The following is a 72089-nucleotide window of genomic DNA, read 5'->3' on the forward strand; positions in this document are numbered from 1 at the left end:
ACTGGCTCTGGGAACCACAAAGAAGCCATCACTGATGGTCTCTCTGGAAACCAAGGAGGAAAAGTCCAGAATTGTTAAAGATTAAGGATCTTGTCCTTGCTTCATATATCCATCCCTGGGCAGCTCAAGATGGGTACAGAGATATCATTCTTAAAACCTGTCCTTACCAACTCACAGTTTTTACAAAAACACATACAATACACCCTGTTGTGTATGTTAGGCCTAGCCCAATCCAGTGAAGGATGGACCTGGTATGTAAAGCGAGTTCTATGCCCTGGGATTAGAGGTCTGGAACAGGAATCCTTTATCACACATACAGATGACCTCTGCCTAATCTTGGCTTCCCCTCTCTGCACCTTTTACCTGGCCCAGCCTCTCCTAACCTCTCTGTACCACCTTTTCCTGTTCAGACCAATTTCCAATCTTTCAGTAGAAGGAGACCAAGTCATGGGGCAACCCAGTTAAAACCTAGTCTCCCATGAAACATTGAAGATGGAGGGGTTTCAAGAGGACACTGTGGCAGAAAAGCCAGCTCTAATTGGCAAAAATGAGGTAGTTCAATAGGCTATACGCTCCAAATAGTTGTTCTCTCTGGTGATAGAGCAACAAAAAGTATTCCCGCTGTGCAGACCCGGAGCTGCTGCCGACTTATCCCTGAGATTGCTCACGTACCTGAGAACACAGTGCAGGAATGAGGGCCTTAGATTAAAATACATAAAAATACAAAACCAGAATATTTATATTATGAAAAAAAAGTTAAAATGCACAAGATACGTCATTCGCACACAGCTAGTGCACTTGGCATCCTGGAGAAAGTGGGACCCAAGGTACAGTCATCCAAGGGAGCAAATAAATAAAATTGTATTGGCCCAGAATGGGGTGGGAGTGAGCTTAGAAGCAACAGGTCTGCAGCTGTTCCCTCAACCCCCCTTTTGCCTATCATCACAACCCACTGCTTGGGACAGTTCTGTCAGCACTCTATCCCAGGAGGAGGTTGTGAGGAGACAAGATGTGGAAAACCCTGCCTTACCCCTGAGATATTTCCTCCCACAGAATGTAGTGGCTTGTGGGTTGGGTCCATCAATCTGGTCTCATGCTTAATCTTTTCACTCTGGCACAGGAAATATTATTCCATATCCTTCTTGAAGAGTAAAACAACTTCCCTATCCAGGCCACTTTCAAAAGCTGGAGATTCTGGGGGTGGAGACTCAGATAAAGCATGCAGGAAGGGTTACCCCCCAAAGCCCTCACGTGCATTTGGATAGAGCATGATTGGAGTTTCTTTGCCTCACCCCTTCCCCCCACCAAGAGGGAAGAGGGGGTGACGCTTTGGCCCCCGGCCTGAGATATATGGCAGTGCCAGCTGCCCCTACCCACCCTGCCCCCACTTTCTCCGCTCTGCCGATTGATTCCTGTTCCTCAAAACTTTCTGATCACAAACGGATAGCCCCCACCCACTGTGGCTCAATTCTGGGCCTCTGGGAGCATGGCAGGGCTATGGATCTCTTCTTCCTCCTCCCGAAAGTAGGCTGGCTTTCCCTGTGAGCTGGGAGCTTGCTGGGCCTTCAGTGGACACGAGGCTACCATATGGTTGATGCTCTGGCAGAAGTGGCACTTCTTGGGCTGGGGTGGCAGTTTGCATTCCTTGGCATGATGGTCTAGACCTCCACAGTTGTAGCACCTGTCTCCCTTTAATCTGCGTTTCTGCATGTTCTTCCCTTTGGGCCGCCTCTCACTCCCAATACAGAACACCCCACCAGGGCCGGTGACTCGGATAGATTCCAGGCCCTTAGCAGACTTCTTAAAGGTGAACTCTACGGCCTCACCTTCCTTCAGGCTCCGGAAGCCCTCCATGTGCAGCTTACTCTGGTGCACAAAGACATCCACCGGGGGGTCGAGTGCGACCCCGGCGCGGGCAGTCATGGACAGGAAGCCGAATCCCATGCGCACGTTGAACCACTTACAGATGCCGGCGCCGTGCAGCAGCTGCGGCTCCTCGGCCGCCCGGGCCGCGTCCTCCTGCGCCTCCTCCGGCGCCTTGGCGCCGCCACCCGGGAATTGGGGATCCTGCGCTTTAAGGACTCATTGGGGGTCCCCAAAGCAGCATACAGGTGGGGGGCCTGTGTGTGGGGGGGTAGTTTTAAAGCCACGTGACTGCTCCCACACACACTTCCACACCACCCCAAAGCAGACTTCTTGTTGGCATTACTACTTAAAGCCAAAAATGTCTCACATAAACTTACTGATGTAAATTATTAATAGTGCTAAAAGCAAGACATTCATTTTACAAGCTCTACTAAGGTATAATAATGGCAAATTGTCATTATTTCATTTACTTAATAATGCATTTATCTAAGATATTTATAGGCATGCTCTCTTGAAAATATGTATTATTTTAGTGATTAAGTTGTCCTGTCATTTCTAAAAATATGAGGCTTAAATAATTCTTTTGACACTCAAGTGAATAATATACTCAATGATTATGTGTGTGTGTGTGATGATATTCTCCAGTCCTGAAAACCACCTCATTTGCAGAGTGAAATCAATGGACATTCCTGCTCCAATAAATTAACATTCCCAAAGTGGATGTATCTTAACTCAAACTAGTTTACCAGGATCAAGTGACTCATTTAGCAATACCAACAAGTTCACTTCTATATGCAATATGACAAGGAAAGAAAAAATGGAAGAGAAAGAGAGAACTATTTGTGAATTTATTAGTGAACATCTATTCATAGTTCTTATCAACAACAGACAACAAACACCAATGAAGTCACTATAGTGTCTATTTATATTTATAAATCGTGTTGTGAAAGGTAAAATTACATTGAAAAAATTCTTTGGTCTTTCTGAATATTATCTCATGCAGGTAAATTGTAAATCAGAAAAAAATTATTGTCAAGCATTCACTTTTACTTAATTTAGTCATTCACCCGTCAATAAGAGTTACCATGTGCTGCTATCAAGAGAACATTTAAGACAAGTGGTGCTAGTGCTATGGAAAATTTAAAGCACTTTCCCTATAGAAGATGCTGTTAGATTACAGGGGGGAAAAGTAGATGAAATATTTCCCAGAAGCTGGCAGTTCTGAATTTTCAAAAATGTAAAGGATAAGAAAGCAGTGTACACACTTAGACATAAACACCCACTACAAATAGAATAGACACAGAGCTACTGGACAATTTCATTCCTGCTAAATGGAAAATCTGAAATAAATGGCAACACTTGTTGGAAAACGTTTTTTATATGTGAAGTCAATTTAATTTGTTCTAAAAGCTTCAATTTTAAAGTACTCAGAGTTGGATTAAAAATAAAATCTTGAGCTCAAGACCAAGTGCGATCAAAGACACTCATATGAAGTATGAATGTCTAGGAAAACTGAGAAAAAAAGGTTTCTAAACACCCTGAATGCTCTGGAGGTTCCAGACCCAAAGCCAAGGAGGGCTACTGCAGCAATCAGAGTTGCTGGATTACTAACATCTGAAAAACTTAAGAATGATGAAAAACCACGAACGACATCTTTAATGATTCATGTATCTCTAACATAATTTCTTATATAAAATAATTCCACTTTCTTCTTTTTATAGCAGTTTGTTCTTTTAACGAAACTATCAGAATATCCAATGCAAATTTTGCAGATAAAGTAACACTTTTAGTAAATATTCCTCCCCCCATGCATAAGAAATTTGTAACAGGTTCACTTTGCTCTTCTTTTTGGTTATATAGTGTTTAATAACTCAAATGTCTTGGTATTTAGAGTAGTGTCTAAAGCAGAGTATCTAGTCTCTATTCACTGTCTTTTATATTATGTAAAGTACTGAACTAACCCCTGTTTATCATTCATGTTGCAAAGTCCAGTTCATTATCTGTAAAGAATGTTGCATTTGACTAGGCAGCTCTTTGATGAGAATATATGGGAAACTGAATATGTACCATATGGACCCGAGGTAAGGAGGGCTTTTACTGTTAAGTGGAAACTTCTTGATCAAATTGAAACTAGTATTATATTTATATACAGGATCTCTCTTCTTTACCCATGTATTTCTCTACTCAGAGAATGAATAAATTTTAAAATATTTCAAATATCACAAAGTACAATTTCTATAGCCATTTTACTGAGTTTAGAGAAAAATAAATGTCAATCAGCAAACCACATATTTAAAATTCAGAGTCTTTTGGACAGGATTATAACTACCTATTTTAAAGGGAAGAATGAATTGGGACAGGGCCATGATATGGGCAAATGATGTAAACCTAAGTATTTCCTTATTAGTGCTGATATTCTTTATAGCACTCGTATCTTTGCCAAAGTTCTATTTTACCTTCAGGCAACTAGTGGTTCTTTCACACTTAGGATTTTTTTGTTGTTTTTGTTGGTGCCATATGCCTTTTCTTTTTTTTTTTTTAACATCTGTATTGGAGTATAATTGCTTTACAATGGTGTGATAGTTTCTGCTTTATAACAACGTGAATCAGTTATACATATACATATGTTCCCATATCTCTTCCCTCTTGTGTCTCCCTCCCTCCCACTCTCCCTATCCCACCCTCTAGGTAGTCACAAAGCACCTAGCTGATCTCCCTGTGCTATGCGGCTGCTTCCCACTAGCTATCTATTTTACGTTTGGCAGTGTATATATGTCCATGCCAATCTCTCACTTTGTCACAGCTTACCCTTCCCCCTCCCCATATCCTCAAGTCCATTCTCTAGTAGGTCTGTATCTTTATTCCCGTCTTGCCCCTAGGTTCTTCATGAATTTTGGGTTTTTTTTCTTAGATTCCATATATATGTGTTAGCATACGGTATTATTTTTTCTCTTTCTGACTTACTTCACTCTGTATGACAGACTCTAGGTCCATCCACCTCACTGCAAATAACTCAATTTCATTTCTTTTTATGGCTGAGTAATATTGCATTTTATATATGTGCCACATCTTCTTTATCCATTCATCTGTTGATGGACACTTAGGTTGCTTCCATGTCCTGGCTATTGTAAATAGAGCTACAATGAACATTTTGGTACATGACTCTTTTTGAATTCTGGTTTTCTCAGGGTATATGCCCAGTAGTGGGATTGCTGGGTCGTATGGTAGTTCTATTTTTAGTTTTTTAAGGAACCTCCATAGTGGCTGTATCAATTTACATTCCCACCAACAGTGCAAGAGTGTTCCCTTTTCTCCACACCCTCTCCAGCATTTAGTGTTTGCAGATTTTTTGATGATGGCTATTCTGACTGGTGTGACATGATATCTCATTGTAGTTTTGATCTGCATTTCTTGAATGATTAAGGATGTTGAGCATCCTTTCATGTGCTTGTTGGCAATCTGTATATCTTCTTTGGAGAAATGTCTATTTAGGTCTTCTGCCCATTTTTGGATTGGGGTGTTTGTTTTTTGATATTGAGCTGCATGAGCTGCTTGTAAATTTTGGATTTTTGATATTGAGCTGCATGAGCTGCTTGTAAATTTTGGAGATTAATCCTTTGTCAGTTGCTTCATCTGCAAATATTTTTTCCCATACTGAGGGTTGTCTTTTTGTCTTATTTATGGTTTCCTTTGCTGTGCAAAAGCTTTTAAGTTTCAGTAGGTCCCATTTGTTTATTTTTGTTTTTATTTCCATTTCTCTAGGAGCTGGGTCAAAAAGGATCTTGCTGTGATTTATATCATAGGGTGTTCTGCCTATGATTTCCTCTAAGAGTTTGATATTGTCTGGCCTTACATTTAGGTCTTTAATCCATTTTGGGTTTATTTTTGTGTATGGTGTTAGGGAGTGTTCTAATTTCATACTTTTACATGTACCTGTCAAGTTTTCCCAGCACCACTTATTGAAGAGGCTGTCTTTTCTCCACTGTATATTCTTGCCTCCTTTATCAAAGATAAGGTGACCCTATGTGCGTGGGTTTATCTCTGGGCTTTCTATCCTGTTCCATTGATCTATATTTCTGTTTTTGTGCCAGTACCATACTGTCTTGATGACTGTAGCTTTGTAGTATAGTCTGAAGTCAGGGAGCCTGATTCCTCCAGCTCCGTTTTCCTTTCTCAAGATTGCTTTGGCTATTTGGGGTCTTTTCATTTCCATACAAATTGTACAATTTTTTGTTCTAGTTCTGTGAAAAATGCCAGTGGTAGTTTGATAGGGACTGCATTGAATCTGTAGATTGCTTTAGGTAGTAGAGTCATTTTCACAATGTTGATTCTTCCAATCCAAGAACATGGTATATCTCTCCATCTATTTGTATCATCTTTAATTTATTTCATCAGTGTCTTATGATTGTCTGCATACAGGTCTTTTGTCTCCTTAGGTAGGTTTACTCCTAGATATTTTATTCTTTTTGTTGCAATGGTAAATGGGACTGTTTCCTTAATTTCACTTTCAGATTTTTCATCATTAGTGTATAGAAATGCTAGAGATTTCTGTGCATTAATTTTGTATCCTGCTACTTTACCAAATTCATTGATTAGCTCTAGTAGTTTTCTGGTAGCATCTTTAGGGTTCTCTATGTATAGTATCATGTCATCTGCAAACAGTGACAGCTTTACTTCTTCTTTTCCAATTTGGATTGCTTTTATTTCTTTTTCTTCTCTGATTGCTGTGGCTAACACTTCCAAAACTATGTTGAATAATAGTGGTGAGAATGGGCAACCTTGTCTTGTTCCTGATCTTAGTGGAAATGGTTTCAGTTTTTCACCATGGAGAACGATGTTGGGTGTGGATTTGTCATATATGGCCTTTATTATGTTGAGGAAAGTTCCCTCTATGCCTACTTTCTGGAGGGTTTTTATCATAAATCGGTGTTGAATTTTGTCAAAAGCTTTCTCTGCATCTATTGAGATGATCATATGGTTTTTCTCCTTCAATTTGTTAATATGGTGTATCACGTTGATTGATTTGCGTATATTGAAGAATCCTTGCATTCCTGGGATAAACCCCACTTGATCAGGGTGTATGATCCTTTTAATGTGCTGTTGGATTCTGTTTGCTAGTATTTTGTTGAGGATTTTTGCATCTATTTTCATCAGTGATATTGGCATGTAGTTTTCTTTCTTTGTGACATCTTTGTCTGGTTTTGGTATCAGGGTGATGGTGGCCTCGTAGAATGAGTTTGGGAGTGTTCCTCCCTCTGCTATATTTTGGAAGAGTTTGAGAAGGATAGGTGTTAGCTCTTCTCTAAATGTTTGAAAGAATTCACCTGTGAATCCATCTGGTCCTGGGCTTTTGTTTGTTGGAAGATTTTTAATCACAGTTTCAATTTCAGTGCTGGTGATTGGACTGTTCATATTTTCTGTTTCTTCCTGGTTCGGTCTTGGAAGGTTGTGCATTTCTAAGAATTTGTCCATTTCTTCCATGTTGTCCATTTTACTGGCATATAGTTGCTTGTAGTAATCTATCAAGATCCTTTGTATTTCTGCAGTGTCAGTCGTTACTTCTCCTTTTTCGTTTCTAATTCTATTGATTTGAGTCTTCTCCCTTTTTCTCTTGATGAGTCTGGCTAATGGTTGATCAATTTTGTTTATCTTCTCAAAGAACCAGCTTTTAGTTTTATTGATCTTTGTTATCGTTCCTTCATTTCTTTTTCATTTTTTTCTGCTCAGATCTTTATGATTTCTTTCCTTCTGCTAACTTTGGGGGTTTTTTGTTCTTCTTTCTCTAAATGCTTTAGGTGTAAGGTTAGGTTGTTTATTTGAGATGTTTCTTGTTTCTTAAGGTAGGATTGTATTGCTATAAACCTCCCCCTTAGAACTGCTTTTGCTGCATCCCATAGGTTTTGGGTCGTCTTGTTTCCATTGTCATTTGCTTCTAGGTAATTTTTGATTTCCTCATTGATTTCTTGGTTATTAAGTAGTGTATTGTTTAGCCTCCATGTGTTTGTACTTTTTACAGTTTTTTTCCTGTAATTGCTATCTAGTCTCATAGCATTGTGGTCGGAAAAGATGCTTGATACAATTTCAATTTTCTTAAATTTACCCAGGCTTGATCTGTGACCCAAGATATGATCTATCCGGGAGAATGTTCCATGAGCACTTGAGAAGAAACTGTATTCTGTTGTTTTTGGATGGAATGTCCTATAAATATCAATTAAATCCATCTTGATTAATGTATCATTTAAAGCTTGTTTTTCCTTATTTATTTTCATGTTGGATGATCTGTCCATTGGTGAAAGTGGGGTGTTAAAGTCCCCTACTATGATTGTGTTACTTCAGTTTCCCCTTTTATGGCTGTTATTATTTGCCTTATGTATTGAGGTGCCCCTATGTTGTGTTCATAAATAATTACAATTGTTATATCTTCTTCTTGGAATGATCCCTTGATCATTATGTGGTGTCCTTCTTTGTCTCTTGTAATAGTCTTTTTTTTTAAGTCTATTTTGTCTGGCATGAGAATTGCTACTCCAGCTTTCTTTTGATTTCTATTTGCACAGAATATCTTTTTCCATCCCCTCACTTTCAGTCTGTATGTGTCCGTAGGTCAGAAGTGGGTTTCTTGTAGACAGCATATATGCAGGTCTTGTTTTTGTATCCATTCAGCCAGTCTATGTCTTTTGGTTGGAGCATTTAATCCATTTACATTTAAGGTAATTATCAATATGTATGTTCCTATTACCATTTTGTTAATTGATTTGGTTTTGTTATTGTAGGCCTTTTCCTTCTCTTGTGTTTCCTGCCTAGAGAAGTTCCTTTAGCATTTGTTGTAAAGCTGGTTTGGTGGTGCTGAATTCTCTTAGCTTTTACTTGTCTGTAAAGCTTTTAATTTCTCTGTCAAATCTGAATGAGATTCTTGCTGCATAGAGTAATCTTGGTTGTAGGTTTTTCCCCTTCATCACTTTAAATATGTCCTGCCACTCCCTTTTGGCTTACAGAGTTTCTGCTGAAAGATCAGCTGTTAACCTTATGGGGTTACCCTTCTGTGTTATTTGTTGTTTTTCCCTTGCTGCTTTTAATATTTTTTCTTTGTATTTAATTTTTGATAGTTTGATTAGTATGTGTCTTGGCATGTTTCTCCTTGGATTTATCCCACAGAGAGTATGGGACTCTCTGTGCTTCCTGGACTTGATTAACTATTTCCTTTCCCATATTAGGGAAGTTTTCATGTATAATCTCTTCAAATATTTTCTCAGTCCCTTTCTTTTTCTCTTCTTCTTCTGGGACCCCTATAATTCGAATGTTGGTGCATTCAATGTTGTCCCAGAGGTCTCTGAGACTGTCCTCAATTCTTTTCATTCTTTTTTCTTTATTCTGCTCTGCAGTAGTTATTTCCACTATTTTATCTTCCAGGTCACTTATGCATTCTTCTGCCTCAGTTATTCTGCTATTGTTCCCTTCCAGAGAATTTCTAATTTCATTTATTGTGTTGTTCATCACTGTTTGTTTGCTCTTTAGTTCTTCTATGTCCTTGTTAAACGTTTCTTGTGTTTTCTCCATTCTATTTCCAAGATTTTGGATCATCTTTACTCTCATTATTCTGAATTCTTTTTCAGGTAGACTGCCTATTTCCTCTTCATTTGTTAGGTCTGGTGGGTTTTTACCTTGCTCCTTCATCTGCTGTGTGTTTCTCTGTCTTCTCATTTTACTTAACTTACTGTGTTTGGGGTCTCCTTTTCACCAGCTGCAGGTTCATAGTTCCTGTTGTTTTTGGTTTCTGCCCCCAGTGGCTATGGCTGGTTCAGTTGGTTGTGTAGGCTTCCTGGTGGAGGGGACTAGTGCCTGTGTTCTCGTGGTTGAGGCTGGATCTTGTCTTTCTGGTGGGCAGGTCCATGACTGGTGGTGTGTTTTGGGGTGTCTGTGGCCGTATGATGATTTTGGGCAGCCTCTCTGCTAATGGGTGGGGTTGTGTTCCTGTCTTGCTCGTTGTTTGGCATAAGGTGTCCAGCACTGTAGCTTGCTGGTCGTTGAGTGGAGCTGAGTTTTTGCGTTGAGATGGAGATCTCTGGGAGTTTTTCGCCATTTGATATTATGTGGAGTTGGGAGGTCTCTGTGGACCAATGTCCTGAACTTGGCTCCTTTGAGGCATAGCCCTGACGCCTGGCTGGTGCACCAAGAGGCTGTCATCCACACGGCTCAGAATAAAAGGGAGGAAAAACAAGAAAGAAAGAAAGAAGAAGATAAAATAAAATAAAGTTATTAAAATAAAAAATAATTATTAAAAAATTTTAATAGTAATAAAAAAAGGAAAGAAAGAAAGAAAGAAAGGAAGAAAGAAGAGAGCAACCAAAGCAAAAAACAAATCCACCAATGATAACAAGCGCTAAAAACTGTTCTGAAAAAAAACAAAAAAAACCAACACAAAAAACGGACATACAGAACCCTAGGACCAATGGTAAAACAAAGCTAAACAGACAAAATCACACACAGAAGCATACACATACACACTCACAAAAAGAGAAAAAGGAGAAAATCATATATATATCGTTGTTCCCAAAGTCCATCTCTTTAGTTTGGGATGATTCGTTGTCTATTCAGGTATTCCACAGATGCAGGGTATATCAAGTTGATTGTGGAGATTTAATTTGCTGCTCCTGAGGCTTCTGGAAGAAGTTTCCCTTTCTCTTCTTTTTTTCGCACAGCTCATGGGGTTCAGCTTTGGATTTGGCCTTGCCTCTGCGTATAGGTCGCCTGAGGGCATCTGTTCCCACCCAGACAGGACGGGGTTAAAGGAGCAGCTGATTCGGGGGCTCTGGCTCACTCAGGCTGGGGGCAGGGGAGGCAGGGGTACAGAATGTGGGGTGAGCCTGCAGCGGCAGAGGCCATCATGATGTTGCACCAGCCTGATGTGCGCCGTGTGTTCTCCTGGGGAAGTTGTCCCTGGATCATGGGACAGTGGCATGTGTGGCGGGCTGCATAGGATCCCAGGAGGGGAGGTGTGGATAGTGACCTGTGCTTGCACACAGGCTTCTTGGTGGCGGCAGCAGCAGCCTTAGCGTCCCATGCCCGTCTCTGGGGTCCGCGCTGACAGCCGCGGCTCGCGCCCGTCTCTGGAGCTCCTTTAAGCAGCACTCTTAATCCCCTCTCCTCGCACACCAGGAAACAAAGAGGTAAGAAAAAGTCTCTTGCCTCTTCGGCAGCTCCCGACTTTTTCCCGGACTCCCTCCCGGCTAGCTGTGGTGCGCTAACCCCTTCAGGCTGTGTTCACGCCGCCAACCCCAGTCCTCTCCCTGGGATCTGACCTCCGAAGCCCGAGCCTCAGCTCCCAGCCCCGCCCGCCCTGGTGGGTGAGCAGACAAGCCTCTTGGGCTGGTGAGTGCTGCTCGGCGCTGAGCCTCCATGCGGGAATCTCTCCGCTTTGCCCTCCGCACCCCTGTGGCTGCGCTCTCCTCCATGGCTCCGAAGCTTCCCCCTTCCGCCACCCGCAGTCTCTGCCTGCGAAGGGGCTCCTAGTGTGTTGAAACCTTTCCTCCTTCACAGCTCCCTCCCACTGGTGCAGGTCCCATCCCTATTCTTTTGTCTCTGTTTTCTCTTTTTTCTTTTGCCCTACCCAGGTACGTGGGGAGTTTCTTGCCTTTTGGGAAGTCTGAGGTCTTCTGCCAGCGTTCAGTAGGTGTTCTGTAGGAGTTGTTCCACATGTAGATGTATTTCTGATGTATTTGTGGGGAGGAAGGTGATCTCCACGTCTTACTCTTCCACCAAATTGAAGCTCCTCCAATAGTGAGTCTTGATGTCAGGTAGTGTCTGTACTTCAACTTTCTTCTTCAGCATTGTTTTGGCTATTTTCAGTCTTTTCTCCTTTGATGTTACCAGTTTGTTGACATCCAAAGTATAGCTTGCTAGGAATCAGATTAGGATTAAACTGAATATGTAGATCATATTGGGAATAATTGACATCTTAACAAATATTAAGTTTTCCAATCCATAAACAGAACATCTCTCCATTTATTTATTTTTTAAAATTTCTTTCATTAGAGTTTTATAGTTTTCTACATGTAGACCCTTTACACATTTTGTTAGATTTATACCTAAGTATTTCATTTTTGAGGGCCATGATAAATGGTGTGGTGTTTTTAATTTCAAATTCCAATTTTAATTGCTGATATATAGGAAAACAATTGACTTATGTATTAATAAAACAGGACCTTGTTATGCTCGGTTATTAACCATTTTTGGAATCATTAAATTTATTAATTGTTTTATTTTCTTGAGACATTATTTCATTTTATTGGTTACTGCACTAGGTAGTACTTCCAGAATAAGAGTGGTGAGAGGAGATATCCTTGCTTTATTCTTGATTTTAGCAAAAAAGTAGCCAGTTTCTCACCATTAAGCAAAATGTTATCTTAAGGTTTTTTGTAGATGTTCTTTATCGAGTTGAAGATGTTTCCCTGTATTTCTATTTTGCTGAGAGTTTCATCAAGAATAAAATATTTTTCTCCATCAATTTATATGATCACGATTTGTCTTTTTTAGCTTATTCATGTGGTAGATTACATTCCTGGAATAAATCTCACTTGGTCATGGTATTTAATTATTTTATACATTGTTGGATTTGATTTGCTAATATTTTGTTCAGGGATTTTGTAACTCTGTGTATGACAGTTATTGATTTGTAGTTTTCCTTTGCTGTAATGTCTTTATCTGATTCTAATATTAGAGTAATGCTGGCTTCACAGAATGAGTTAGGAAGTATTTCCTCTGCTTCTATCTATCTTCTGCAAAAGATTGTATAGCAATTGCATTGTTTTTTCTTCAAATTTTTGGTAGAATTCATTATTGAAACCTTCTGGGCCTGATGTTTTCCTTCTTGCAAAGTTATAAAAATTAATGATTCAATTTCTTTAATAGCTATAGGCCTATTCAGATCATATGTATCTCCTTATGTGAGTACTGGTAATCTGTGTCTTTCAAAGAATTGTTCCATTTTATTTGTTATCAGATTGTGGTCATAGAGTTTCTCTTAATATTCCTTTAGATATCCATTGGATCAAAAGTGATGATCCATTTTTCCTTTTCAATATTAGTAATGTGTATTTTTTTCTTTTTGTCTTTGTTAGCCTGACTAGAGATTTAGCCATTTTATTTTAAACTTTTTTGATATAATTGATTTCTTTTATTGTTTTCTTGTTTTCAATTTCTTTGATATCTGCTGTAATTTTTACTTTTTCTTATCTTCTCCTTGCTTTAGGCTTAAATTACTGTTCTTTCTCTACTTTCCTAAAGTAGAGGTTTAGATTTTGAGTTTAGATTTTTCTATTTTTCTAATTTATACATTTAATGTTGTAAATTTTCCTCTAAGTCCTGCTTTCACCATATTTCACAAGTTTTGATAAGTTGCATTAGTATTTTCATTTAGTTCAAAATATTTTAAAAATTTACCTTGAATCCTATTTGATCAATGTGTTATTAGATGTGTATTGGTTAATTTCCAAATATTTGGGGGATTTTTGAGTTATCTTTCTGTTATTGATTTCTAGTCTATCTCCATTTTGATCTGAGGAAATAGTTTTTATGATTTATATTCTTTTAAAAATCGTTCAGGTGTGTTTTTTTGGCACAGAATGTGGTTTTTCTTGGTTAATGTTCTATGTAAGCTTGAGAAAAATGTGTATTTTGCACTTGTTGAATGAAATATTCTGTCATGTCAATTAGATAAAACCTATTGATGGTTCTATGCAGGTCTATATTCTTACTGATTTTCTGCCTGCTTGATTTATCAGTTATTTATTAGGGGTATTGAAGCCTCCAACTATATTATGGATTTGTCTCTTCTGTTTGCAGTTCTATCAGTTTTTGTCTCACAGATTTTGAGACCCTGTCTTTAGATGCATAAATGTTAAAGATGTTATGTCTTGTTGGATAATTGATCTCTTTAACATTATGAGAGGTCTCTCCTTGTCCCTGATAATATTCCTTGCTCTGAAGTCTGCTTTATCTTAAATTAATATAGCTACTCAGCTGTCTTTTTATTATTGTTATCATGTTTTATCTTCTCCATTTCTTTATTTTTAACCTATCTACACCTTTATATTTAAAGTGAGTTCCTAGGAGACAGTATATAGCTCTAGCTTGTGGGTTTTAAAATTTTTACTATTCATTCTGACAACCTCTGTCTTTACATTGGTGTATTTAGACCATTCACATCTAAAGTGATTACTGATATATTTTGTTTAATAATCACCATATTAGCACCTGTTTTCTCTTAGTTGCACTTTTTTTTTTCTCTCATTTTCTGCCTTCTCTGGCTTTAATTGAGCATTTTGCATGATTCCATTCTCTGTTCTCTTTCAGTATATCAATTATTCTTTTTTAAAAAAATTAGTAGTTGCTCTAGACTTTGCTATATGAATTCACAACTAATCTAAATCCACTATCAATAATATTATTGTGCTTCACAGTTTGTGCAAGTCCCTTATAACAGAGTAGCCCCAATTCTTCTCTCCCATCACTTATAACATTGCTGTCATTCATTTTATTACTTACCCATATAGTATAATCACCCAATACATTGTTACTATTATTACTTTGATGAATTAGATTGATGAATTAGTTATCAATTAGATCAATTAATAAGAAAAACGATTTTCATTTATTTCTTCTCTGACATTCTTTCTTTATGTACATCTGAATTTCTGAAGTATATAATTTCCTGCTCCCTAAAGAACTTTTAACATTTCCTTCAGAGCAGGTCTACTAGCAATAAATTCCCTTAGTCTCTCATTTGTCTGAGAAAGCCTCCATTTCTCTCTCACTTTTGAAGGATAATTTCGATGAATATGGAATTCTACGTTAGTGGCTTTTTCTTACAACACTGTATTTTACTTTTAACGTTATGTTGAGTCCTCAAATAATAGAATTTTAAACTTAACCTATGAATATGTTCTAATATATCTCATTTACTTGGCAGATTCTTTTTCTCAGAGTTACGAGTGAGTGAATCAAGTATAGAAACAGGATAAGTACCCAGGTGACTTAACTTCCAGCCCAGTGTTCATCAGAATAATTCTCGCCATACTACCAGTTTATTAAACTGTTATTTACCTTTTTCCCATAGTACTAGCTCTGATATCTTGTGGTAATACAATGAAATCACATTTATGGCAATTGGACTTTCAATTCACGTTAAATAAATATACAAATAGAAAAGGCACAGTTTTCACTATTTAAATTCTTTGTTGTGTTAATTGAAAGGCATAAAGCACAATATAAATGTACTTTCTGAAGAAAATACAGATATTTTAAAAATATATTTATTTTCATCTATATAAGTTTATTTTCATCAAGAATAAATAAACCTAGTATATTTTCTTTCCAAAGAGTAGCCCATTTTGATGGCTGAATTTTAACCTTTAAAATACACCAAATACATTACCATTTTGAGGTCATTCACTTTTCAAATGCTTGTCCTTTCCCTTTTTGTTAAAATGATCCCTCCATCAAATTATTTTAATCCCATGTCAAAAATGTGAAACACGTAACACGTACTCAAGAACTCGAGCTTAGAATGAAAGTTTCTGAGAAAATACTATATTATCAAATGCGCTGCAAACAAACACTGATTCTAAAAAATGGTGCCTGCATCTTTGAAATAAGACCACGAGTTGTTGACAGGAGGGATTCATTTGTTTTACGATATACCGCCTCATCCAGAAGTAGCCAACACTTAGAGAACTGTGGAACAATCTGTTAATATTTCAGTTATAGCATCAACAGCTAAAATACTCTTCTGCAAAATGCCAGGTATGAGTGTTTTTCCAAACCTGGTTACACATTGGAATCATCAGGGGAGCTCTGAAAGTACTGTTGCCTGGATTCCAGCCCTGGCAATTCTGATTTAATTGGGCTGGACATTGGTTTCTGGGCATTGCAAATATTAAAAGCTTTCCAGGTGATTTTAATGTGCAGTCAAGTCTGAAGACCATTCTTTTCACGCTCTTCACTAGCAATTGTAAATGTGCAGTTTTCCCTATAGCCAATGTATTAGTTTTTTTTATTACCTCTATAACAGATTACTACAAAATTAGTGAATTAAAACAACACAAACATGTTATCTTACACTTCTGTTTGTCAGAAGTTTAACACACATCTCTCTGGGCTAAAATCAAGCTATCAGTTGGTCTTCATGTCTTTCTAGAGGCTCAAGGGGAGAAAGAATCTGTTTCCTTATTTTCCCTGCTTCTAGAGACCACCCATACTCATTCCCATGTGGGCCCTTCCTCCATCTTTCAAGCCAGCAATAGGGAGGAGAGTCAAGGTGGTTCCTTCTCAGATTGCCATCTCCCTGGTTCTCTGTGCCTGAAGATGTTCTTCATGTTTAAGGACTCATGTGACTAGATTGGGCCCACCTGGATAATACCGTATACTCTTCCCATCGCAACATCCTTAATCTTACATCTGCAAAGTCTTTTTTGTCCTGTAAAATAACACATTCACAGATTTCTAGGTTTGGAATGTGGTCATGGTTTCTAAAACAAATTTGGGGAAGTTGGGTGGCATCTTCTGATATTAGACCTACTGGCCCACTTGAAATATATTTATTTTATGCCTCTGCAACACTGAGCCCCATGCTTAAAAAACTTTGAAAAATATTTCCAAAAGAGATGACAATCAGCCTACCCTGAATTGGTAACTGAAACTGCAACAGGCTTTCCTGTTTCCCCATTCCACCGAAGAGACCAAAAGTAGGATTCCAATATTGGTTTGGACGATTATCCTGATAACTAAAGGGAAAAAGGTTTTTGCTACACTATGGAGACATGGAAGAAAATGGAAGAAAACAAAAAATCACCTGAGGAAGAAGCTAATGAAAAATACCTTACCATTCCAGACAGGATCACCAAGAGCTCATTTCCCTAGGAATTACAATTGGGTTATTCACCTAACAAAGTTCATGAAAAAAAAAAAAAAACATACTTAGGAAGAAAATCCTAAGTAACAAATACTATTGAAACTCCATGAACCATGGCAGAAATGAAGAACATACCATCCACTTCTTTTTCCTTTTATCAAATCTCAGAAGTGTTTAACTTTTCTTTTAATTTTTTCATCTGTATTCTTTTACACATGTATTTCATTGTATTATACTTATAATTTCTAGTACACATTAGATAACATTGAGGCAGGATTATAACAGAATGATAGTTATTCAGAAATCTGAGCTTGAAATTGAATTCAGTTATTTTTGAACATTAGATTATATCCCTTAGGAAGTGATTTGAGTGAGGTTTTGGTTGTACAAAGAATAGTCAAATTATGTTTAGAGGGGATATTTTAATGGAAATATGGGAGGAAGGACAGATTTGTTGGGGAAGTCATTGTCTAGACTCTAATGTATGGGTTTTTTTAGGCCATCAGATCTTTCCTATTTCGGTGGAAAGCAGAGGAATCCTTCTAACCACTAAAGCCAAATGTGTGGTTGTGGAGAATTTGGAAGACAGATGTTATCTCTGTGCAGCTAAAGGGGTGACACGTGTTCCAAGCATGTCAAATAGTGCCTCCCTTCCCCAGAATTTGAATCATAAGGGAGTGAGGTAAAAGCCAAGGGTCACTTACAGCTTCGGTACAGCAGGTCTCTGAGAGAGAGGAGGCACAGTTGAGAATGCCTGGGGGGCAAAGTCACATAGTGGCAAATGTTCAGGAGCACCAGTAACATTATCCCAATTGGCCAATACCTCTGATCACTTATCCCTGCCTTCTCCTGGTTCTACGGTGTTTATGGCCTTTCAATAATATACTGGATGTCATTCTAATGCATTTTTATGCTAAACTACTTAAAAATTAGTCTTAGTAATTTGCAACCATAAAATCTAACCTGTACAGACAACATTATGCATTGGATAGTGAATCCTTGGCAAGAATCCCAATCCTACTTTTTTGCACATTGGAAATACAAAGAAATGAAGTCAGAATTTAACTAAGCCCCATACAGGGCAAGGAAGGAGGAAAAAAGAAGAAATCAACTAGGAGCTCTGATTATAGCTGTAAGTTCTTAGGTGTCAGAAAAAGACCCATGATGGAGTTGAAGTAAGAATGGAATAAAAGAAGTTGATTTTGACTCCAAGCAAGTGCTACCAGATACTGGAACAGTTTAGAGTGTTTCAGTGCACATGTGAATGGTGATGCAGAGAATACAATTTGCAGTGTAACAGTGGTATTGCCTTACAGGGTTTGTGCTATCTGGTAAGGGTTAGAAGGAGGAAGTTCATAAAGTGTTCATCCAAGTGGGAGTATTTTTAAGAAGGAAAGGTGGTTATGTTAATGTAATGTTAATGTTAACAGTGTAATGTTAACTACACTGTTGCAATAGCATAAACTAGGACTGTCTTGCCAAGGCCACCCTATGCAATTCAGTAATTCGTCAGAAGTATTTACTGAGTGCCCTATTGTATCTAAGTAACTATGGAACTTGCAAAGGTAAATAATAGGCTACATCTAACCTGGAAAAACATAATTTCTAATAGAGGGATCAAGCAAGTGAATAGCAAACTAATAGAAAAGACAGAAATTGATTAAAATTTAAGAAAAGTGAAAACTTTTTTAAAGGATGGAAGAGTACAGAAGGGAGGTAGCACATTTGAATGGTCAGGAGAGGGATTGCAGGAGGGGCTAGTGGACAAGGCAGAAAGGTGAAAGCATCATTTGAGCTGGATTTTGAATGAAGTCGATGGGTATTTTGGTCATTTTCTAAATATACTTCCCACTACTTTTCACATGTTGCCTTTTTAAAGACAGCTCCATGAAAATACATGTAGGAAATCCGTACAAGATATGCTTTCCTATAATTTCTCACTTTTTAATCTCACAGCATGCTGTTTTCTCTGTCTAGATAGCCTAAATAATTTCAGAATGACTATAAGTTTCTAACCAAGCATTATCTACTCATGAAATCATTCAGAATGCCCCTTGTAACATCGGTTCGTTTAATACAGCTTCTTTGGAAACCCCTCTAGTAAATTTACACGGCTTTTTCCACATACATGTAATGATTAGAGTAGAAAGTTTGACAAACACACACACACAAATTTGATAGTGGCTTCCAAAGCAAGTGATGATTATTTACATGGATTATTATGAACGAGAATAAGCTAAAAATATTTTTATCAATCAAAATGCATTAATAATGTATTTTTAGGAATCACGTTAATGGTTGTTAACTATCTATAGAGAGAAAATATTTAAATTTTGAAGTTTAAGAATAAATTGGTGCAAATTGGTGCTCTGCTATATTCCCAAGAAAATTAGGTATAGTACTAATGTCATTTATTTATTAAAGTATATGTATTTATATTAACTACTATGAGCTATCCACTGTTCGCAGTGTAAATTAAGGGTATATAAGTGAACAAAAAGAGAAAAAACAAAATCCTGTATTTTTCAAAGAATTTATATCCTACTGTAGGAGATAGATATTAAAAAATAATTGTGATAAATACATTCTATTGACATAACAAGGGCTCTGATAAGGAGAAACAACAGAGCAAAGTAGGGAGGATTGGGAGTGTTGTCAGAAAGGAACTGCAAATCATTTAATCACTTACTACATCTGTGGTAAGAACAGGCGTCTTCGAGAAGTTGACATGTGAGCAAAGACTTGAAGGAACCAGAAAGTAGCTGGGAGGAGCCATTTTTAGAAGAGAAAATAGCCAGTGCAGAGCTCTGGGCCAGGAGCCCTCCTGGAATGTTTGAGGGAGAGGAAGAGGCAAGTGAGCTGGAGCAGAATAGTAGGAGATGAGGTCAGAGAATTAAAAAATGGAAAAAAATATATACATGGTCTTGTTGGTCATTAAAAAGATACTACTGGCTTTTATCGTCAATAAAGTGGGATGCCACTGGAAGTTATTGAGCAGAGAAACATGATGTGACTTACAGTCTGTAAGGTTCACTCTGGCTGCTTTACTGAGGACAGACTGCAGGGCTGAAAATGTGGGAGAAGGGAGACAGACAGTTAGGGGCCATTACCAGTTAGGATAGCTATGCCAGCATATCTAGTCATGTGTCCATGCTGTTGGCTCCTTGGCAGCCCAAGCCCAGAGCTTTTTGAATGAGGTCTGCAATGGATCATGTCCGAATGCAGTGACTCTCTCTCCTTTATTCTCCCCTTCTCTCTGCTCTCCTCAATCTTTTTCAGCTTTTTTTCCCTTTATTTTACCCTCTTTGCTTCTCCTTCTTACCATCCCTCAGTGTCATCCTCTTCTCTCTTCCTCCCACTCCTTTCCCACTTTTCCCTTCTCTTCCTTCTTTCCTGCTTCAAGTATTTAAAAAGAGATCTGAAGAGAAAGACAAATACCATACGATATCACTTATGTGTGGAATCTAAAATATGACACAAAAGAACTTATCTCCGAAACAGAAACAGACTCACAGACATAGAGAACAGACTTGTGGTTGCCAAGGGGGAGGAGGGGTGGGGAAGGGATGGATTGGGAGTTTGGGATTAGCAGATGCAAATTATTATATGTAAAAGTGATAAACAACAAGGTCCCACTGTATAGCACAGGGAACTATATTCAATATCCTGTGATAAACCATAATGGAAAAGAATATGAAAAAGAAGGTATATATATATATGTATAACTGAATCACTTTGCTATACAGCAGAAATTAACATAGCATTGTAAATCAACTACACTTCAATAAAATAAATTTTAAAAGATAATAAAAAAATAAAAAGAGATCTGGCAAAGAACAATAAAATCAAGTTTCAGAGTACCAGTGTTCTCTGCTTGCTTTTCTGGCTATTTCAATTTCTTGTTTGTATGGGAACCTGTGAAATTATCTATTACATTTAAATTAGAGGATTTAAATTTATTTAAAAACAATAAAACACCAGACATAACTTTTGGTTTATTTGGTTATTTCATAGCTCCATAAGGGCAATAAGCCATAACATATTGACCTTTGTATCTCTCCTACCTAACGTTGTGTTGACACGCTGTGGTTGCTCATTAAAGTTGATGAAGAAATAAAACAAGTATTTTACCTAATTGTGCCTATCTTGTTTTGAACAGTAAGTTGAGGGTTTGTTCTCGACTTAAGATGATCCTGTTATTCTCAACATTGTGATCATTATATAGAGATATTAAAACACAAGGTTATACCTAAATTATTATATAAAACAAATTGGGAACAATTTAAAGAGCATCTACTATAAAGAGATTTGGATTTTATAATTTAAATGTCTTGTGCTGAAACAAATTTAGTGAGACCAGAATTCTTCATACCACTTATTTGGTAATGTAAAGCCATTATATGTAATTTAATTAAGGCAATTTTGCTAGATTCCTCTTCATAGATTTTTTTTTTGCCTAATCATAGTTTTCCACATTTGTTTTGTTTCTTTTTTAAAAAATTGTATTCCCTTCTTTGTTAGGTTTTATTCACATTAATTTAGAGTGTCACTAGTAAATATTTTTGCATTTTCGTGGAGTTCTTAGTGTCTTTAATAAAACAAAATCTTTCTACAATCTCCCAGGTTGAGATTTGTTTCCTTCTCATGTGCTGCTATAGAATGCTATCTCTGGCTTAAAAGACTGCCTTGTATTTAATGTGATTCTTCAAGTTGGCTTTGAACTCTGGTATAGCAATCTTGCAAGTTTCTTTTTATAGTTTTTGATACTTCTTTATCTTCCTACTCTAGAATAATGGACGGTTTTTCACTTTCCAAAGAATGCAAGGACTGTATCTTCCAAAGAATGATAACCTTAAAAAAAAGTCTCACTTTTATTCTTTTTAGTAAGATGAGAAGGAAATTTCAGGACCCTATATTTCCATGTTTAGTCAAAAGGGTTAGCTTTTCCTTGTATTTCTTAATTTGGAAATGCTGAGGAATAAGTGCTAGAAAACATTCAAATAATACCTCAGTAATTCCCACTTGCTCTATATAGTCCTTTGATAAACACAAGTATCTTGGACCTTAGGATAGAGTGCCTTGTTTGGAGTTGGGAAGAACACAGAGATGTGGAACTTTGTCCTTAGCCATGCCTTTGGGGGAAAAAATCACTGCAAGCAGTGACTTGGTATAGCTTGCTTTAGAACAGTGGTTCCTGTAGGGAGACTATTACATGGCAAGGCAGGAGTTACAGTGTCCATGGAGTGGGATGTGATTGAAGGTATCCATAATGCAATCCTTTCAGGACCATGACCTCTTTCAGTTCCCCACTTTCAGTTTCTTCTGTCTCATCAAGCCCACTATGGTGATATTTTGCTTTTTTTCAAGAAGGCCCTACCTACCCTTGAACCTATGTAATAAATGGCTTTGTCCATGCCCTTCAGGCTCCTGAGATGGACTTCTGTCTTAGCTCCTCTCTCTGAATAAATACAGTCCTTATGTGTAATTCTTGCAGTTTGGGGAAGTGGAGAGAAAATGAAGAAATGTATAAATGAAAATGATTTCTAATCTTTCTGTCCAGTTGATGTTGGATTGTGTTTTTTCCATCATCATATTTTATTTTGGGTGTCAAAGAACACTTTCATTCAGGTAAAATATAAAATGCTAGGTTATAGATGGAGTTGGTTTTTTTTTTATAGCTCTTTATTGGAGTATAATTGCTTGACAATACTGTGTTAGTTTCTGTTGTACACCAAAGTGAATCAGCCATATGCATACATATGTCGCCATATGTGCCACATTGTTTTATCCATTCATCTGTCGATGAACATTTAGATTGGTTCCATGTCCTGACTATTGTAAATAGTGCTGCAATGAACATTGTGGTGCATGTGTCTTTTTGAATTATGGTTTTCTCAGGATATATGCCCAGTAGTGGAATTTCTGGGTCATATGGTAGTTCTATTTTTAGTTCTTAAAGGAACCTCCATACTGTTTTCCATAGTGGTTTTATCAATTTACATTCCCATCAACAGTGCAGGAGGGTTCCCTTTTCACCACACCCTTTCCAGCATTTATTGTTTCTAGATTTTTTGATAATAGCCATTCTGACCGGCGTGAGGTGATATCTCATTGTAGTTTTGATATGCATTTCTCTAATAATTAGTGATGTTGAGCAGCTTTTCATGTGCCTCTTGGCCATCTGTATGTCTTCCGTGGTGGAATGTCTTTTTAGGTCTTCTGCCCATTTTTAAATTGGATTGTTTGTTTTTTTGCTATTGAGCTCCATGAGCTGTTTGTATATTTTGGAGATTAATCCTTTGTCTGTTGGTTCATTTGCAAATATTTTCTCCATTCTGAGGGTTGTCTTTTCGTTTTGTTTATGGTTTCCTTTGCTATGCAAAAGCTTTTAAGTTTAATTAAGTCCCATTTGTGTATTTTTGATTTTATTTCCATCACTCTAGGAGGTGGGTCAAAAAAGATCTTGCTGTGGTTTATGTCAAATAGTGTTTTTCCTATGTTTTCCTCTAAGAGTTTTACAGTGTCTGGTCTTACATTTAGGTCTTTAATCCATTTGGAGTTTATTTTTGTGTATGGTGTTAGGTAGTGTTCTAAATTCATTCTCTTACATGTAGCTGTTCAGTTTTCCTAGAACCACTTACTGAAGAGGCTGTCTTTTCTCCGTTGTATGCTCTTGCCTCCTTTGCCATAAATTAGGTGACCATATGTGCTTGGGTTTATCTCTGGGCATTCTATCCTGTTCCATTGATCTATATTTCTCTTTTTGTGCCAGTACCATACTACCTTGATTACTATAGCTTTGTGGTATAGTTTGAAGTCTGGGAAGCTGATTCCTCCAACTCCATTTTTCTTTCTCAAGATTGCTTTGGCTCTTCAGGGTATTTTGTGTCTCCATACGAATTGTACAATTTTTTGTTCTAATTCTGTGAAGAATGCTATTTGTAGTTTGATAGGCATTGCATTGAATCTGTAGATTGCTTTGGATAGTATAGTCATTTTCACAATATTGATTCTTCCAATCCAAAAACATGGTATATTTCTCCACCTGTTTATGTCATCTTTGATTTCTTTCATCAGTGTTTTATAGTTTTCTGAGTACAAGTCTTTCGCCTCCTTAGGCAGGTTTATTCCTAGGTATTTTATTCTTTTTGTTGCAATGGTAAATGGGAGTGTTTCCTTAATTTCTCTTTCTGATTTTTTGTTGTTGTGTATAGGAATGCCAGATATTTCTGTGCATTAATTTTGTATCCTGCGACCTTACCAAATTCATTGATTAGTTTTAGTAGTTTTCTGGTGGCATCTTTAGGATTTTTTATGTATAGTATCATGTCATCCACAAACAATGACAGTTTTACTTCTTTTCCAATTTGTATTCATTTTATTTCTTTTTGTTCTCTGATTGCAATTGCTAGGACTTTCAAAACTATGTTGAATAGGAGTGACGAGAGTGGACATCCTTGTCTTGTTCCTAATCGTAGTGGAAATGTTTTCAGTTTTTCATCACTGAGTATGATGCTTGCTGTGGGTTTGTCATATATGGCCTTTGTTATGCTGAGGTAGGTTCCCTCTATGCCCATTTTCTGGAGAGTTTTTATCATAAATGGGTGTTGAATTTTGTCAATAGCTTTTTCTGCATCTATTGAGATGATCATATGGTTTCTATTCCTTAATTTGTTAATGTGGTGTATCACACTGATTGATTTGCGTATATTGAAGGATCCTTGCATACCTGGGATAAATCCCACTTGATCATGGTGCATGATACTTTTAATGTGTTGTTGGTTTCTTTTTGCTAGTATTTTGTTCAGGATTTTTGCATCTATGTTCATCAGTGATATTGGTCTATAATTTTCTTTTTTTGTGATAACTTTTTCTGGTTTCGCTATCAGGGTGATGGCGGCTTTGTAGAATGAAATTGGGAGTGTTTTTCCCTCTGCAGTTTTCTGGAAGAATTTGAGAAGGATCGGTGTTAGCTCTTCTCTAAATGTTTGATAGAATTCGCCTGTGAAGCCATCTGGTCTTGGATGTTTAGTGTTGGAAGATTTTTAATTACGGTTTCCATTTCATTACTTGTGATTGGCCTGTTTATATTTTCTAATTCTTCCTGGTTCAGTGTTGGAAAATTGTACCTTTCTTCCCACAACTAGGGCACCTGCCAGCCACTGGTGGTGGACCCTGATGCCCAAGGAGATGGGAGGAAACCCCAAGTGAACTGGTAGGACGTGGGAGGACAGAGTGGGGAGGAGAAGTGGAGGCCAGACAGGATTGGTGCCCCTGAGCCTGGGGAGATCAGGGAGGGGCCCTCTCGGAGGAGTGGGAGAGGAGTGGAGGGCGATTGCCTGGCCCACTCGGCCTGGAGAGCCTGTTGAGCTCACAGGCCAGTACCCTCCCCCCTCCAAAACCCCATCCAGGCTTTGTGGGTCCTGGGGGCACAGGAGTGAGGCCGGGGAGATCAGGAGAGGCAGGCAGGAGGGGCCCTCCAGTAGGGGCCCTCCCAATCCCCAGACAGGAGGAGCAGGAGAGGAGAGGAGGGCATTTGCCCCACCCACTCGAGCCCAGGAAGCCTGCTGGGCTCCCAGGTGAGGTCCCTGACCCTCTGAGACCAGGGGTGGGGGCACCCCTGGTCCACTTCTGTTCTTGGAACCTAAGCCTCACCTCCCACAGCCCCCAGGGCCTGTTCCAGCCCTGTGGGTCCTAAGCATAGGCACCAACCACTGCCCAAACCCGCCCTTGCTTAGGCCCCGCCCTCCACAGCCAAGGCCTTACCCCCCCTCTTTTTTTTCTCTTTTCCCTCCTCCTCTTTTTTACTACTGTGATACAGTTGTACCTTCTGGTTGTTGATTCATCTATATTTTTATTTTTATATTCCTTCTAACATATCTGTTAGTTTCCTAGTCTAATTTTATTTTTTACTTTGTTATTGTTCTCTCTCTCTCTTTTTTTTTTTTTTTGCCACCCCATGCAGCTTGTGGGATCTTGGTTCATGAGCTGGGGGTTGGGCCAAAGCTCCTGCAGTGGGAGCTCCATGTCAGAACCACTGGACTAACAGAGAACCTCAGACCCCAGGGAATATTCATCAGAGTGAGGTCTCATGGAGGTCCTCATCTCAGCACCAAGACCCAGCTCTACCCAAGAGCCTACAAACTCCAGTGTTGGAAGCCTCAGGCCAAACAACCAGTAAGACAGGAATACAATCTCACTCATTTAAAAAAAAAAAAAAGTGAGATGGCAAAAAAATATGTCACAGATGAAGGAGCAAGGTAAAAACCTGCAAGACCAAATAAATGAAGAGGAGATGGCCAATCTACCTGAAAAAGAATCCAGAGTAATGATAATAAAGATGATTCAGAATCACAGAAATAGAATGGAGGCACAGATTGAGAAACTACAAGAAATGTTTAACAAAGATCTAGAAGAACTAAAGAACAAACAAACAGAGATGAACAACACAATAACTGAAATGAAAAATACACTAGAAGGAATCAATAACAGAATAACTGAGGCAAAAGAAAGAATAAGTGAGCTGGAAGACAAAATGGTGAAAATAACTGCCAAGGAGTAGAATAAAGAAAAAAGAATGAAAAGAATTGAAGACAATCTCAGAGACCTCTGGGATAACATTAAACACACCAACATTCGAATTATAGGAGTCCCAGAAGAAGAAAAAAAGAAAGGGTCTGAGAAAATATTTGAAGAGATTAGAGTCGAAAACTTCCCTAACATGGGAAAGGAAATAGTCACTCAAGTCCAGGAAGCACAGAGAGTCCCATACAGGATAAACTCTAGGAAAAACACACCAAGACACATATTAATCAAACTAACAAAAATAAAATTCAAAGAAAAAAATATTAAAAGCAGCAAGGGAAAACAAAAAATAACATACAAAGGAATCCCCGTAAGGTTATCAGCTGATCTTTCAGCAGAAACTGCAGGCCAGAAGGGAGTGGCAGGATATACTTAAGGTGATGAAAGAGAAAAACCTACAAGCAAGATTACTCTACCCAGCAAGGATCTCATTCAGATTCGATGGAGAAATCAAAAGTTTCAGACAAGTAAAAGCTAAGAGAATTCAGTACCACCAAACCAGCTTTACAATAAATGCTAAAGAAAATTCTCTAGGCGGGAAACACAGAGAAGAAAAAACCCACAAAAACAAACCCAAAACAATTAAGCAAATGGTAATAGGAACATACCTATCCATAATAACCTTGAATGTAAATGGATCAAATGCCCCAACCAAAAGACACAGACTGGCTGAATGGATACAAAAACAAGACCATATATATGCTGTCTACAAGAGACCCAGTTCAGACCTAGGGACACATACAGACTGAAGGTGAAGGGCTGGAAGAAATATTACATACAAATGGAAATCAAAAGAAAGCTGGAGTAGCAATCCTTGTATCTGATAAAATAGACTTTAAAATAAAGACTGTTATGAGAGATAAGGAGGGACACTATATAATGATCAAAGGATCAATCCAAGAAGAAGATATAGCAATTATAAATGTTTATGCACCCAACATAGGGGCATCTCAATACATAAGTCAAATGCTAACAACCATGAAAGGAGAAATTGATAGTAACACAGTAATAGTAGGGGGCTTTAACGCCCCACGTTCACCAGTGGGCAGATCATCCAAACAGAAAATACACAAGCTTTAAACGACACAATAGACCAGATAGATTTAATTGATATTTATAAAACATTCCACCCAAAAGTGGCAGAATACACTTTCTTCTCAAGTGCACACGGAGCATTCTCCAGGATAGATCACATCTTGGGTTACAAATCAGGCCTCGGAAAAATTAAGAAAATTGAAATCGTATTAAGCATCTTTTCTGACCACAATGCTATGAGATTGGAAATCAATTACCGGGAAAAAAAACTGTAAAAAACAAATACCTGGAGGCTAAACAGTGTGCTGCTAAATAACCAAGAGATCACTGAAGAAGTCAAAGAAGAAATAAAAAATTACATAGAAACATATGACAATGAAAACACGACGACTCAAAACCTATGAGATGCAGCAAAAGCAGTTCTAAGAGGGAAGTTTATAGAAATTTAATCTCACCTCAAGAAACAAGAAAATCTCAAATAAACAATCTAACCCTACACTTAAAACAACTAGAGAATAAAGAACAAAGAAAACCCAAAGTCAGTAGTAGGAAAGAAATAAAAATCAGAGCAGAAATAAATAAAATAGAAACTAAGCAAAGAATAGCAAAGATCAATAAAACTAAAAGCTGGTGCTATGAGAAGATAAACAAAATTGATAGACAGACTCATCAAGAAAAAAAAGGAGAGGATGCAAATCAATAAAATTAGAAATGAAAAAGGAGAAATCACAACTGATACCATAGAAATACAAAGGATTATAAAAGACTACTACAAGCAACTATATGCCAATAAAATGGACAACCACAAAGAAATAGGTGGAGTCTTAACAGCAAATTATTCAGCTCAAAGTTATTTCTCCCCCGAAAGACATCCTCTGATATCTGGAAGTTTAAAATGATTGTAAGATGAATGGTACCATGCATGAGTGGAAACCTTAATCTTCCCATTTCTTGAGGGGTATGTCAGTCTTTACTATGTGCAAAATCAGCATCTCCCAATCATTTCCCCTCACCTTGGAAATGGACACAGCATAAAGAAATTGATCTTTTTTCTATTAGTAAAATTTTAAATGACCATCTTGCTTTGATATATAACCATGCTCTGCCATAGTTAAGTAGATGTACACTGAAAGCAGGAAGTGGCCTCCCCTTGGCCTTGTATTTTGGGTCCTAATACAAATTTCATTCCAAATCCCTATACACTCACTAAAAGGTGCAGTTTTAAAATGGATGTAATAGGTTTTTTGAGGGAATGCCAGTCATCGCACACTTTTCTGTTTTAAATTTGTGTCGTGTTTCATTTTATGTTCTGATTTTATAGAATTGTATAATGTATGAGATGTCAGAGTCCTTTGAGATCAGCTAGTCCAACCTCCTCCATACCCAGATGAGAATATTGAGACATCACAGCCATATAACCAATGGTGGTGTCATGATGCCCTCTATCAAATGGAAAACAATGTCAAGCACAAACCCTCCTCACCATACCCACCATAAATCACTGACTTAGGAGTAAATCTGGCAAAGGCCTCTGAATTACTGATTTAGAGAACGATATCTAGCAGGCTCCCTGGATTTTTAATTATTATTTATTTATTTATTTATTTTGGCTGTGTTGTGTCTTCGTTTCTGTGCGAGGGCTTCCTCTAGTTGCGGCGAGCGGGGGCCACTCTTCATCGCGGTGCACGGGCCTCTCACTATCGCGGCCTCTCTTGTTGCGGAGCACAGGCTCCAGACGCGCAGGCTCAGTAGTTGTGGTGCACGGGCCCAGTTGCTCTGCGGCATGTGGGATCTTCCCAGACCAGGGCTCGAACCCGTGTCCCCTGCATTGGCAGGCAGATTCTCAACCACTGCGCCACCAGGGAAGCCCTCCCTGGATTTTTAAAGTCACGCAGATTTAAATCCTCTGTATAAAAAAACAGCCAAATATATTAAGAGAATATTTTAAAAATATTTCTAAATCCAAATTCCAAAAATTACATATTTAAAATAAATGAAACAACACCTGAAAATAACATATAGTATGTGGTGTTTGGTGAAAGAAACTTGCATTTATTATTATTATTAAACATCAGTTCCTTGGGTATAACATTCATTTATGTAGGTGATTTTTTTTTAAAGGAGATGTTTCTATTTGTTTTCATCACAGATTTTCTTTCTTAATTATATATAGCTTAGTATTTTAGCCATCCTTAATATATTACGCATCCTGACCTGTAATCATACTATCTGAAAACACAGCAGTGAAGTATTTGGGTACATGATCTGAGGTTAAAATGCTTAGTACATGGAAAAAGTAAAGTTCTTTTTTTTTTAAGGCTTTATGTCTTTAAAAGCTCACAAATTGTGTTTTACAGTATAATAGCTAAAGAGTCCTATTAGTGACATGTGAAGTTTTATAGCAGCTGCTGCTTGCCAGTGATCATTAAGTGAAAAAATCATCCATCAGTGGTATGGAAATCAACCCTGCTCATAAATCATTCTGCTCAATCTGTTACCAGAGGTGAGCTAAATGAACATTTTAGAAACATCTATAAAAATTTAAGACCAAGAACAAGAATGATTTTCTCAATCTATTTAGTAGTCAGTACTGATAGAAGTCTTTTGGGAGAAATTTTGTCAATTTCTTATTTCATTTTGCAGAGCATATGATCTAAACAAGTATACTTCCCTTTGCATAGGCCATGACTTTTACACAGAGTAAATTTTCTTTCGTTCACCAGGTTACTTTTATGAGTGAGAAAAGTGTTCACCTGGGGAGAAAAATGGCATGTTTCTGTCTCTGTCCTTGGGTTACTTTTCTTCTCCTTATTCATGACGTCTTCCACTCTACCCCCACCCCCTTGCTCAGCACCCCAATGCACTCATGCACTTTTAGTTTGCTTAGAAGGTCCTTCTCTGGGCCCTGGAAATTTCTGTTTAGCTCTGCCTTGTATCATATTTTATAGAATTTTGGAAATTAAGCTCTTCATGCTTGCCTGGTCTGGATGGTACAGCATATCTAACTTTGTGGGATAAGAAAGAAAGACAGCCTCCCTAACAGAGTGTCATTTGGAGGACATGGCCCCAGAAAATAAAACAACCCTGTTTAGAAATATTTTCTGTTGTTTCCTTAAAAACATTCTTTCCCTCATTTATAGGCTGAAATGTAAAATAAGTGCATTTCAAAATCTGCAACCAAGGAAAGAGAAGAGAATGTGGCTACTTTAATTGAAAAATACTATTCAACGCTTTAAATAATTCACCATTTTCTGCTCTACAAATGGTGATTTTTCTCAACAGTATCAACTACTAATTAACGAGAATTTTATAAGACAAAAATTTCCAATATTTTATTACAATGATAAGGTGAATATGTTGATCCTCCTGGAAGAATTATTCACAGGAATTAGAACTGGGGCCAGTTTTAAATGCTACAGGAGAACTGGTTTCAGTTCAAATTAATAAAGAATTTGAAACAGATCTTTCCAAAGATGGAAAGTATTGCTCTGGAAGATAGCAAATCTCAATCACTGAAGATATTCGGGCTAGACTAGATATCTATTTGGAAGGGACTTTTGTCATGAGGATTCAAACCATCAACTATATTGATGCTAGGAGTTTATGACAATATTAACAACTTGAGTAATCATCCAACTAGCTGGTTTATGAAGATGCTTTTCATTTATGCTAAGGTTCTAAACTCTACCACGGAGGCATCAAAGGTAATTTTCAGTCTTCTGAACTCAAATCCTCAACAGCTCTAACTGATCAACCTCTGACCCCCAACTGTGTCTAACAGTGTCAAAAGCTTAGTCGGTATTCAAATAGCTATTTTCATACCACTCAATTCCAGTTCCTTGCCAGTCTTACTAGAGGAAGAGGTCATGAAAATATAAAAGAGGTCATTAAAATATATTTGTTTCATAAAGAGTTTTTCTGTCCTTGTTTTAGAATATTAAGAAGTAGTAGTGGGGCTTCCCAGGTGGCGCAGTGGTTGAGAGTCTGCCTGCCAATGCAGGGGACTACGGGTTCGGGCCCTGGTCTGGGAGGATCCCACGTGCCGCGGAGCGACTGGGCCCGTGAGCCACAATTGCTGAGCCTGCGCATCTGGAGCCTGTGCTCCGCAGCGGGAGAGGCCGCGACGGTGAGAGGCCCGCGCACCACGATGAAGAGTGGCCCCCACTTGCCGCGGCTGGAGAGGGCCCTCGCACAGAAACGAAGACCCAACACAGCCATAAATAAATAAATAAATAAAAAGACTTTCTCTCTATTTCAAAAAATAAATAAATAAATAAATAAAATGAAGAAACCATACTAGTTCATTATATAAGTTCCATAAATGCTGAATTACAGTGCCTAGACTATGAGTGCTTCTTAAATGTTAAAAAAAAAAAAAAAGAAGTAGTAGTGATTCTTCATTGAGATCAACCTCGGGCAGCTGCTCAAGCCAAGTTGTCTGTGATTGGTTTCAGGTTTCACCACCTACCAGCTTGTGGCGCCACCCGAAATTAAATGTATTGGGCTGGCCAAAAAGTTTGTTCGGTTAGTGAACACATTGTGCAATAAAATTCCTAGTGAAAACGAAAAATGTGTCTTTTCCTTAAAACCAAGTGAACTTTTTGGACAACCCAATACTTTCCCCATCTGTGCTTTTGTTTCTTTTTCTGGAAAGTGGGGGTGATATTTGTAATCTACTCCGTAGGGTTTTGAGAGATTTAAATTGTTAATACTTGCAAAGTGCTTAGACTGGTGACTGACATTTGTCGTTAATAAGTGTTAACTATTATTTTTAGACTACAGACCAAGCATTTTGCAATCAGAAATTAGATGCCTCCTTTATTCCCTACTTTACTCCTACTGAGAAGTTACAAGTCCATTTCTTTTTGTTTTGCTTCACTTTTCTGCCACAAAACTTCTGGGTTTCCTTCTTAACTATCTTAAAGACATCTCGAGCAGAAACTGGATTAGTCCCAACCATTCTTAGACCATTTCAATGGTGATATAATTTGTTTTCATTTCTTTTCAACTAAACAATCAAAACTTATTCATTACATTTCTTTTCTCCTATCTCCCATATTCTGTATCTCTTTCCTTCCCAGCTAAATCCCCTATTATCCTCATCGTTTCTGTCCACCAGACTTCAGAAGGAAGGATGAGACATCTTGTCACCAATTCTTAGAGAGCAGAAATCACAGGGTCAGCTAGGTTCTTTCCAATTAACACTCCAAATTACATTTGTGAGGTGTGAGCTTCAGTGCTATGTTCTCTGTTGTCAGACCTGGTTAAAAAAAAAAAAAAAAAAAAAACTTCTGTCAAAAATAGCTTGCAGAGATTCACATGACCTTGGGTATCATTGAAGTTGTAAATGCTTTTTAGGGTGTTTAGAAAAGAATGATAAAATGCGTCTGTGACTAGAGCTGAAACCGGTAAATCATGATTTTATTTTATTTTTTTCATTTTCCTGTTGTGATTTTTTCTAACTTGGGGAAGGAGGGAGGCAATAGCCCACTCCCAGGACAAGTGAGAAGTGACAACTGTGACTATCATTAATAAATAAATAAATAAAATTCAAGCATGAAGCACCTTTATTTTATGAGAGCAGTTTGGAATCTCAATTTGAAAGTGAAATGTCTTCCTCACAAATAGGCAAAATGTTTTATGGAGTAATGAAGGGGAGTAGAGTCTCCTGTAGCTGTTGGATTGAATTACATTGCTCTGTTGCTTTACTGCTTTGAGGAAACAGAAGTCATGTTTCTTATGCATGTCCTTGAAAATAAGTGTTTTTTTCCTTTACAATTACTGAAAGGTGGGGGGGAAATAGAGAAGAGTGTGTATCCAAACATGGAGAAAAAAACAATATGCATGCATTTACTTAAATCTTACATATCTGTGACTAGGTCGTCATATCAACCTGCATGTGGTTTTCCAAGCATGTCTCACTCTCAGGCCCCTCCGTGTCTTTGCAGGTGCTACTCTCTTACTTGACATTGCCTCTTTTTTTTTTTTTTTTTGACATTGCCTCTTTTCATTGTGTGCCCTGTGTGTACTTTCTTTTTCTTGGAGACTGCATTCATGTATTTTAACATCTGTGAAGCCTTCCTTGCCTCCCTTCAATAAATATCCTGCAGCACTCCTTTTCCTGGACTTCCATAGATTGTTACATTAATCTCTATCCAACTCATTTACTGCACAGTGTAATACTTTCGAATGTATTCAACTCCCCACACTGACACCAAGTTCCATGAGACCAGACTATATCATATTTTCCTTTATGCCTTCATAGGATGTTTAGCACATATTATACATCTGAAAGATATATACTTATAGATATGAATATTCAGACATGTCACGTGACCTTTTATATGTATACACACACACACTTGCATGCACCCATAAAAGGAAGATGCTGAGATAGAGATATTAAAATACAAAAGTATCTTTATATCTAGAGAGATAAGGACAAAAGAAACACATATGAATAATTTTAGGTACATAACACTTGCTTAACTCTACCTTGTAAACATCTATCACAACTCAGAGCAGAATGCTATAGTTCAGAAATTTTGCAGCATCAGGTTGGTATTCTATTTCTTAGAAAATTAAATTTTTTTACATCAAATCAAGGAACTAAACACTTGGTTTTCTACCTCAAACATATATTTCCTCAAGTGCTGGTACTACAGTTTGTTACCACCATCTTTTCATTAACTTCTCTGCCATAAAAACACGTGTCTAACAATATCCTTAGTAATGAAATCAGTAGAGAGTATGACAAAGAAAGAGCCAACTCAATTACTACTGATCCATGATTTCTTTCCAAATTCCACTTATTCTATAGCTCACTGATTATTTTACATTTGGTTGTATGCTCTGCTCCCTTGAGATGCCTTTATCCTATTTCCTTTGCTTTTAGTAGCTATCAGGACTCTTCATCTATCCCATCAGGTGTACACCTTACATAGAATACATACTGTAAAATTAACCTGGAATGTGTCATATTTCATTCTGAATTAGGAAAAATATCTTTGACCCTTACTCCTGTGTAGTACCTAGTCCATTTATATTAATTTTAATAATTGATGTTTTATCTACCTTTGTTCAAATGATTGTGAGGCAGAATTATTTCAATGGGGATATAAATTTATCAGTTCTAATAGTTGTTCTCATCTTGATTGTGAGGCTGATTCTTTAGGAAAATTGTTCTCAGCTATTTGCTTATGTGGTCTTTTCCTCTTTATCAGAGGATATAGATTGAGTACCTGGTCCGGTATAGGCAGCATGCTAGGAAATAGATGTACTAGCCCAGTTCCTACACTCCGAAGAGCTTTCTCTTCTGAGGGTCACAGGCCCACTGGTAAGTGGTTGTATGTAAAAAGTATTATGTCACTTCAGAGAGAACGTCAGTCAAGACTTCCTAGAGGAATTAATATTTCATCATTATAGTGTTTTTACTTACAGAGCATCTTGTATTTATTACATGATATTCTTTCCCATACTTACTGTTACACTCATACATACATCATGAAGGACAAAAAAAGTCAGTGGAACAATGAAGAAAAGCTAAAATGCTGAGAACTACACCATTAAAATCAGATGCTCTTTGATGCATTTAGTATATGGCTTTTTTATGTAAAGATCCTCCAGGTAACTTCCAAGAGTTTTAGATAAATTGTTATTGAAAAACCACCTTTAGAAACTCTGATTAACCCAGTGTATCTATATAATATAAAACAATATCTATACACATGTATATACATGTAAACTTATGCACAGATACATAATTATGCAAAGTGTTATTGATTATAAAATAGAAAACTAAATCAACATGTACTTAGGTAAATGTGTTGGCATTGTTATGCATTTTTTCTAATGAAGACCAAAGGGTAGAAGAGGAGTCAAAGAATAGCACACACACACACACACATGTACACATACACACATATACATACATACACATACATACAGTCAATACCTGGGTACGTTTTATTTCTAGCCCTGGCCATGCATCAATTTTTTTTTTTTTTGCCTATTTTTCTTTGTTTATTGTGGTAAAATATATATAACGTAAAATTTATCATTTTAACCATTTTAAGTGTACAGTTCAGTAACATTAAGTACATTCACATTGTTGTGTTACCATCACACTATCCATCTCCAGAATTTTTCATGTTCCCAATGGAAACTTCATACCTGTTAAACAATAACTCCCCATTCTCCTATCCTCCCTCTCTCTGGTAACCAACATTTTATTTTCTGTCCCTATAAATCTGACTACTTGAGGTACTTCATATCAGTGGAATCATACAATATTTGCCCTTTTGTGACGGGCTTATCTCACTTAGCAAGATGTCCTCAAGCTTCATTCATATTATAGCATATGTCAGAATTTGCTCCCTTTGTAAGGATAACAGCATTCCTTTGTATGTATATGCCACATTTTAAAAAACCTATTCATCTGTCAATGGACACTTGGATTGCTTCCACCTTTTGGCTATATTGCTGCTATGAACAAGAATGTACAAATATCTGTTCAAGTCCCTGCTGCAAGTCTTTGGGGTAAATACCAAGAAGTGAAGTTGCTGGATCATATGGTAATTCTATTTTTAATTTTTTGAGAAACTGCCATATTGTTTTCCACAGTGGCTGCAACATTTTATGTTCCCAACAGCAATACGCAAGGCTTCCAATTTCTCCACAGCCCCACTGATGCTTGTTATTTTCTGGATTTTTGATAATGACCATCCTAATGGGTGTGAAGTGGAAACTTACTGTGATTTTGCTTTGCATTTCTATAATTATTACCATGCATCAATTTTGTTACTGATTGATAGAGATCATATTCCAATGCTAAAATGCTCTGATTGCCCTTGGCCTTCGTCAGTTACTATCCAATAATAATTTAATCATAACATGTTATTGGTACAGTTTAACTTTGTATCGTATTATTGATTAAAGTCAATATTAAACAGATCCAAGGGCAAGGAAAATCTCTTATTGATGTTCTTTCTAATGTCTAAGAGAAGTGAAAAGCAAGCTAAAATAATATCGAAAGATTACTGAAATATTATACAAATTTATGTGGTTCTGGAAAAAGATTTTCAGGATTTATTGAGTGTGTTCTGTAAGATACCTTGTGCTATATTTGTAAATTGTGTTAATGACCAATACTTCGTAAGATGTGCTAGTGTAAACTATACTATACGGAGTGTAAAATATTTTAATTGTAGTGTTCTGAGCCACTGATGTCAGTTGGGACACGCTTAATGGCATTATAAAGGAAATGGTTTGACACAGCTCACATATCTCTATTTTAACTTTGGGCTCCTGTCAGGATAACTTTCTTCTCACCAAGTGTTTTAGCCCCTTAGCACTGTGATACTGGCTAAGAGAACAGAGGCGGCCTTGCTGAAGAATGCAATTCTTTAAAGAGAGGACTGTACAGTGACCACATTAAGAGGCAGATTTATACCATCAAGCCGCCATTACAGGCATCTTAAATATTCAGTGATCTAAGGCTCTACTTTGAGTCAATGTAAAAACGAAATCTAAGACACAGCAAGAAGGGCCTGAACGAATATGCTGACATTTTAGTCAGGCCACGTGAAGCAAAAATAGCATGAGAAACAGATTAATATCCAGGGTGGACCACAGTTATCACCAGACAGTTGAAATATACACCAGAGAGAAATAGCAGAATTGACAAGAAATTCTCTGTTGGTAATTATCTATACCTATGGACAGTCAAATGTATAATAAATTTATTTTGTATCAAATGCATGAAGGTTTAACCAAACCTCTTATTTATTATCTCACATATAAATTTTTGCAGTAGATGGTTCCCACTTTCATATTAGAATTGAGATTCTGGTGCTCATGTAAACAGGTAAGGGGAACCACTTCCAGAATTCTGGCTCAGTACTTCACATTATACCATTAGTTGCAATTAAAGCAAAGAGCATGGATTCATGCTAAAGATGGGAATCTTTTCCCTTGTGGCCAAGAAATCTACTATAAATAAGGGAGAAAACTGACTTAAGGTTTAATATGACTAAGGAAGAGAGAAAAGCTGATTGGTCTCTATGGAGATCTAAACTAGAACACTTGATTTACCTGCTCTATAAACTAAGACAGCTAAGATAATTAGCAAAACGTATGTTAAAAATGCAAAATTAATGGTAAAAAAGCACATTTCTTTTGCTTATCACGTGGTTAGATTTTGACTGATAATTGATATACAATAATGGAAATACAAAAAATTAGGTTAAGGGCTAGCATTCAGCGTTTAGGTATGTTTCCTAATTAGGGATAATACTTATACTAATGTTATCCTTACATGTTTATGGTCCATATTACATTAGAAAAAATTGTGAAAGGTTTTGAAATGGGGTAAAAGATTACTAGGTGTCCCATCTAGTATTCCAGATTATCTGTGTATTTCATTATATTTGAGCTATTTTAAAACCCTCTAGACTTGTAGAAAATTGATAGTAATGCCAGTGATTATTTTTCATAGAAATGCAAATGATGTGTCCAATTGAGGTATGATTGGTCCCCCTCCAGCCAGTTTTATATCCATAACCAATTTATTTCAGCATTCCTGATTTCCCATGTATGGTGGTTACTCTGAATTTTCCTTTGAACTAGCTTTAGCATCTTATTGGCTAACTAAAGATTTAAATAAAATCTTTGACATATATTCAACTGATATTGATGAGAGTCATGATTTACCTTTTTAAAAAATATATCCATTAACAGATAGTTTTTACGATCTGTTTTGAAATACATGCATTCCCTCAACCTTCAACAAATTATGAACAACCACTCTGTGCCAGAAACTTTTACAATTTTATGCTCTCATGGAGCTTATTTTCTAAAGGAGAGACAGACAATAAAAATGTGAATGTATACCACATTTTCATGGAGTAATAAATTCAGTGAGAAAAAGTAAAGGAATAGGAGTATGGCAAGTGTCAGTAAACATCATTAAAGACTTTGAAGTGGAAAAAGGATTACTAAGTTTCCTGTCCAGTGCACTCTTCCAAGGAATCTCTTCCTTTCATTGCCTTTAAGCTAATTTACAACTCTAAAATGGAGAAAACTGATAATAACAAAAATTGCATTCATAAAAATTCAAAGAGAATGTGTCTGGTGGAATGTTATTGATTCTTGCCCTGTGGATAGACTAGTTTGGAATCTATTTATAAATTCACTTCAGAATTCCTATTGCCTAAATATATATATGAGTCTTTGAATTCTCCTTTGAACTACTTGTAACATTTTACTAGTCTCCCCCTTAATTAATGAACTAAATATAACCTTTGACATGTTATTCTTTTATATGTTCTATTTCTGTAAGAGTCTTGATTTTACCTTTGAAAAAAAGGGTACTGGAGGGAGGAAGGCATGCACTGAAGATATAGCTGAGCAAGGATTTGAAAGACATGGGTGTGACTGCGAATTTCTAGGGAAAGAACATTCAAGGAAGAGGGGAAAATGCGGAAAGACTTTAAAACAGAAAAAGTTAGGTGCATTTGAGGAGACATCAAGAGAGTCAGTCTGAAGAGGTGTAAGCCATAAAAAAAAGTGGTAGGAGGTGGGTTTAGAGAGGTAAGTAGCAGGTAGACGGAGTCAGCCGCAGTATGCCAAGATGAAGAATTGACATTTTCTAAGTGTGATAGAGAGGATAGAGCAAGGGAGGGATTAGATGTTACTTGCCTTTGAAAACAGTCACTGAGAATGCTGTGCTGAAAATAGTTTTCAAAGAAGAATAGTGGAAGAAGAAGACCCCTAAGGAGACTATGTTTGTATTTCACAAGCACGGTGATTGTGTCTTAGACTAGGGCGGTAACAAATGGAAAGAGGTGGTCTGATGGGTAGTATATTTTGGAATAAGAGGCAACAATACAAGCATACCTTGTTGTATTGGGCTTCACTTTATTATGCTTTGCAGATATTGCACTTTTTTTTTTACAAATTGAAGGTTGGTGGCAACCCTGCATTGAGCAAGTCTACAGTGCCATTTTCTAACAGCATTTGCTCACTTTGTGTCACATTTTGGTGATTCTCCCAATAGTTCTAATTTTTCCTTATTATTATATTTGGTACGATGATCTGTGATCAGTGATCTTTGATGTTACTACTACGACTCACTGAATGCTAAGTTGATGGTTAGAATTTTTCAGCGAAAGAATTTTTTGATTAAGGTATGTACATTGTATTTTAGACATGATGTTGCATACTTAATAAACTACAGAATAGTGTAAATATAAATTGTATATGCATTGGGAAACAAAAAAATTTGTGTGACTCACTTTATTGTGATTTTTGCTTTATTGTCGTGGTCTGGAACCAAACCCACAATATCTCTAAGGTAAGCTTGTTTTAATAAATCGGATGTGACATGAGAAGGAAAGAAAAAATGTGACAATGATTCCTAAACATTTAGACTGAGTAACCAGGTGAATGATGGTGATATTTATTGATTAATAGAAGATTGGTGAAGAACAAAAAAACTTTGAAGGCGCCTACAAAAGATTTCCTGGCTATGTTCAATTTGGGACGTGTGTTAGACTTCCAAAAATAGATGATAGGTAAATAATTGGATGTCTGAGTCTGGAGCCCTCAGCAATGATATCCAGGTTGGCGGGAAAAAATGTAATAATCATCAATAGCATATATCAGAAACATAAAGCTATGGGAACGTACATTTAAATAGAAAACTTCTAGTCAGTAATTCTTATAGACACTAAATACTATAGGATTTTAGCTAAACTAAAAGCTAAATGCTGTAGAATAAGGACATTTTGTTACTCCAAACATTAAACTGAATTATAGTATTTATAAGCCAATAAGTTTTAAGGCTCCAATCCTAAATTAAAAGCTATTCCTTGCCACTGCTAAGTAAGGATAACAGAGAGGTTTTCTTTAATTACCAGAATATTTGCTTCTAAAAAATCAGAGCATATGCACTTATCAGGTGGTGGAGTTCTTGGGGCTATAATCAAGAAAATATATTCAAGAGCTAAGGCAATTTAGTACGTTGTGTGTCAATCAAATCAGGACAAAGCATGGAAATGTAAAATATTCCAATGCTAGAGGTGACATAATGTAATTTTCAGGAAAAATTAGATTCCTGATGTGTTTTAGTCCGTTTAGCATGCAACCGCATGTGTCTGAATTTAAAAGATCTGACAAATTACCAAGGGTGGTAAGATTAAGCAAGATGGAAAAAGAATTAATGATATATGAAATGTCAGAAAATTCACCTTGCTAAAGGAGCACCAGTTTGTGGATTAGGGTCAGAAGCATAAAAGAGGAAAGTTGCCTCTGTAGGGCATTCCAGTGCTTCCTTGGGCAATGACTCATTGATAAAGTGTTCAGGTATTAATAGGATGTGGAGAGAAAATAATTCTTATAAAGTTCTTTGAAAATATAACTGTATTTTTTTCTCTTAACTCCACATTTTGAGCTTTCTAATGTACAACTATGTGTAGAAAATAAAAGGTCTGATGGTTAAGATTGTGATTTTTTTGTTAGGTAGTAAATTTCTATAGCTAAACAAATTTATTTATGTGAATATATATTTTATAAACTGGCATATTTCTTTATGAGTTATACTTAAGTTTAAAACAATTAGAAATAAAAGTGTATAAACCTGATTCAACAATAAAAATGACTAACTACACCTTATTTTGGATTTTTAACAAACCCGAAATAAATATTACACAATAATTCTATAGAAAATGTATTGGATAGTAAACTATGGAGCACAGAGAGATGTGCTTTTAATTAGATGAAATTAAAAGGAGATGGAGAAATTGAGAACTCATAAGACTTATCTATGCTCTATATTCCCCAACTTTTCTCATCTAACAATTAACTAGTATTTTAAGAAGTGTTCTCACATTCTTAAGAAAAACACCACCATATTTATGTGTCTAGGCATCTTTTCACTCTCAGTTAAAGATGCAAACTAATTGTGCTCTAAATTAGAAGAAAGTCCTACAGCGATTCCTCTTAGCATATGTTGACACATTAAACAAACCACATATTATTTTATAAATATTAACTCCCTCAGTAGTAGCCACAACTGTACAAAATTAATCTATCTATAGTTTCCTTTACTTTTTATTCACTAGTTAATTAATATAATGAGTATTTATTAAACATTCACTAAGTGCTTGGCACTCTTCTAGGCTCCTGCAGTACTTTAGTACAAAGTGAAGATTTCTCCCCTCTCTGTCCTAGATCCTGCATGGAGAGGGATGCTTGGGGGTGCAGCCTAATCTGCCTCAGACTGTGACATGACCAGGAAATAAACTTTACTGTGATATTTCAGGGTAGTTTATTATAAAAATTTAGTGTAGCCTACTCTAGTTAATAGATAGATGAAAAATAATTTTTAACCTGTAATTTTATAACCAACAAAATTTTCTTTTAAATGTGAGAGTGTAATAAAAATATTCTCAGGCATCCTAAACTTCTGAATGTTTAGCAAACAGAAATCCATTTTGAAAATACTCTTCAATGAAGTTTTTTAAATAGATGATTAAATTCAGGAAATGTGAAAAGAGGTATGGGATTAAACGTTGATCAAAGAGCTTATAAAAGTTGATTTTTGTCCAAAAGGCTCTTATTTCAAAACAAGAAATTATATCCATAACAACTCAGAAAATAAAATGAATGATATTTCAGTATGATAGTTACAAGTGAAATGAGAATGTATTCTAGTAAGTACATGGTTGCACAATACAGATATTAAGTATAAACAAATCAGTAGGTAAAATGACTATAAGTATTCATTTCAGAAAATAACAGAGAAAAAAATAATATGAATCTTAAGACAGGAAAAAACTAGCATTAATCAATAGACAAGGGGAGAAAAGCAAGGTAAGAAACGGAAACAAAAATAATGTTCAAACATAAGTCTCGATATACCGTTACTTACAGAAAGAATAGGCAAGTTCATGAAATCAAAATTAAAATGCTCTCCAATTAATTTTCAAAGATTCAACAATATGTTGTCAAAAGATGAAAAAATAAATTCACAGAATAAAATTAGAAAAAACTGAAAATTTGGACATAAGATAAAGATGGAAAATATGAAACAAAACAAAACGAGGTTTCTAATTGTATCGTGTGATAATATTCCATTTAGATAAAAAAGGGGGGAAATCAGTAAAAGGAAATGAAACTAAAGAAAGCAACAACTGAACAAGCATATAAAGCCATTATAAAAGTAAATGCACATTGCAAAATTTCATTACTTACCTAAAGTGTCAACTGGCAGAGCTCCACGGAAATACAGATAAATCAAGAGTTCTGAAATACAGTTGAGCAATGTGTGGGTTGAGATGCCAATCTTCCAAGCAGTTGAAAATCTGCCTATAGTTGGCCCTCCATACATGCGGTTCCTCCATATCCATGGTCCTGAATCCGTGGATTTAACCAACTGAAGGTTGTTTAGTACTGTAATATTTACTATTTAAAACAAATCCAAGTATAGGTGGACCAGCACAGTTCAAACCCATTTTGTTCAAGGGTCAACTGTAGTTTGAAATTTTTAACACCCCATTGTAAGAAACTAGTGGATGGATGGAGAAGGAAAAAAAAAGTAGAGAGGTTAAAGATCTGAATAGCAATACAACATTGAGAATTTAGGGGTTTTTTTTTTAGAATTCTATACCTGATAATAGGCATACTTTTGAATACCCATGGGACATGTTAAAAGAAGATCTTAATTAGTCTCTGATAAAATAACAGTTATAAATTGTAAATCAAAGGAGATCTAAAAGTTGCCTGTATTAGAAACCAATGTTATACAGTGATGTAGCTTAATTATACAGAAAAATATTTTTAAAAATTAAAAATACATAGAACTAAATGATAATGAAAACATTGATGTCACAATATTGTGGGATACAGCTAAAGCAGAGTTAGACAGAAATTAATGGTTTATAATATTCATCAGAAACAAGAATAGTCTTTTTTTAGTTGTTTATTTTTTCATAACCTATGCACTGAAATAAAGAAGCTAGGAAAAAAGCAATAGAACAAAAACAAAGAAATGAGAAGGAACAGCATTGGTATTATCTGTAATATTTATATTATCAATGAAATAAAGAACCTCCCACCCCTGAAAAATCGAGAAGATTAATAAAGTTAAACGAATCTGTATAATAAATACTTCAAATACATTAGACACCAGAAATGAAGAAGAGAGAAAGGAGAAGAAAGAGGTGGTTGAGTAGGAAGAACACTCAAATAATGTAAAATAAAGATGATTTATTGAGTCACTGAACAAGGAACCACAAAGCCACTGGAAGGCCATTGATGCAGTAAGATCTTTGAGAATATCCAGGAACAGGGATTCAACTGTCACCAGTATATTTTATCTTCATTGTCTTATTTTTAACCCTTCTCATATTATATTAAATTATTTTTGTAAAAGACAGACTATTTGGGGGAATTCTCTGGTGCTCCAGTGGTTAGGAATCTGTGCTTTCACTGCCGAGGGCCCAGGTTCAATCCTTGGTCAGGGAACTAAGATCCCACAAGATACACGGCATGGCCAAAAATAAATAAATAAATAAATAAATAAATAAATAAATAAATAAATAAATAAATAAATAAATAAATGATAGACTATTTTGTACTTTTCAGAGAACTTGTATTCCTGATTTTTTTTCCCATCCATGAGTCACACACCACAAAGAAAATAACTCCCTCTTTCTATTTTCTAGTTTGAAAAATTAAGTCTGATTGCTCTGGTAAGGTTCTAATAATTACTCCTGATGACTGTGGCCCAGGTTTTATGTACAGGGTGGCCTCTAAGTTAATCAGACATAAAAAATAAGAGAGAAGTTCTCAGAAGAAGAGAAGTAGGGGTGAATGCTCGTAAGATAGTCCTCAGATGTCCACTTGGGGCTTTTCATTTTCTACTACAGAAATTAAATTGAATAAGAATACTAAGGATTATTCTTTGTATAAAACCATCTTGAAATAGCACTATCCACAAGCCTCTCTCATTCCCATTCTAACTCATTCATTTATTCTTTCAAATTGATTGAATATCTATTAAAAACATATTTTCCAAAATAGTTTAAATCATGATCTTATTTGTTCTCTGTTTTCATTGCTCTCAATCATTGAACCAATGTTACTCTCTCACTTGGGATTTAGCAGTCATAAAAATTTCCTCACCAAGATGTTTGCTTATTCTCAGTCACCTTGAAAAACGTGCCCAACTCCCATTATACCTCTGAAATTAGTCAATCAAGAGCTTTCTAAGATGCTGCAGTGCCTTCTAGCTAGTTCTCCTCCATCCAAGGCTCTAGAAGCTCCCTGGTCTCGATGAAGACCAGAAAGTTGTGAGACCCAAAAGCTTCGAACAGTCTGTTTGGTATTACCTTTGACCTCATAAGCTTAAGAAAAAATGCAAAAGAAATGAAATGACAACAACAAAACTTTAAACCTTAGATCAGTTAAAATCCAGACATAAATTGACACAAGAATTGATTGGATTGGTATATCTCTGAAACTGGATGATCACTTTATTTATGGTTATTTTTACCTATTCCTTTATTTTAAGCATGAGAATTTTGACATGAGAATTTTAAAGAGAAGTGTAATACAGTGCCAAATGGGAGAACAATCATGGAAAAAATAGAGCCAGTCGACTAATTTTGCTTTATATTGTTGATTATGTGAAACTAAGTTGCAAATCACAGATATTTCAGGTAAGCACAAAAGTTGAGTTGGTAAAGTCAGTTTCAAACGAAAGCTAAGTTTAAGACAAATGAAAATGAAATCATATTTTTATCTCAATAAATAAACTCAAGGATCTTAAAAACAGATAGAGATGAGGGTCTTGCAGTTGTGATGTCTAATACTGAACTGAGAGCTAGCGTTGATTTTCCCAATTTAGCCAGTTTAGATAGCTTCTCATTATTCCTACATTCTTGATCCATGGTCCTCAAATGGTGCTCTTAAGTGACAAGAAAAATCCTCCTTCTAAAAAAAACTGTGAACATGTTTTAGGATATATGTGGCTATGCTTCCAAAATATATATTGTTAAAATATATAAGGAAGCATGGAAGAGCAAAATACATCCTAAACATTTGTTAGAGAAGCTATAAGAATGAAAAAAATAAAAACACATTTCACAGTTTTTTTCTCTATAGAGGAAAAAATTAGCATTCATGTTTGCATTGTTTCAAGGTTTCTCACCATTTCTTTTCTGTGCTTGTTTTCCCAAATAGAATACCACCCCCTCCACACCCCCTTTAAAATACATGGAAACACACCTACAGACAATTAGAAATTTCTTTACACCACCATGGAACAGCATCTGTAAACACTGGCTGGTTGAAAACCTCTTGAGCTGTCAGCATTGACCAGAAATTACTGAGGAGGGATGGACTGCCAGTGGGGTGTAGTACTAAAACAGGAATAACATTTGGGTCACTATAATGTTTAAGTGTAGGGGTTTTGCCTATTTCCTTCAACAGGAATGACCACAGTGTATGATTACTTTCTTTGTTTGTTGGCTTAGTTACTTATTGTCCCATTTCACACTAAAAATGTTTAAGCTCCAGGAGAGTAAGAATTGTAATCCTCACTGGCCACAAAGGTAGGCATTCAATAAATAGTTTGGGAATAAGTGTCTCTCTCTTATATGTTGCACTCCCACAGTTTCCTTCTTTTAGTTTGTCTTAAATGCCATTTTAAACACAACATTTTAAAAGATTTTAGAACAGTTTTAGATTTACAGAATTTTTATGAAGAAAGTATAGAGAATTCTCATGTACCCCGCACCCAGTTTCTTCTATTATTAACATCTTAACATTACTATGGTGCATGTGTTACAATTAATGAACCACTACTGGTACATTATTATCAACTAAAGTCTGTATTTTATTAAGATTTCCCCCGTTTTCCTCTAATGCCCCTTTTCTGTTGTCACGATCCAACCCAGGATTTTATATTTCATTAATAGTCACATCTATCTAGGTTCCTCTTGGCTGAGACAATTTGTCAGACTTTCCTTGAAAGTTCTGAGGAGTACTAGTCAGGTATTGTGTAGAATGTCAGTCTGCATTTGTTTGATGTTTTTCTCATGGTTAGTCTGAGGCTCTGGGTGTTTGGGAGCAAAACCACGGAGGTAAGTACCATTTTCTTGACATACCGAGTACATACTGTCAATTTAACGTATCCTTGCTGATGTTAAACTTGTTCACCTGGCTTGAGATAGTGTGTGCCATGTTTCTTTACTGAAGAAAGTTAGTCTCTAATTTTATTTTCTTCCCTTTCCATGCTGTAGTCTTTGGAAGCGTTAGGTAGTTAGTCAGACATTAGCAGCAAGGAGGTGACAGAGGCAAAAAACACAAAAGGAGAATAATCATGTCACACCCCAACCAACTGAGGACCCTCCCCTGACAATAGCAGCAAGAAGGTGACAGTGGTGAAAAGACAAGGGGGGAGTAGTCCAGTTACACTCCAACCATCTGGGGACCCTCCCCTGACCCCACCCAGAATGGGAGAAACTAGGGTTGTGTGGTGGGCAAACTTATCCTGATAAAGAGGGGGCACAATAACATGAGGGAACTTCCCCGGGCTGCACATGCCCAGACCAGACAGGCTAGTAAACCCAAACTCATCATACCATCATTATAATAAAACCTACATGTGGTTTTGCCCCCCCGGATGGGCGTTTCTTAGCGAATCAAGGGTGAGAGCACGTACAATAGTGAACTTGTTATACAGCTCGGCACTGTCAATCAAATAATGATCCCCTGTGACTCACCCCACCCGCCCGCAGAATGCGCCTTAAAAATGCTCTTAAGCTTTCACTTCGCAGAAACAGCCCACTGTCTGTCTCTGAGAGTGTAACTATGCTTTAAATAAATTTTGCTTTGCATTTAAACCAAAAGCGGTCGTCTGCAATTCTTTGCTTGCTATCACGAAGACTGAGATTGCTGGTTCCCGGCTTCCGTTGTCCTCCTTGGTTGAAGCTATTTTGATACAAGGCACGCCAACCTGGTAACAGAAGGAGGTCACCTGCACTCAGGGAATGGGGAGTTATGCTTCACCTCCTTAAAAACAAAGTATCTCCATAAATTATTTGGAATTCTTCTGCATGGGAGATTAGTCTCTCTCTTTTTTAATTTATTTTATTGAAGTATAGTTGATTTGTAATGTTATGTTAATTTCTGCTGTACAGCAAAGTGATTCAGTTATACATATATATTCTTTTTCATATTCTTTTCCATTATGGTTTATCACAGGATATTGAAAATAGTTCCCTGTGCTATACAGTAGGACCTTGTTGTTTATTCATCCTATATATATACTAGTTTGCATCTACTAATCCCAAACTCCCAATCCATCCCTCCCTCACCCCTCCTCCCCCTGGGCAACCACAAGTCTGTTCTCTATGTCTATGAGTCTGTTTCTCTTTCCTAGATAAGTTCATTTGTGTCATATTTTAGATTCCACATATAAGTGATATCATATGGTATTTGTCTTTTTCTTTCTGACTTACTTCATTTAGTATGATAGTCTCTAGGTCCATCCATGTTGCTGCAAATGGCATTATTCCATTCTTTTTTTTTGGCTGAGTAGTATTCATTGTATATATGTACACATCCAATACATGATGTACCATTCATCTGTTGATGGATATTTAGGTTGTTTCCATATCTTGACTATTGTGAATAGTGCTGGTATGAACATAGGGGTGCATGAATCTTTTTGAATTATAGTTTTGTCCAGGTATATGCCCAGGAGTGGGATTACTGGATTATATAACAACTCAATTTTTAGTTTTTTGAGGAACCTCCATACTGTTTTCCATAGTGGCTGCACCAATTTGCATTTTCACCAACAATGTAGGGAGATTACATTTCTATGCATGGGAGATTAGTCTTTCTTTTTCTTTCTTTCTTTCTTTCTTTCTTTCTTTCTTTCTTTCTTTCTTTCTTTCTTTCTCTCTTTCTTTCTTTCTTTCCTTCCTTCCTTCCTTCCTTCCTCCTTTCTTTGTCTTTCCTTCATTCTTTCATTTATTCATTCATTCAATCCTTTATTTGTATCGGAAAGGACTAATGGATTTATTATAATTTGCATTTAAATGCCAATTCAATAAATAAATAAATATATTTATATATATTTACTAAATATATATATAATATAATATATATATATATATATACATATATATATATATCCATATATATATATTTTTTTTCTTCCTGTCCCTGGAACTTTGCATAGTCTCTTGCTTTTGCCTCAGTATCCTGCTTAATAAACATACAATGTTGAACTCTCTGACCTTAGTTTTCATCTCCTCAGGGAGGCATTTTCTGGATCACAGGATTGCTAAAGAGCCTAAGCTTTAAAATGAATTTGCATTTCAAAATTTTAGAACCAAAAGTTTTATTTTCATACTCTTGCAGTAAGGTATGTAGCCCTGAAAAAGTTCGGACCTTTCTGACTAACTGATTTATATGGCAATGAATAAATTCATAAAAGGCTAAGGAATTCACATATAACTTAAGCAAATACAAATGTTCCTAAAACAATTGCATATCAACGACTAAATGAGGGGTATAATTTGTGGTTTTAAAATGCTCTGGTGTGTATATAGGCATTCCTAGGATAATAATAGAAACATTGTAATTAACAATTGTTTCTATCCAGGAAATAGAACCTTTATAGAGCCTTAAACGAGACCTTTTCCAGTCTGGGGTCATAGAATATAAATATTCTCTAAACTTACTTTACTTTTCTTTCTGAAATAAATAATAATCCTCACATCATATTGAATTTTCAGTATCATTTTAACCAACAGCACTCTCAGGATAAACAATAATTTTTAAAAGCCCAGTTGTTTGGCTCACCTTGTTTTTTCCTCTTATAAACAAGATGTGATTAACATCATTGGACTTACATTTTATGCAAATGAATTTTATGCAAAATTCATTTCAGAATTTCTGAAAATGTAATATCTTGGTCATAAGTTTATTTATGCTTATGGTCACCATTTCCAAATTTTCAACCACAAGCTTTTATTCCTGTCACATTGCTTGATAATGTCCTCCACACTGAATTATGCACTCCTCTGAACTCTAAGACTTCAGAGTAAACACATTTGAGGGGTTTCATTCCAGCTTGCAATGCCCCACCTACCCTTTTCCTCACCTTGATGGTCTCCTGTCAGGCGTGATTGAGTAAGCCTGGTATTGCCACCTGACTTAAACTGGACAAGTGAATTATCACTTTGGATAGCTGGAATTAAGATGAGGAAATTCTAATTCAGTTTGGTATAGTTTCTTGAGGAAAGATGGGTAGGCTTCTTTTACCAACTCTGTATAAGAAGGAAAGCAAGGAAAATACATATTCTGGAAGAAACTTTGGAAGCATTGCAAAGAGAGGCAGAGTCAGAGCTAAAGATTCCTCCAATTCCAGCTCTCATTTTTAGGCCTTTGCTGGGATTCTGTTGCCATCCTATTGTTGACCACTAGGAGTCAGCCCCTGTACCCTTAAAATACATTCCTCTTTTCTGCTTCCAGTTCATCAAGTTGGTTCAGTTACTTGCATCCAGAGAATCCCATTTAATGCAGACAACTATTTCCCCTTTACCTATGATAAATTTGTAGATTCTAGACCCTTATAAAAAACCCGAGACATATTAGCTTGTGTTCAAAATTCTGCCTTCTGAATACTACTCTGTACTCATCTGGTATTTTAAGACCTGATTTTTAATCCAGGATGAAGAGCTTTGTCTGATTCTCTATAGTTGCAGCCTCCAACTGACCCTGCCTTGTTCTTCGTTGCACTCAGTGGCTCCTTTTCATAACAAACATCGGTATCTAAAACACACTAGACAGAAAAAGATTTCATTTTCACGTGACTGGCAAAAACAAAGTTTATTTACATAAACTGTATTTATGTAAATACAGTTGAGTTTTCATAATAAAAAATTGCTGCATTAGGATTATTCTTAGGAAAAGATAGAAAATCATGGAGAAAAAAAGTTAAATGACAGAATTCCTGAAAGAAAGAGTTGGGAATTAGCCTTTCCCACCAAAGGGTTATACATCTTTGACTTTCGTGATTTTTTAATTTAATTTTTTGAAAATTGAGTCTCTGTCATTGAGTTAAAAATTGAGAAAGGACTGATTAGATTGTTGGTGAATAAACATATGGCACTGGAAAGAGTAAACTAATATTTATTTGATAATTTGAAATTTTCTATGGTCTGGTTTCATATACCCAAAGAAGAATACATCTATGATAATATTGAAATGCTAATAAAATATCAATTTAGTAACTTAGATATCATTAGAAAGCAATCACCCGTGTTTGTTTTAAAAACTGTTTATATATTTTGTTTGACTTTATAAGAGAAATTAAATGATTAAATAAAACTGATGGGTCAATTTGAATAAATGACAAGATTTCTTATTCAAACATATGGTTTCAGTTGCCCAAGATTCTCAGCCAAGTTTGGAAGTTTCCAATACGAGTAGGACATGTTAAATTAATATGGAAGTAAAGATTAAATGACCTGTGACTTATTTGGAGTTTTCTAGCCAAATTGATCCCATGACATTTACCTTAAATCTTTTTCCTTTCCATTCCAACTATAAGTGCTTGTTTAGGCATTTATCGACTGAATATCTGTTTACTGAACATTTCATACAAAGCACTGTGCTGGTCAATTTCAGAGGAAAATAAATCTGAACTGAATCCACTTATCTGAATGCATATTCATAAACATTTATAATGCAGAGACTAAACTGATATTGTTCTAAGGAATCTGCAGATGCCTGGTTTTAAGAGGTCAGAAGACTGTGCAGCTGAGGGGAGATAGAGGCATGTTAGAATTAGTCTTTGAGTATGAAAGAGATTTCCAGGCAGGAGCATGTTAAGACAGGAATTCTTGGAAGGCTCAATGTTCAAATACAAGAAAATGCAGTCAATACAAGGATGACATCAAGTACATCCTGTGACTAGAGTATAAGGTCATAGGAAGGAGAACAAGAAAGAAAAATAGGGACTTCCCTGGCAGTCCAGTGGTTAAGACTTTGCCTTCCAATGCAGGGGGTGCAGGTTCGATCCCTGGTTGGGAAGCTAAGATCCCACATGCCTCTGGGTCAAAAACTAGAACATAAAACAGTAGCAATATTGTAACAAATTCAATAGAAGACTTTAAAAATGGTCCACATCAAAAAAAAATTTTAAAAAGAAGGAAAAATAATGCAGATAAACAGATGTAATTTCATCCTAAGAACACTCTTCAGTTTGTAACTAGAATTTTAAAAGACTGTTTTACACTAGGGGTTGATAAAGTATGGCCCTGCCAAATCTAGCCCACTACCTGTTTTTGTAAATAAAGTTTTATTGAAACACAGCTCAGCCTATTAATTTACACATTGTTCATGGCGGGTTGGACACTATAATAGCAGAATCCAGTGGTTGCAACAGAGACAATATGGTCTGCAAAGCTTAAAATATTTACTATCTGGCCCTTTACAGAAAAAAGGTTTCTGAACACTGTTCTAGATTTCCGTGCAAATATTAATGATGGGCTTGCTATAGGTGTCAAAATAGCTATGAAGTATGCTAAAGTTAGAGCATATTCAATGCACTACAATAGTATCATATATCCCTCTGCAAGTCTTACTTTTGCAGTACCAAATACAAAGAATGATTTAGAAGAAGAATCACATAATTGTATCCTAATGTATTCTCAACCTTACTTGAAGGCTGAAAAGATGTCTTCTAAATGAAAGAATGTTGAAGTTTTATTGTCTGGGCTCCAGAAATAATAGAAATGCTATTTATTATAAATAGTTATTTTCTGATTTTTACATTAATTTAAAGGTATTAAATGAATATGTTTAAAAAAATAGCTCCTAGAGCTACTCTCTGTCCTCACTTACAGTTAGGTTAGGATTCTTTTTGAACTCTAGATCCTCTAAGGTATAATTTGCACTGTTCACTTTTACTTATACTTTGAAAATACATCCTTTCCCCAGTGCCATCAACTCTCTTTTATCAGCAATCTCACACTTCTGAAAGCTTCCATTCTCACCTTGTGGCACTGCATCTTATAAGCGTACCACACAGTTTGGGGGCAGCTGCAATGATGCCCTGGGGTTATTTTCTTTGTGATGGAGAGTTATAACTCTTGAGAGTCCATTCCAAGGTGAACTTGACTCCTGTGGTCATCCACCTGCCTCCTTTAGAAGTGCCTCTAAGTCATACATATGACTGCTTCTGAATCCTTCTGAAGACCACTATGGGTTCTGCAAAGGGCTGGAAAACTAAAATAATGTTATAGGAAAAATTTTTTTAGGAAACTTATAAATGCTGCATATTTAGTAATGGACAAGAACATTAAAAGACAAATCAAATGACAATCAAGTAAAAGTATCTGAGAGTGACTTGATGCTAGAGATAAATCACTCTGAAAGCTTAATTTAACAGAGTTAAATGATCCCATTGCTTCACAGGACTGATTTTCAGTATTTTGAGAATTGCTCCTTTGGCATTCTGTAGAATGCAGTCAAAGGCTAGTAGGCAAATATTAGAGGCATGTGTATGTATTTGGAGGTATATATTTACACATTTGTATATATAAAATGTGTAATATATATGTATAATATATGTTAGATATAATATGTGTGTGTGTATATCTATATAAAATCATTGGTGTATTTATCTAAAAGCATCTACTTAACTGCACATTTAAAAGAAGAAACACAATATTATTAGTTCCTAAAAATACCTAACATCAGTAGTTCTGGCATATTTTACATTTCCTCTTTCTCTTTCTCTCTCTCTCTCTCTCTACATATATATGTGTGTGTGTGTGTATATATATATATAATAGTATTACACTATTATATATAGTATATTTTATATATATGACACATTTCTTTATTGTTCAGTCAAAAGAGGTGGTATATAGAAATAGTATAGTATGTACTTTTATTCCTTAAGGTATTTTAAGACCATTCCAAGAAATTTAACAAATATGTATTGAGAAATCTGTTATGTCAGAACTGACGATAGGCATTTTTAGGGATAAAAAAATCATGTCTCCTATTTCAAATTTACAGTCAGGTGGATGAAATTAAATAAATAAACCAATGATTGAGATAATATAAAGTAAGTAATTCAGGAGAGGTATCAGCCGAGCATTTAGAAGGCTCAAAAGAGGGTTAGATTGTATTTAGCGGTGGAGATCAGTAATAGTTCCAGGGGAAAGTGTTGATTAGAATGAGACTTGAAGGATGGAAGATTTCCACCAACCCTTGAGTAGAGGTGAACGTTCCAGTGACATGCCCAGAGAGCTCTGGGAACTGCCTGGCCTCAGAAAAGCTGAGGACTCTGACTTTATTGTTTGTTGTTGTTTTGTTTTGTTTTGTTTATGGCTCATAAAATAGTAGGCAAGGGTAGTTGTGTGAAATAACTATGGAAAGAATAGAGATTAAGTGGTAGACATTGGAATTTGGCTGAGAGTCATTGAAGGGTTTTGAGCTAAAAAATTCTGAGTTGTACTTTAGAAGGATTACTTGGGTAAAACAAGCTATAGAGAAAAAAGTGGAGAGGAAGAAGAAATAGCATGGCTTGTTTAGTGCATAGTCTATAACAGCACTCCAGAGAGAAGCAGTAATAATAAAAATAACAGTAGCCAAATACTATTGAGTTTTTTATATTATCTAGTTGCTGCTCTAATATTTATATGTATATTGACTTTGTTTATTCTAACATCAACCATATGAGGTAGATACTATTTTAACCACATTTTTACAGAGGAGGAATCTAAAGCATAAAACTTACACTGCTTTGCCTAAAGTTAAATAGCTTATAATAAGTATGTAAATTTGAGTGTCTGTTAAGTTATAGGCATTTGCTCAATATTTGTGAATTGATTGAATAAAGGGACTAAAAATTGGAGTAACATAAGCTACATATTTTCCTCTTGTTGCCACTAAATTGCTATTATATTATATTAAACCATGCTTTATTAATAAAAAATATTTAGATCACACTATTCTTTAAAATGTAGGGATAAGCTCTCCCTTGCAAAGGGAGAAACACTTTCTTACTTCAGTCTGAAAGAATATTATTGTCTACTTTTGTTCTATAATACTTTTGTTGACTTTTTATAAATGTCAAAATCAAAAAGAATAACTTTTTAAAAAATCCTGCCTATGTGCCCCCTGTAGACCAAAAAAGAACAGTGTCACTCATCATCCATTTAAACAAAGGTTAAGTCATAACCCACTACAACTGCCCACTTATAGTGTGGCCTGAGAAGAATTTAGGATGAAAAAACAGGATGAGTCATTCTGTGCTTTGGATAAAAGGATTCATAGATAGTTAAGATGCATATCTCAGGAAGAGTTCAGCGACTCCAGATTCTTGCATCTTCCCATACATAGAAAAGCACTAAAATCACTGACTTGAGATATCTGTCCTTTATGATTAGTAGTAAGATGTATGCTTGGCTACATGTATTTCCCAGCCAAAAAAAAAAATTCATATATATACTGGCTCCTTCCCTACCTCTGTGGAGCAGTTTACTCAGAGCTACTGAGTGGCTGTGTCCTGGGTGATAATCCTCAGTACAACCCTGGATAAAACTTAAACCCACAACTCTTACATTGTGCCTTTTTCTTTAAGTCAACACCACCATCATGGTGGTGTATTCTTAGCATGGAGGTGTATTTTATTTCATTTATTTAAACATTGAGAGGCGAATAGATTAGGGGAAAGGAAAGCTTTGTGTACAAATGAAATTGTTAACTGGATTTAAAGCAAACAATTTATTTAATAGGAGATTTAAACAGAGATGTGAAAAAGAGCTAGTACATAATCACCATAGACTGTGTTAATTCTCTTTTACTTTTCTCATGAATTAATGTTTGCAAATCCTGAAAGTTACCATGATAGTAAGTTGTTACTTTTTTCCCATTAAATCACTAAGTTCAATGACTACTTTAGAAAAGCTATGTGATTTTAGTATTTTAATTCTGTTTATGGACTTTTCTAGGAAACTTAGAGATAATTTTCTCTTTTTTGTCAGCTTTATTGAAGTATAATTGACAAATAGAATGGTAAGGTATTTAAAGTGTATAATGTGATGATTTGATATTGGAGGGGGACAAAATTTGCCACTCCCAAATGTCTCTTTGCCATGTGGATTATTTAGGGCCAAAAACTGCAAGGCTCAAAAGACTGAGAAGAAACTTTGACCTTTCCTCTAACTGCCTAAAGAATGTAGATAGAGCACCTGTTCCAGGAAGGGAGCTATCACCATACATAACTATAGTATGAGCCAGGTGTATAGACAGAAATGTACCTAGCAAAATCCATTCTTAAAATTCCACTCTGTGTCCCATTGTCTCTGCAAGGTCCAGCAAACATTTATTCACCAAACATTTGCTTTTCCATCTCCATGTCAATTGCCTTCTTACTCTTTGAAGTCCCAAACCACTACCTGCAACATCCTCTTTTGTCTTAGCCTAACTACTTTTGTAGATATGATTTCTTTTCAAAGAGAATGCTGGTGAAGTTAGAGATAGTAATAGGGGAAGAAAAATCACTGGGCCAAGTAGCATTTTGGTTACAGTTATGTTGTCAAACCGAAGTTTATGTGTATGATACACAGTGAGGACAGACAAATGAAACATTGTGTCAATAATTTGTAGCAGAGAAATGTTTATTGCAAGGACCAAGCAAGGAGAATGGGCAGCTCATGCTCAAATGACCCCAAACTGATGATGGTTTCCAGGCAAGAATTTTTAAAGGCAAAATTTGGGTAAGGGCTGCAGGGTGTGTAACGTTCTTCTGATTGGTTGGTGGTGAGGTAACAGGGTGGTGCTCCAGGAATCTCATGTTCAGTCTAAAGTTACCATCCTCCCACTGGGTGGGGGCCTTAGTTCCATAGAAAAACTTAAAGATATGTGTCAAATTGTTTTGTATACCCCTTAAGGAGGAACTAGGACTCTGCTTTTTCCTTGCACTATTGTTTCTGACTGCTTTTCCTTTGTTTCTGCATTCCCTTACTTCCCTAATTATAACTGTTTGAATCTGCCCTTTTAAACTCAGGGAAGGTATAGGAGACCGAATCCTTTTTCCTACAAATAAGAAATGGGGACATGGAAAGGCTTTTGTATCTGGGAGGGACCTGCAGGGTCCTGCCAGGTTTCAATGCCCCTTTTCTTTGATACTACTTAATCTTGAAGGAAACAGATGTGGGACAAGAAAGGGAATAAAGTTTTGGAAAGAGACATTAATCATAAACTCAGCAGAGGAGCTCAGTTTCAGAAAGACTAGGCTTCATTAAGGTAAGTAAATGGTGTGACTTTTATCTGTGTTACTCCTGGTACCTTAACTTTGATCTTTAGCTAGAATAAAGAAGAAATAAAGAAGCACAGATTCAAGAAATGCAAACATTCAACTTGAATATCAGAGAGAAATGAGATTTAGTAATAAACTCAGTTATCAGATGGATTCCTTTTGAGCAACATGAGATTCTCATTTGTAGGTGAAGGAGATGGTATACCTTTGTGAGCCAGCATCAGAGCAGAGAATTTCACTTTGTCTAATTGCGTATTGTTATTTATTTTATGGACATGGACAGTCCTCTCAGAATATATCTTAGTGATGTTGGAAATGGAAATGTTGCATCTTTATATTCTGACTCACTGAAATGGGCTGTTTACCCAGGGCAACTTCATCACATCTCATGGTAGGTAGCGACTTCCAGTCTGTGTTCTGTGATGCATCAAATCCACCCTCTGCTATAGGGATTCCTCTGAAGAGTAAGAGATGCAGGAAACAACCCATGAAAAGCAAAGGACAAGGAACATACATATTGATAAACACCTTGAATGTAAATGGATTAAATGCTCCAACTAAAAAACACAGACTGGCTGAATGGATACAAAAACAAGACCAGTATATACGCTGTCTACAAGAAACCCACTTCAGACCTAGGGACACATACAGACTTAAAGTGAGGAGGTGGAAAAAGATATTCCATGTAAATGGAAATCACAAGAAAGCTGAGGTAGCAATACTCATATCAGATAAAATAGACGTTAAAATAAAGACTGTTACAAGAAATAAGGAAGGACACTACATAATGATCAAGGGATCAATCCAAGAAGAAAACATAATATTTATAAATATTTATGCACCCAACATAGGAGCACCTCAATACATAAGCCAAATGCTAACAGCCATAAAAGGGGATATCGACATTAACACAAAAATAGTGGGAGACTTTAACACCTCACTTACACCAATAGACAGATCATCCAGACAGAAAATAAATAAGGAAACACAAGCTTTAAATGACACAATGGACCAGAGAGACTTAATTGATATTTATAGGAAATTCCACCTGAAAGTGGAAGAATACACTTTCTTATCAAGTACACATGGAACGTTCTCCAGAATAGATCACAACTTGGGTCACAAATCAAGCCTTGGAAAATGTAAGAAAATTGACATCATATAGAGCATTTTTTCCGACCACAACACTATGAGATTAGAAATCAATTACAGGAAATAAACTGTAAAAAACACAAACACATGGAGGCTAAACAGTGTGCTGCTAAATAACCAAGAGATCACTGAATAAATCAAAGAAGAAATTAAAAAAATACCTAGAAACAAATGACAATGAAAACACGATGATCCAAAACCTATGGGATGCAGCAAAAGCAGTTCTAAGAAGGAAGTTTATAGCAATTCAAGCTCACCTCAAGAAACAAGAAAAATCTCAAATAAACAATCTAACCTTACACCAAAAGCAACTAGAAAAAAAATAATAAAGAAAACCCAAAGTTAGTGGAAGGAAAGAAATCATAAAGATCAGAGCAGAAATAAATGAAATAGAAATGAGGAAAACAATAGCAAAGATCAATAAAACTAAAAGTTGGTTCTTTGAGAAGATAAACAAAATTGATAAACCTTTAGCCAGAATCATCAAGAAAAAAAGGGAGAGGACTTAAATCAAAAAAATTGAAATGAAAAAGGAGAGATTACAACTGACACCACAAAAAGACAAAAGATCGTAAGAGACTATTACAAGCAACTATATGCCAATAAAATGGACCACCTGGAAGAAATGGTCAAATTCTTGGAAAAGTTCAACTTTCCAAGACTGAACCAGGAAGAATTAGAAAATATAAACAAACCAATTACCAAGTAATAAAATTGAAACTGAAATTAAAAATTTTCCAACAAACAAAAGTCCAGGACCAGATGGCTTCACAGGCGAATTCTATCAAACATTTAGAGAAGAGTTAATACCTATCCTTCTCAAACTCTTCCAAAAAATTGCAGGGAGAGGAACACACCCAAACTCGTTCTATGAGGCCACCATCACCCTGATACCAAAACCACACAAAGATATCACAAAAAAAGAAAACTACAGACCAATATCACTGATGAACATAGACCCAAAAATCCTCAACAAAATACTCGCAAACAGAAAGAAGACACATTAAAAAGATCAAACACCATGATCAAGTGGGATTTATCCCAGGTATGCAAGGATTCTTCAATATACGCAAATCAATCAGTGTGATACACCATATTAACAAACTGAAGAATAAAAACCATATGATCATCTCAATAGATGCAGGAAAAGCTTCTGACAAAATTCAACACCCATTTAAGATAAAAACTCTCCAGAAAGTGGGCATAGAGGGAATCTACCTCAACATAATAAAGCCAATATATGACAAACCCACAACAAACATCATTCTCAATGGTGAAAACCTGAAAGCATTTCCTCTAAGATCAGGAACAAGACAAGGATGTCCACTCTCGCCACTATTATTCAACATACTTTTGGAAGTTGTAGCCACGGCAATCAGAGAAAAAAAAAGAAATAAAAGGAATACAAATTGGAAAAGAAAAAGTAAAACTGTCACTGTTTGCAGATGACGTGATACTATATATAGAAAATCCTAAAGATGCCACCAGAAAATTACGAGAGCTAATCAATGAATTTGGTAAGGTTGCAGGATACAAAATTAATGCACAGAAATCTCTGACATTCCTATACACTAACAATGAAAGATCAGAAAGAGAAATTAAGGAAACAATACCATTTACCATTGCAACAAAAAGAATAAAATACCTAGGAATAAACCTACCTAAGGATGCAAAAGACCTGTACTCAGAATACTATAAAATACTGATGAAAGAAATCAAAGATGACACAAGCAGATGGAGAGATATACCATGCTCCTGGATGTGAAGACTCAGTACTGTGAAAATGACTATATTACCCAAAGCAATCTACAGGTTCAATGTAATTCCTGTCAAATTACCAATGGCATTTTTCACAGAATTAGAACAAAAAATTATACAATTTGTATGGAAACACAAAAGACCCCGAATTTCCAAAGCAATCGTGAGAAAGAAAAACGGAACTGGAGGAATCAGGCTCCCTGACTTTACACTATACTACAAAGCTACAGTAATCAAGACAGTATGGTACTGGCACAGAAACAGAAATCTAGATCAATGGAACAGGATAGAAAGCCCAGAGATAAACCCACACACCTATGGCCACCTAATCTATGACAAAGGAGACAAGAATATACAATGGAGACAAGACAGCCTCTTCAATAAATGGTGCTTGGAAAACTGGACAACTACATGTAAAGAATGAAATTAGAACACTACCTAACACCATACACAAAAATATACTCAAAATGGATTAAAGACCTAAATGTCAGACCAGACACTATAAAATTCTTAGAGAAAAACATAGGAAAAACACTCTTTGACATAGATCACAACAAGGTCTTTTATGACCCACCTCCTAGAGTAATGAAAATAAAAACAAAAATAAGCTAATGGGATTTAATTAAACGTAAAAGCTTTTGCACAGCAAAGGAAACCATAAATAAGATAAAAAGACAACCCACAGAATGGGAGAAAATATTTTCAAATGAAGCAACAAACAAAGGATTAATCTCCAAAATATACAAACAGCTCATGCAGCTCAATATAAAAAAAAAAAACAACTCAGTCAAAAAATGGGCAGAAGACCTAAATAGACATTTCAGCAAAGAAGACATACAGATGGCCAAGAGGCACAAGAAAAGATGCTTAACATCACTAATTATTAGAGAAATGCAAATCAAAATGACAATGAGGTATCACCTCACAGCAGTCAGAATGGCCATCATCAGAAAATCTACAAATAATAAATGCTGGAGAGGGTGAGGAGAAAAGGGAACCCTCTTCCACTGTTGGTGGGAATGTAAATTGATACACCCACTGTGGAGAACAGTATGGAGGTTCCTTAAAAAACTAAAAATAGAACTACCATATGACGCAGCAATCCCACTAGTGGGCATATACCCTGAGAAAACCATAATTCAAAAAGAGTCAGGTACCCCAATGTTCATTGCAGCACTTTTTACAATAGCCAGGACATGGAAACAACCTAAATGTCCATCGACAGATGAATGGATAAAGAAGATGTGGTACATATATATAATGGAATATTACTCTGATATAAAAAGAAATGAAATTGGGTCATTTGTAGAGTTGTGGGTGGACCTAGAGTCTATCATACAGAGTGAAGTAACTCAGAAAGAGGAAAACAAATATCATATATTAACGCTTATATGTGGAATCTAGAAAAATGGTACAGATGAACCTATTCACAGGGCAGGAATAGAAAGAGAGATGTAGAAAACAGACATGTGGACATGGTGGGGAAGGGGAGGGTGGGATGAATTGGGAGATTAAGTTTGACAGAAATACACTACCATGTGTAAAAAAGATAGCTAGTGGGAACATTCTGTGTAGCACACGGAGCTGAGCTCGGTGCTCTGTGATGGCCTAGTTGGGTGGGATGGAGTGGGGAGGGAGGTCCAAAAGGGAGGCCATGTGTGTATCCGTATGGCTGATTCACTTTGCTGTGTGGCAGAAACTAACACAACATTGTAAAGCAATTATACTCCAATTAAAAAAAAATAATGTCTAAGAGGCACTGTTGCCTTTGCCAACAAGTTTAGAATGAAAGGAAATAGCACAGGCTGAGTTTGGAAATTTCTCTTGTGATAGAGTCAGTACTTCCCATGGGTCTCTTATGTTTCTCTTAGGGAATTATGGGCTGAAACCACCCACCCTGGCTAGGTCTGCTTGCCTGAGTTGTCTCACAATAGGAGATCCCAATAAGGACCATGGTGCTGCCACTGAAAACTAACTGGGAGAACTTGGAGGGGCCAAAAGAGGGAGAAGACAACCAACCTCCCAGAGTCCTTCTCGCCGGAATCCATCTTGGCTGAGAGATGCGCACGCCACCTGGAAAGATCCTGAGTCAGACTATGGGCCAAGCAAGATGACTGGCCAGAGACAACCTGGAAACTAACACCATTACCATAAATACTGAGAATGCAAGCCACATGGCAGAGCAGTTTTCCTGGGTTCTCTTACCCTCCTGCTCTCTGCCCGGGCACCTCTTTCCAATAAAATCCCTTGCTTTGTCAGCACATGTGTCTCCTAGGACAATTCATTTCTGAGTGTTAGACAAGAGCCCACTCTTGGGCCCTGGAAAGGGTCCCCCCTTCCTGCAACATTTCTGCACATAATCTTAGCAAAAGACATTGCTAGCTTTGCTCCAAACTATCTTTTCAAGGATGCTTTCATAGCAAAGAGCTTTGGAAGATAAGAGATAGTATCTCCCTCTGCAGCAGAGAGCAGATTTGTTCCTGAAGGTTATGATAATGTCTCCCTTTAGGGCAAAGGTTGGGAAGGTTTTCTAGATGCTCCAAAGCTTCCATATTTTTAAACTGGATCCCTAATCTCCCATCTAAAAACATCATTCTCTGCCTTACCACTGTGGAACATTGGGGGCAAGGGAACCAATGTGAATGTGAAACTCATTGCCTGCTGTGTCATGAGTAATAAAGTCCTTTGCTTCTGACCCAGAATCCTGTCTTCCTATAGCATCTATGAAGCTGTGACAGGATAACAGGCTAATTTTACAAGTAGAACAAAATCTTAATTTTGACATTTTGTAGTTATTTATTTTTTTAGGTCTTTTTTTTTCTAAGAATAAAAATTATTTTCTTAGTGGAGGGAGTTTGAAAAGTAGAGGAGACATGAGGAAAAAAAAAATCTATAATCCCTGCACACAGAGAAGGGTAATATTTTGATCGTAGCACAAATTTCAATACTGCTCTACATGTATATATACATGATATTATATACTCATGCTAATGGCATAAATTGCATTTTGCCTACTGCTTTTGTCCCCTAAAATTATATGATGAATATTTTTGTGTCATTAATTTTTTAAACATGATCTTGAATATCTGCTTAGTATTCTCTTTTATTATAACTAAACCTTTATTTACATAATTATTCTTCTATTGTTGAACATTTAGGTAATTTAGAGCTTTTAACTATTAAAAATTATCCTACAATGATCATCTTTTCATACTCTTATTGTGCTTCTCTTATTTACATGTAAAAGAAAAAAAATCCACAAGATGGAACTGCTAGGTCTCAACAACTTTTCTTTTTTTCTATGTGTGCTTTGGTTCTCTCACTGTTGAGCCAGAAGTTCCACATAATCAGAATCTGCACAGGAGACAATTTCTGTAATCCTTAATTTCTTTAGACTCTTTATCTGCATGAATGGCCTTTGTGTTTTAATTCTTCCTGATTGGTTGGTCCAGAGGTGTTGACCTGTTTCACAGATTCCACTGAAGTTGTCCTTTTCACCCTTCAGTTAGGGAATCACCATCAAATGTACATGGGGTAGTAGATTTACTTTAGGGCCCTATCAAAATCTACTCTTTAATTCCTTGAGTCTTTCTTAACATTTTTAAATAGCTGTCATTAATAGGTTGACTGTAGCTGTTTGTCTCATTATGGTGTCGAATAAAAAAAAAAAAAAAAAAAAGCACCAACTAAAAGTTGAGAGTTATATTTTATTCGGCGGACATTCTTAAGACTTCAAGCTCAGGAGGCAGCATCTCAAGTAATCCTGAGAAAAATGCTCCGGAGAGGAAAGGGGGAAGCCAGGATGTCTAGGAGATTTTGCAACAACACCTGGGAGTCAGAACAAAGGATTACTGTTAATAAAAGAAAACCAAATATCTCAAGTTAAGGAATTGAGCACTTTTCTATGTATGGGAAGATGCAAGCGTCTGGGCTCTCTGAAATCATCCCTTTGACATGCATCTCAGCTATCTGGGGCCAGTATCCTATGTTTTCACATCCAGAGTTTCCTCAAGCTGCCCCTGTGGGGTGGCTGCAGTCTGATGGCTGCTAGATGGCAGGGATCCTTTGTTTCCTTCCTGAGTCCCCTCAGGACTCACCACCGGGGTGGGGGGGTGGAGGCTGCAATGGCTGATGACTGTGACATCCTTTGTCTACTGATACGGAAGGAAATATTTTATTTGTCAGTGGGTTTGCAATGGATTTGTTTATTATCTGAGAATTAATGTCATGGTGAATGTGCTTTACCAAATTAAATATTTATTTACTCTCCACCAAAAGCTTACCTGGGGAGTGCTCTCATTTTGTACACCTCTTTGATGTCTGCCACATCCTCTACAGTAATGTCCATTACTTCTCTAAGAAAGTTTACCTGGCATTCTGATAACTGATGGGATATTGTGATAACTCAGGTTATATACCCCAGAGATAAGGTCTAGGTTCTAATATACATATCTAAAATATCTAATTTTATGATTGTATCAAACTCAAAATATCAGTCACTTTGCTTCTTCCCAAGTCAGTATGAATGGCCACAGGGTCAGGTGGCCGATGTTTTGGGGTAGCAGACTGCTGGTCCATTAACAACCTATGAGGCAGGAGATAGAGGGGTTCCAGGCTAGGCATTTGCAATAGCCTCCTGTTTACATTTCCTGAGGAAGGAGGCAGGTGGGCTCCAGGCTAGATATTTACAACCAGCCTCCTGTTTGCACTTTGAGATGGAAATAACAACAAGAACAGAGTAAATAGCTGGACTTTGCCTCCTGTGGACACTTTAATATAACAGTTACGGCAGGGACAGAGAGGGGCTAGACCCTGTCTGAGTAAAAGATCAAGAGGTCACATATTTCCCATCCTTGGGGCAAGGGAGACACTGCACATGCGCAGAAAGGTTCCTTGGGGGTCAAAAAGGAGGAGGTGCCACCCCATAATAGGTGATGCCAAGGCCCCCATAGGCCTCTGGGCTGGAATCCATCTTGGAAAAGAGTTGCACACACATGCTGAGGAGGGCCCTAGGGCGGGTCAGGTGTGGAAAAAGAAACCAGGTAATTGGCCAAAGGTAAACAAAGACCTGGAAGAACTGTCCTATATAAGTGACTTAACCGCCTCTTTACTGCACTCCTCCTTATTGGGGGGACGCCCACACCCTTTCTCTCCTGGTGTGTATCTCTGCCTGCCTTCTGCCTTAAATAAACTGTTTCTCTGTGTGCTCTCTCACTTGTTGTGCTGTGTTTCTAATAATAAACCTCGCACCTGTTTTTACAGTTTTTGCCTCCTTGAAACATTCTTGCTTTCAAACGGAGGCAAGAGCCAGGGAAAATTTGTTTCTAACCTCTAGCCCTTGCTGGTCTAGTGGCTAGTATTCCTGGTTTCCATCCAGCTACCCAGGTTCAATTCCTGGGCAGGGAACTAAGATCTCGCTTCAAGCCACCGCTCACTGCTCCCTCTCCGAGATCATTTACACATAAAACTTAAATTAGATCTCCCTCTCTAAGAAGTGATGAGCAGAAAGACAAAGCACCTATTCAGCTTTGTGTGTTTGCATGCTAATAACCTGAAGGAATATAAATGAAGCAAATGATTAAATAACCACAAAAAGAAATGAATAAAAGCCCTTATGCTGGTGCCAAAATCATTTTAAAAACAAAAAAACAGTGTTCTCAGATTTCTGTTTGCAGCTTTGTTAAGAGGGTTTTGGTTCTTTTCAGGATTCCAAATTAGAGAAGACAACCAAGCAAAACAAATGAGCAAACAAGAGAAATAAACAAAAATAAACAGAAAACTCCTGGGTAGATCTTGAGTCTGTAGATTGGGTAAAAATCTTTCTCTTCCAAAGAAATCTTTACTTCTCACTTGTACTTTGCTAATAGAATCAAAAGATTTTTGATCATTAAACTACAAGGAGCAAAAATATTTCTTGTTTCTATCCCAAAGACCAGCACTTAATATTAAAAACATATTTACAGGATTAATGAATAAATTCGTGTTCTGAATCAAGAATGATGAGTGAATGATGGCTGCATTTTTTTATGAAGATGCAGAATGTGGATGCATGCATGTGTAACCAAATGCAGGTTCTGTAACTTGCCACTCAACAGCCAATAAATCGAGGGGCAAGCTTCAGTAGAGAAGACAGGTAGTTTATTCAGAAAAGCAGGCAATCTGGGGAGATGGTGGACTTATGTCCAGAGACCAACTCCAAAGATTCTGCTCAGCCATGACAATTTTTAAAGGGAAAAAGGGGAAACAATCTCAGTTAATTATTAAGGCAGGAGGTCAGATTCTTTGTCATTTTTCAGTTGCATGTAGGCCTGCTGACTCCTCCCCATCTCTCCTTGGGATGCTGTCTTGCTCTTATCATCCACCTGTAATTGGATGTTCTCTTGCCCACGTGGTCTGCCTGCAAATTTACTAAGGGGGGACTTCCCTGGCAGTCCAGTGGTTAAGAATCTGGGCTTCCAATGCAGGGGGCACAGGTTCAATCCCTGGCTGGGGAACTCAGTGGTGCAGCCAAAAAAAAAAAATTTACTAACGGGACACTAGGGGTAGAGAGTCAGTCATTCTTTAACTACTTAATTCTTCATTCTTATTCCTTCTAATCCAGCAAAGGATTCAACAGGTTAGGTAAGGTGTTGAGTATACTTAGAAGAGCAGAAATCAGGAGCTAAGTTACATGTTGCCTAATGATCTCATCTTTATGATTAAGGTCTAAGGAAAACGAAGATGAACAAAGAGAAAAGGGGCAAAGGAGCTGCTTACACATGTGTCAAAACAAACATTGCACTGGACAAAGTTTTAGGTAAGGAAGACTTTATTCAAGGATATTGCAATAGGGGAGAGAGGCCAGAACTCTGAGCTCAACTCCACTGAGAGGAAAAGTGAGATTTACATTTCCTTTGTTTTTCTTTTCTTTTCTTTTCTTTTTTTTTTCCCTCTCTCTCCCTTTCCCTTTTTTTTTTTTTTTTTTTAAGGTGGGTGGGTGAGCTAGTAGAATGCTTAGGGTGAGGTTGAGCAATGGGATGTGTGGAGCACATTGAGTTATTCCTGAATTTGCAAATGCTTTTCGCTATGATTAGGGCCTTCTGTGTTTGCTAATTTGCACCCATTGAAATCAGATTGTTTAACAGAGACTGGGAGATACAGGCACTAATCTTTCTTGATGATTACGTTTCAAAGAAATTGCTCCTAGGTCCTTAAGAAAGACATTCCTGGTCATAAAACTGGCAAGAGGATTTTTTAAAAGATTTGCATATATATCAAAGAAACAAAAATGGACATATCAAAGAGGCAGAGAAAGAATTTACAATCATAAGCTTTCTAAAGTAAATGCTCTATGAAAAGGGAAGTTGGGGACCTGTAGACAGGAAGAAGATTATCTAGAGTTTAGTCCAGCTGAGGAGAATGTTAAGGTCCTCTTTGTCACGTGAATCTTCTTAATTTAATAGAAATTAATAACAAGGTAAAACTACTTCTTCTCCCCATGTACACAGAATTGGTAACTATTTCTGTTGTATGAATATTCTTGGAAGTTCAAATACAAGAATATCATTACATGCATTTAGCAAGAATTAAAATATAAGTATTAAATAACAAATCACTTTTGTTTTATTTAATGAAATAGGAAGATTAGTGCCTGTAGTACGCCTCTGTCCTTAATTAGCTGGTTTTAAGTACTAATCCTTTAATCTTTGATTTACTTTATTCTGTTCCATCACTTCTGTTGGATGATAGCCATTCTGGATGTAAGCTCCTACAAATTTTCCATGATAAGATAACTTTCCTCTGATTTGAAGCCTGAGACATCAGATATAAGTGAGAAATGGGCTGTCATTTATGTCAAAACTCTTCATCTTTGTCACTGTTACATTTCACACTTTGTCAGTTCATGTCCCAAGTTTTCTTGTCATGCTTCTTGCATGGCTGTTGTGCTTTTCTCTTTAACAGGAACCAACTTGTTCCTGTATCTTCCTCTTGGCTATAAGCATACATGCTTAAAACTATAGTGGCTGAAAGTGAAACAAAAACTTGTGATTGTCTCAAACTGGTTACACATTGTGCAGAATATAAGAAAAGGCACTTGAAGAAAAAATATACTTTCTAAGGTTATAACTATTCATTGTATGGATGAGATTTCCATTGTGTTTGAGTAGAACTTTCTTATGTATGTGAAATTAACTTAATTAGCTTATGGTTTTGCTTTAAAACTATAATTAATACAAATTTATATTCATCGTTTGAACTAGAATGAGGACGCTTTTTTAAATTTATGTCAATGAATAAAATTTATTATTTTGGGGACTTCCCTGGTGGTCCAGTGGGTAAGACTTAACACTCCCATTGTAGTGGGCCCGGGTTCGATCCATGGTCGGAGAACTAGATCCCGCATGCATGCTTGTTCGCACGCCGCAGCTAAGAAACCCACGTGCCGCAAGGAAGATCCTGCGTGCTGAAACTAAGACCCGGTGCAGCCAAAATAAATAAATAAATCATAAATAAATAAATAATTTTTTAAAAATTTATTGTTTTTAAAAAGAAAGTCTCTAAAGCCTTATTTTCACTTTCTGTATAATAGGAATAATGTTTATTAAATGTTGCTACAAAAAGGAGTGGATGCCTGGGAGGAAAGAGGAAGAGCATATTAGAAATACACTTATAATGAAATTTTGGAAAGATGAGTATTTTCACTTAAATCTAAACCTGTCATAGTAACATCTTAAAAATAATAATATTAAAAATATAAAAGATATCCAAGAGTAACATTTTCAAATACACTTAAATCATCAGTCAGCGGCAGTGTTTATTACATGATTATGTATGTTTCATCAAAGGAAAAACAGCTTGCCTCCCTCAGATAAAAATATGTGCTCTCTTCATTCCATGGAGACAATTGCTTCTGGCTCTGTTATAAATAATCCTGTGTTACCAGTCTCTTATAATTCAAAAACGTAAGAAATTTTTCCTTTAACAAAGCAACAAACATATAACCTTGATGAAACTGACTTGCAGATATGAGTTGAACTTGGTTATATTATAGAAAGCTTTTAAGAACAGTTCAATTTGGATAATGGAACCTAATTGGGTATATGCATTACTAACTTGAACATAAAATGAAAATTTCGATAGAGTCATGGGTGCCAGAATGTGGCCATAATTTCTTGACACATAACCTTACACTGGGTCAGAGAAAGTACATACCTCCTAACGCAGCCAAAAAGCAGCATTTACCTGACACAAATTTCAATAAGGACTAGACTATTGCATTACATCCAAAATCAAATTTCTGTCAAATCACTTGCAAACTGAGTTGAAGTTACTTTGTAATCTTTGATTACTTAGTATCTTTAATCTTTAATTAATTTAGTATCTTTACTCTATAGAAAAATTTATTAAATTATACTCATTCATTCATTCATGTATTCAATCAACAAACAGAACAGAGTTCAAATAGCAGGATTATTAAGACATCATCATATGATGATGATTAGAGAGTTCTAAGTTTGAATTCTAGCTCTGCCATCTTGAATTGTGCTAGTGGTTTTGTAACAATTAAATGACACAATGCATTTTCCACTGATATCTGCTGAGATGTTATATTCTTGTTATGAAAAAGTCAAGCCTTGCATGTGGTTGAGTGACTCTAGGAAGCAGCCTAGTTTTCAGGATTTCTTGTGTTCTCCTAGGTAGCTGGAATCTATTCTACTATCTTGTCACCTGGTATTATGATAATCCTTCACCATTTTCATGCTGCTTTTGAATACATAGAAGTAATCCTACTTTCTCCACACCTTGCTAGAGCCATAGGGAAACATCAGTGAGATTGAACTAGCCATGCAGCCATTTCCACTGTGAGGTCTTCCCTCCTTCCCGGGCTTTATTGGAGAGAGAGAGAGCAAAGATCTCCTCTCCTTGGATTTCAAAAGCAAGTAGTTTCTACCACTACTTTCCTCCAAGCTTGAGTCAGGATGAAGAGAAGTGTGGGGAGAGTAGATGTAGCTTGGGAAACAGAGTCCCTTTTCAGGAACCTGTCAGCATTTATTCACTCCATGTTTCTTTTTACTTGTCTCCCACCTTGTCTAGGACTTCATTTATTTATTTTTTATTAGTCTGGGTAATATTTTATAGACTCTTTTTATGTTTTTCTCTGAATTTTATTCTACTCATGGCCTCAAATTCAAAAGTCCTTCTGCTGCACATCTGTTAAAACAGTTCTTCCATGAGTCAATGCATAGGAACTAAAAGCTTTTCCAATGGGAGGAAATTCAGGAGTACCAACAAAAGTGAAAGGCTGTATAGGTATGTGTTTGTGTATGTGTGTGCATGTTTGTGTGTATGAGTATCCATGCCTGTGTGTGTGTGTTTGTAAGCACAGGTGTGTAAATTGCTGGTGGTTAAGAAAGAGGGATAACATTAAATATTTTCTAAACGGTATTCCATCACATCAGGCGAATCTACATACTCTCCTAACCCAAGGTTTCCCAGTCTTCTCAACAGTGGCGACCTGCAGTCCTGTAAGACTTAGTGTAGACAGTGAAAAACTGAAGAGCCAAACCCATTAATGTTTGTGTTTCTGACTGTATCACTCATAACACCACATTAATCCATGAATCATTCCAACTGCTTAGTCATGAATTGTTCTGGTGGTGGCGAAATCAGTGAAGATCAGGAGATATTGCTTAACCTAATTTCTGTACCTTGTGATTGAGTGATTGTGATTGTGTGTAATGATTACAGAGTGATTCTTAACAAAATAATCTTATTTCTTATTAAAGACGATGTAGAGCAGAATTAATTGCTACTATGAGGAATTACTATAACCTAGCATAACACTCTTTTTTAAAAAATTTATTTATTTATATTTTATTTTTGGCTGCTTTGGGGCTTCGTTGCTGCACTCAGACTTTCTTTTAGTTGCGGAGGGTGGGGGCTACTCTCCTTCTCATTGCAGTGGCTTCTCTTGTTGCAGAGCACGGGCTCTAGGCACGCGGGCTTCAGTAGTTGTGGCTCTTGGGCTCAGTAGTTGTGGCTCGCGGGCTCTAGAGCGCAGGCTCATTAGTTGTGACGCACGGGCTTAGTTCCTCCGCAGCATGTGGGATCTTCCCTGACCAGGGCTCAAACCTGTGTCCCCTGCATTGGCAGGTGGATTCTTAACCGCCGCGCCACCAGGGAAGTCCCTAGCATAATATTCTTGGTTTCAATAAAATACATTTTTCTGTTTGTTCACCATAAAACGTAGATGGTTTAACAATCATGTATATAAATGCTAAGAAGTGGACAACCACAATAGTTTTCTATAATTTAGAAAGTTTAGTTTTACTGACCATTATTCTGAATCTTATCGGACTTCACTTTTTGATATATGACTAAATGATTTCTGCAAAGTAGCACGTAGTCTTCCCCTGATGCTAGGCAGACACATAAGCTAATGTGTCAGAATAGTCAAGAAAACAGGTAAGGTAGAAAATTGTTGATGAGGGTATGAAGAACTCTGGAGTAGAACTTGTCTATGGCATTGTGCCATCCTGAAGGAGCTTCCTTACAGCTGTTTATGCCACCAATTAGACAGCTAAATGGGGGTACAACCACCACCACCCCACCCCACGCCTACTCGATCTATTTTGTCTGGTTACATTATCCATACGCTTCACTACTCACCCCTGCTTTTTCATTAAGGGTCACCTCAGCTGTTGCATCTTTGAACACAGGAGCACATATTACAAAATCTAGGGCCCTGGGGCTAGTGTTAATATGGTTAAGAATTTGAAGTGGCAAGATTTTGAATTGGCATTGTCTCAGTTCATCTCCAACCACCAAAAGAAGCTAACCAACTAGATACAAAATCTTAGTAATACTGGACACAATTATTTGTAAAACATCTAATAGTTTGAAATTTCTTCCTAGAATACCAGTATGGACTGCTGCTTGCAGACTTTGAAGGTAATGTTCTGACTTGATTTTGAATCCCCAGCCTTCTTTCTTTTCATCTTCTCCTCATATTATCATTTTTATACTATATGATTTGTTTCCCAAGGTTATATACACATTTTCATTAAAAAAGGTTAGAAAGTGATGAATTGGGAGATTGGGATTGACATATATACACTAATATGTATAAAATGGATAACTAATAAGAACCTGCTATATAAAAAAAAATTTTTTTTTAAAAAGGTTAGTAAAACAATAATCAAATCCAAAATCTTTTGACTCTTGGAACATGTACTCAGCATATTTTCCAAAACATTAAGGGCTTTATCATATTAGATTTTGGAAGACAATTTGTGAGATAGGAAAGTAATTATAGATGTACTTGTGTATTTCTTCTTCCATTTATATAAGACCCTCAAGTCCATCTTTAAGATTTTAAGTTTTTTGAAGTATGATGGAAGACAGGTAGGGAATGGCACCTTTTTATCTGAAGGTATAGCCTTGTCATAA

At 36.6% G+C, this 72089-nt stretch overlaps 1 protein-coding gene across 1 annotated transcript; it reads right to left on the reverse strand.

The window, feature by feature from the left end:
• Positions 1 to 1464: 1464 nt before the first annotated feature.
• LOC118899562 (protein lin-28 homolog A-like) lies at positions 1465 to 16585 on the reverse strand. Its single transcript, XM_036861334.1, has 2 exons — positions 16540 to 16585; positions 1465 to 2072 (listed from the first exon to the last, which is right to left on the reverse strand). The coding sequence occupies exons 1-2, from the start codon at positions 16583 to 16585 to the stop codon at positions 1465 to 1467; spliced, it is 654 nt and encodes a 217-aa protein (XP_036717229.1).
• Positions 16586 to 72089: the final 55504 nt, after the last annotated feature.

Source organism: Balaenoptera musculus, chromosome 8, assembly GCF_009873245.2.
Source record: "Balaenoptera musculus isolate JJ_BM4_2016_0621 chromosome 8, mBalMus1.pri.v3, whole genome shotgun sequence".
NCBI lineage: Eukaryota > Metazoa > Chordata > Mammalia > Artiodactyla > Balaenopteridae > Balaenoptera > Balaenoptera musculus.

What these genes read in the sequence shown, in the direction of transcription:
- LOC118899562 (XM_036861334.1), bottom strand. Translation starts at nt 16,585, where the DNA reads ATGGGGAAACAGGAAAGCCTGTTGCAGTTTCAGTTACCAATTCAGG. An exon ending in GTTTCAGTTACCAATTCAGG is followed by an intron (nt 2,073 to 16,539) that starts GTAGGCTGATTG and finishes GAGTCCTTAAAG; the next exon opens with CGCAGGATCCCCAATTCCCG.